General features: G+C 32.0%; 8 protein-coding genes and 1 non-coding gene across 19 annotated transcripts in view; 5 read left to right on the plus strand and 4 right to left on the minus strand.

Moving 5' to 3' along the window:
• Positions 1-6,274: 6,274 nt before the first annotated feature.
• Positions 6,275-9,172, plus strand: LOC123204153 (probable disease resistance protein At4g27220). The gene has a single exon (XM_044620738.1). It carries the CDS (start codon positions 6,275-6,277, stop codon positions 9,170-9,172), a length of 2,898 nt encoding a protein of 965 aa, XP_044476673.1.
• A 1,571-nt stretch (positions 9,173-10,743) lies between these two features.
• Positions 10,744-12,369, minus strand: LOC123209741 (uncharacterized protein At4g13230-like). Its single transcript, XM_044627877.1, has 3 exons — positions 12,203-12,369; positions 11,775-11,900; positions 10,744-11,072 (listed from the first exon to the last, which is right to left on the minus strand). Exons 1-3 carry the CDS (start codon positions 12,311-12,313, stop codon positions 10,857-10,859), a joined length of 453 nt encoding a protein of 150 aa, XP_044483812.1. The 5' UTR covers positions 12,314-12,369; the 3' UTR covers positions 10,744-10,856.
• A 7,178-nt stretch (positions 12,370-19,547) lies between these two features.
• On the minus strand, positions 19,548-29,393 carry LOC123209530 (vesicle-fusing ATPase-like). Its single transcript, XM_044627608.1, has 21 exons — positions 29,062-29,393; positions 27,427-27,522; positions 27,243-27,324; positions 27,106-27,156; positions 26,611-26,781; positions 26,340-26,494; positions 26,149-26,257; positions 25,677-25,776; positions 25,548-25,603; positions 24,491-24,556; positions 24,263-24,345; positions 23,777-23,910; positions 23,455-23,665; positions 22,875-23,006; positions 22,739-22,799; positions 22,573-22,632; positions 22,294-22,352; positions 22,113-22,200; positions 21,905-22,027; positions 20,888-20,953; positions 19,548-20,014 (listed from the first exon to the last, which is right to left on the minus strand). The coding sequence occupies exons 1-21, from the start codon at positions 29,244-29,246 to the stop codon at positions 19,871-19,873; spliced, it is 2,232 nt and encodes a 743-aa protein (XP_044483543.1). The 5' UTR covers positions 29,247-29,393; the 3' UTR covers positions 19,548-19,870.
• Positions 29,394-30,248: 855 nt separating this feature from the next.
• LOC123209636 (ALBINO3-like protein 2, chloroplastic) lies at positions 30,249-37,292 on the plus strand. 2 transcript variants are annotated; one of them, XM_044627762.1, is made up of 14 exons: positions 30,250-30,644; positions 30,937-31,043; positions 31,989-32,116; positions 32,324-32,395; positions 33,345-33,446; positions 33,710-33,769; positions 33,947-34,012; positions 34,894-34,941; positions 35,037-35,210; positions 35,302-35,357; positions 35,467-35,584; positions 35,854-35,943; positions 36,175-36,284; positions 36,719-37,292. In XM_044627762.1, exons 1-14 carry the CDS (start codon positions 30,301-30,303, stop codon positions 36,897-36,899), a joined length of 1,656 nt encoding a protein of 551 aa, XP_044483697.1. In that variant the 5' UTR covers positions 30,250-30,300; the 3' UTR covers positions 36,900-37,292. The 2 variants fall into 2 exon arrangements, with proteins under 2 accessions (XP_044483698.1, XP_044483697.1); XM_044627763.1 differs by lacking the exon at positions 35,854-35,943 and having other exon boundaries at positions 30,249-30,644.
• Positions 37,293-38,067: 775 nt separating this feature from the next.
• Positions 38,068-45,304, plus strand: LOC123197256 (flavin mononucleotide hydrolase 1, chloroplatic-like). Of its 4 annotated transcripts, none has more exons than XR_006497856.1 (7): positions 38,069-38,388; positions 40,362-40,437; positions 41,100-41,151; positions 41,769-41,883; positions 43,057-43,127; positions 43,963-44,153; positions 44,902-45,037. XR_006497856.1 is itself a non-coding variant. In XM_044611465.1 (7 exons), exons 1-7 carry the CDS (start codon positions 38,138-38,140, stop codon positions 45,065-45,067), a joined length of 819 nt encoding a protein of 272 aa, XP_044467400.1. In that variant the 5' UTR covers positions 38,082-38,137; the 3' UTR covers positions 45,068-45,304. The 4 variants fall into 4 exon arrangements, 3 of the variants coding, with proteins under 3 accessions (XP_044467413.1, XP_044467400.1, XP_044467422.1); XM_044611465.1 differs by having other exon boundaries at positions 38,082-38,388; positions 44,066-44,153; positions 44,902-45,304; XM_044611487.1 differs by having other exon boundaries at positions 38,254-38,388; positions 40,311-40,437; positions 44,066-44,153; positions 44,902-45,304.
• A 2,775-nt stretch (positions 45,305-48,079) lies between these two features.
• Positions 48,080-54,052, plus strand: LOC123209649. Of its 2 annotated transcripts, none has more exons than XM_044627775.1 (6): positions 48,080-48,234; positions 49,778-49,878; positions 49,960-50,037; positions 50,370-50,441; positions 51,806-51,903; positions 52,935-54,052. In XM_044627775.1, exons 1-6 carry the CDS (start codon positions 48,211-48,213, stop codon positions 53,525-53,527), a joined length of 966 nt encoding a protein of 321 aa, XP_044483710.1. In that variant the 5' UTR covers positions 48,080-48,210; the 3' UTR covers positions 53,528-54,052. The 2 variants fall into 2 exon arrangements, with proteins under 2 accessions (XP_044483710.1, XP_044483711.1); XM_044627776.1 differs by having other exon boundaries at positions 49,965-50,037.
• Positions 54,053-56,438: 2,386 nt separating this feature from the next.
• On the minus strand, positions 56,439-64,415 carry LOC123209252. Of its 5 annotated transcripts, XR_006501006.1 has the most exons (10): positions 63,679-64,398; positions 62,802-62,893; positions 61,743-62,443; positions 60,751-60,821; positions 59,807-59,896; positions 59,485-59,694; positions 59,260-59,397; positions 58,400-58,484; positions 57,081-57,402; positions 56,439-56,933 (listed from the first exon to the last, which is right to left on the minus strand). XR_006501006.1 is itself a non-coding variant. In XM_044627150.1 (9 exons), the coding sequence occupies exons 1-8, from the start codon at positions 64,039-64,041 to the stop codon at positions 58,389-58,391; spliced, it is 1,761 nt and encodes a 586-aa protein (XP_044483085.1). In that variant the 5' UTR covers positions 64,042-64,408; the 3' UTR covers positions 56,439-57,402; positions 58,374-58,388. The 5 variants fall into 5 exon arrangements, 4 of the variants coding, with proteins under 4 accessions (XP_044483085.1, XP_044483082.1, XP_044483083.1 ...); XM_044627150.1 differs by having other exon boundaries at positions 56,439-57,402; positions 58,374-58,484; positions 63,679-64,408; XM_044627147.1 differs by having other exon boundaries at positions 56,439-57,402.
• A 3,187-nt stretch (positions 64,416-67,602) lies between these two features.
• TRNAE-UUC lies at positions 67,603-67,674 on the minus strand. The gene has a single exon. It is a non-coding gene; the product is annotated as a tRNA-Glu (tRNA).
• Positions 67,675-69,231: 1,557 nt separating this feature from the next.
• The window catches only part of LOC123199715 (protein TRIGALACTOSYLDIACYLGLYCEROL 3, chloroplastic-like), a 4,788-nt gene continuing 4,118 nt past the window's right edge, over positions 69,232-69,901 (plus strand). Inside the window, exon 1 of one of the 2 annotated variants that reach the window (XM_044614776.1) lies at positions 69,232-69,816. In XM_044614776.1, the coding sequence (XP_044470711.1) occupies positions 69,601-69,816 (216 nt within the window). In that variant the 5' untranslated portion in view covers positions 69,232-69,600. The remainder of the gene's footprint in view (positions 69,817-69,901) is intronic. The other variant, XM_044614768.1, reaches the window with a different exon arrangement.

Raw genomic sequence — 69,901 nt, forward strand, 5'->3', positions numbered from 1 at the left:
TTAAACTATTCAAATAGAGTTGATTACGTTAGAACTAATGTTTACATCTCTTGCAGGAAAAAAGTAAACAAAAAGAAGGAGACACTTGGCAGCGAAAGAGGTGATCAAGTGGCAATTACTTTACTAATAAGTCAACAACAGGAGAAAAGAGTACGTGGCACAGCATTAGGGGAAAAGAAGAAGGAATTAGCTGAAGAAAGAGGAGAAAAAGGGGAGCAGGTGCTGCAGCAGGGGGCAGGAAGGAAAAACTGAAGGAAAAGAAGTGGGGAATCTGGCTTCTAAGAAGCTAAGCGGGGACTGGTGTTTCCATTGTACGTTTGTGATTTTTTGAGTGGGAAAAGGACTATTTCCCACTCATTTTTTAGGTCATTCTCAAACCTATACTTATGGGAGATGAAAAATCATTTTTCCCACCCATAAACAAACTTCTGTTAATTTTTTTTTATTAAAAAGAGAAATAAAATAATTATTTTACTGTTTATATTAAAAAGTTATAAAGTTTTTACTTTTCACCCTCTTTAGATTTTAGAAACTTACATTTTACCTTTACTTGAAAATTTTAAACTTTGAAAAATAACATTTTCACCCCCAAACTTGGGGTTTCCGTATTTTTCAAAACGCAGCCGCCCCCATAACTTTCAAAAATAGTAGTTTCACCCCCATTCTTCAACTTCTTCTTTCGATGTCGTCACCGGCCTCCTCCTTCTCCTGGTGCAACGGCGGTGGTGTGATGAAGAGATCTTCATCTCCTTGTCGCACTGTGTGACGAAGAGACGAAAATCTCTTCATCGCACCACCGAGTTGCGAAGAGGTCTCTCTTCGTTTCTCTCGTCACGTCATCCTTCGTCTATTTTTCCAAATTTGGACAAAGCTTCGTCATCCAGATTTGGCGACGAAGGGTCGTCCTTCATCGTCCTTTGTAGTTAGAGATGGGAGATCGGTGGAATGTGTCGGCCGTCGGTGGTGGCTACAGAAGGAAGAAAACCCTAGGGGTAAAATCTAAACTTTTCACACTTTGAGGATGGGTTGAGGTGTTAGTTTTTAAAACCTGGAGGGGGGAAATGGTGAAATTTTAAAGTTTTAAGGTTTATAATTAAAATGATGTTTTTATCCCTGTCCCTAATTGAAAAATTGGATGGCAGTTTGGTCATGGATGGGAAAAGAGGTTTTTCATCTCTCGTCGGTATAGATTTGAGAATGGCTTAAAAAATGGGTGGGAAATAGTCCTTTTTTACTTTTTGAGTAGATTATTCAAGTTCTGGAATCAGTATTGTGTAATTGAGATTGCTGGGAAATAGTCATTGTATTGAGAAATGATTATGTATCCTTTATTCGGAAATCAATCAATATAATACATATTTTCCGTTCTCTCTACTGTTACAATGTTTCTGTTTTGACTTTGGTAAACTGTTGCTGTTGTGTTGCTTGTTGGGAAATCGTGGAGTGCTGGCGAGATACTGTCCAAAAGGGACTCGAAGAAGTGAGGTTCTGCCCAGGTATCTATCAGATTATTAGTATTTAGGATTGGCTTTCATGAAACATTAAAGCTCACACTAAGAGAAGCCATCGCATAAAAATAAGAATTTTATGAAATGCCCTTACAACCTCTCATGGCATCTTTGCTTGTCAACAATTTAAAACAAATGAACATAATTATTTATAAATTTTAAAAGTTTTTATTTTAAAACAGAGACATTACAAAGAAGGTTAATTATGGTAAAGTTATAAGGATTGTCTTTATTTCCAAAAACAATGATTGAGTATGAGTTGTCTTTATTGCCAAAAGTTATAAAATATTTGCTATGATATGGTAAATGTCTTTACCTAGAAAGTTCTTTATTCAATGTTGTAAATTTTCAAATATGAAAACATCAAGCAGGCCAACTGTTTAGAAAAACAATTTTTTGTTGCTTTGAAATCCACAGTTTTTAAATTGCACAAATGGGTCTAGAAACAAATACTCGATTTATTGTCTTAAGAAACAGCAACCTTCGGAGTGAATTCAAAAGATGGAATCATTTTATTTTGATCATTTTATTGGACTTTTCAAAATTATAATATTTGATAAAAAAATGTTGTTGGAAAGATTAAATATAGAATACGAATACTCGAAAATCTCTTTGTAATTGTAACACTTTTATGGCATTTTTTGAAAACTATCACCCTTGAAGTGATTTCTAATACAATAAAACTATGTATACCTATTTTTAGTACACAATTTGTGTACACATATGAGATATTATTATGTGATTAGATGTTTCTTTATCATATGATGACACATGTTTTAAAATCACCTAATTATATGATGACACATCACTGTGTACATGAATTATGTACCAAAAATGGGTACACATAGCATTGCTCATAAACGTCTGTATCATGAAGTTTCATTAAGTGAATGAAATCCAGATATTTTTCTGCTCAGATATAGTTGCTTGGGGGATTTATAGAAATCTTTGTTAATAGAGAGCAATTCCTGTTTTAGCTTTGCAAGCTGTCCAACTGTGCCACAGGCCCTTTAAAAAATTAAAAAATAAAAATTTTTTTAAAAAGCCAGAAGCCTCTGCGGGTAAACCCAATGTTGTGATCACATCAAATTTATGTGAAGAGAATCGGGTTAAACTGTAATTTTGAATAAAAATAAATTCATACTTTTCTTTTTCTAGGCATCTCTAAGTGATTTATATTCAATTGATTTTGTGTTCTTCATGTTATATAGGCTGAAAACATAACACATATTGATTGACAACATTGAATGAACTTCAAACAAAATACATATTGCTTTAAACACAGATGATTGCATATTGATTGATTCTCCTTTTCAAGACATTTCTTATACATCATTATATCTGCATTCCCAAATCTGAAAACATCACCCCACCAATAGTTTAGAAAAAGATTTTTTTTTTTTCCTTATAAAGGCATGTATCAAAATATGGTAAATCCATTGCTTTTAAATTGGATGACTAGGTCTAGACCAAAAGACACTTTCAAGTTAATATTCATATTGGTTTGATCCATTTTGTCTACCAAATTGTTAAAGTATCCCTACATAATGCTTCTTAAACTATCAATAAACCATACAGTATTTAAGAGTATTGTTACATGTGTTGCCCTTCATTGTGACTGACCTGAATTTGATTCAGGATTGTTAATTAAATGTAGCACAAAGTCATGAAATTTCATATTCCAATCCAAAAGGATTTTAAAGGATATTCCTATCCTAAATTTTAGTTCCTTACTTGAATTGTAGTACGAAATTCGAGACAAAATTGCTTACATATTAGGTTTAACATCTCTTTTGACTCATTTTGAATTAACCAAAACAAGTTTTTGGGGGAGAAAATAAAAAATGTGAGAAGTGGGTCTTTAAAATTTTAGAGGATATTTAAGATGTTACAAATAATATCAAAACAACTTTATCCAAAGAAACCTCATCAAGGACATTGAGTCCGATGATGGGGTCAAATTAAACACTTTAGACAAATCTCACATTGATACAGTATAAGATGTTAAGTATGTAATTAAACAACTCATGAGCTCCTAAGATGTCAAGATGCTTTGTGAATGTTGTGATAGATTATGTGTTCAAAGTGAACAATATATTGACAATTGATTGAATTGTTAGACTAAATGTTATTTCAATCCATTGGAATTTTGGTACATGATATTAATTATAAGAAGTTCAGCCTCTTACTTGAGAGCATAGACAAAGAATAGAATCATTTCTTAATTACATACCTTGCTCTATCATATCATTCATCTTTATCTCTTTATTTTATAATGCATTATTTGCTTTTCCTAATTCTTGCGTTTGTGCACTTTTTTTTTTTAAAAGAAAGGATTGATCTTATAACAAAGCAATTTTAAGTGCAAAGGCAAAGATGGAATCATCATTGTTTAAAGAACCTTCTTTCATTAATTTGTTCTTAACTTTTCTTTTTTCTTACTTCATTTATATATTCTTTTTTTTCCCCATTTGTCATTTCATAACAAATAATTATTAAGTATGTGAATAAAATTAAGTGATTTTGAATTAGAGAAAGAATAATACTTAATCATATGATGATGTATTAACACTTGTGTCCATGTGTATATCAATTGTTAGTGCATGTACAACAGTTTAACAAAAAAAAAAATTTCAAATATATATATATATATATCCTATACTTGTATTCATTTGTTATAGTTAAAGTTTCCCTTAATATAAAATTAATTCTTTCAGCATTTAGTAGAGTAGTATAATTATACACATTAATAATGATGTGGTAATCCTGGACAGTCAATGGCAAAACCCTTTTAAGTGTTTAATCATTAAATCAGCAAAAAATTAATTAGTTAAGTACTTTCTACTTAATTTAGGAATAATGCAAAGTTTAAATCCCTTCTTGAATATTTGGTTGATACTACATCAAATCTCTTTTCAAAGTTCTCTATTAATGTACTTAATTTCTCTTATTGGCTATCAATGCCCTCAAATTTTTAATTTTTTTACCTGTTTTATGTGTCTTGTACATCTAACCGTTCTTACCTCTTACTTGTTATTGAGTTGAACCATTTGAAGAAGAATGAGTACCTCTTACCTGATTTTAACATTATTTGATTATATGATAATACATCATCTAATTATATGATAACACATTATCTGAGTACTAAAAAATATGTGCGCATATCTTTATTGGTATATAAAAACATACAACTTTAGTCAACTAACTAATCTCAAGTTGTTAGATTTGATTTTTGTTAGACCACTCAAAGTATACATTAGGAAAAGGAAGAGAGCACAATAGAAGAGAAAGCAACCAAAAGGCAAAATGGTTACAACAAGAGACCACGTGGTAGGAGAAGAGGAAATCAACAAAGAAGTGATGATCGAGAATGCCTTTTAAGAGGAAATGAGAGGAGTGTGGTTTTTTAGGGAATTGAGAAGTACATTTTGTATTGAGGAGCTAACAACGCCTCGAATAACCAACAAAACTGAGTGATTGTGTTCAACACTTAATCATACAAGGATATTGAGTTATGTCCATTATGTCATGTCATAATGTTTGCATCCATTAGTACATATAATATCACTCAAACTTGAATGTGATACCATACATTTAGAGATTATTAGTCATTATTATTCTTATTTTATTTTATTTTATTTTATTTTACAATTCATGTCTTAAACCTATTGCAGCAGTCTCCATATTCTAGTAAATTGGACCTTATAGATTTTGCAATTGTGTAATGGATTTTGACACTTGTTTGCTAGGAATTCTGTCAAACACAATTTTCAAGTTTAATCTTGTCAATATTTGTGTTTTATATTAAATTTCAAGAGAAATAAAGTTCGTATTTACTTAAAATCCGGAATTAGTGAAATGCAATTACAATATCTATAGAAAAAACCTAGGCCAACAAAACTTAAAAACAAAGTGTATCAGATGTTACGTCAATCTATTAGAATTTTGGCGTATGATATTAATTATAAGAAGTTGAGCCTCAAATTTGAGAGCATAGGTAGAGAATGGAATCTTTTCTTAATTATATACTTTGCTTTATCATATTATTCATTTTGATCTCTTTCTTTTATCATGCATTCTTTGCTTTTCATGTTTCTTGTGTTTGTGCCTTTGCAAGATATGTAAAAGAAAAGCTTGATCTTGTAACCAAGCAAGATATCCATTTGTTATAATTAAAGTTTCCTTTAATATAAAATTAATTTTTTCAACATTTAGTAGAATTATATCTATTAACAAGGAGTACAAACACAGTTACAAATGTTTGTAACTGTATTTGTTCCCATTGTTGGTGCATAAAATATTATTGATTTTCCTTTAAATTGTTTAAATTGTAAATTTATACTTTAATTTTTCCTTGGCATCTCTAACTGAATGGGTGAAAACAGAGTACATATTGATTTTCTTTGTATGAAAATCCAGACATTAACAGCATGCATCAATAAACTTCTAACATTGTTGATCAATTTTTATGTAAATTTGTTTTCTCTGATACATTCTTCATTTTCAGTATAGATTTTGATTTCCTCTTCCTGAAGACAAGAATATTTCTGCATATTTTTTTACATCGAAAATATTTTTGCATTGATTTAAAGATGGAACCAGGCAGCCTTGAGATCAGAGGCAAAGGATAGAATCATTGATATTATATTCAACGTCACTTCTCTTTGGTTTATATATTACTTCTTTTTCTGTTCTTTTTTTTTTTTAATTTTCCACATATCATTTGAAACACAACTCTGTCCTTATACACCCAAGAAAAAAAAGCCATGGAAATTGTCACTTCTGTTTGTGGGAAAGTAGCTGAGAAGGTAGCTGACGGTGTGTTCGCAGCTGCTGGTGATCAACTTGGTTATTTGTTTCACTACAATGACAACATTCAAAAATTGAAAAAGCAAGTTGAGAAGCTGAGGGATAGCAGAGACATGGTGCAAAAGAAAATCGAGTCTGCTAAAAGAAATGGAGAGATCATCTTTGATATTGTTCAAAAGTGGTTACCTGAAGTAGATGATGTTTCTGCAAAAGCTGAAAAGTTTTTGGAAGATGAAGGAAAAGCCAACAAATGGTGCCTCAATGGGTGGTGCATTAATCTCGGACAACGTTTTCGATTTAGTAAGGAGGCAAAAAAGCATACTCTAACGATTTTTGATCAACTTCAAGAATTAGGAAAGTTTGAGAGTGTGTCTTATCCTGCTCCTCCATCTGGAATTATATTGTCATCTCAGATAATTAATTCTGGCATATTCAAATCTAGAAATTCGCTTAAGAAGGACATTATGAAGGCCTTAATTGATGCTAACAATATCAGCATAATTGGAATATGTGGGATGGGGGGCATCGGTAAAACCACACTAGTTAAAGAAATTGGCCACCATGTAAAAGGAGCCAAGGAGTATGATGTTGTAGCGATGGCTGTTGTCTCTCAAAACCCCAGTATTATGAAGATTCAAGGTGAAATTGCTGACATGTTGGGTTTAAAATCTCTTCCGATTCATTCTGAATTGGCAAGAGCAGGTTCGTTGTGGGAGAGAATCAAGCAAGGGAAGCGGGTCCTTATAATATTAGACGATGTTTGGGAGATAATTAAATTGAGTGAGATCGGCATTCCTTTTGGGAATGACCATAGAGGCTGTAAAATTTTAATCACCTCTCGAAACAAAGATGTATGTATTGGAATGGACTGCCAACAGATATATAATGTTGAAACTTTATCTAAACAAGAATCTTGGGAACTTTTTAGCAAGATTGCAGGCTCAATTGTTGAAAATTCTGATATAAATCAAATTGCAAGAGAGGTAACTATTAGTTGTGGGGGACTGCCACTTGCAATTGTGACAACAGCAGGTGCTTTAAAAGGGAAGAGCATCCATGGGTGGAAACGCGCAGCACGGCGACTTGAATCGTCTACCCCAGAAATGGAGAAAAAAGTTTTTTCATCTTTGAAACTAAGCCTCGATTACTTAGAAGAAGAGACAAAATCACTTTTTTTGTCTTGTGGCTTATTTCCAGAGGATTACGAAATTCCTATTGAAGATTTGGTAAGATATTGGATAGGTTTGAAGTGGTTTGGAGATATTGATGAGACAATTGAGGATGTCAGAAACAAAGTTTATGATATTGTAAGTACCCTAACCTCTTCTTTTCTCTTGATTGAAGGATATGAAGGGCATGTACAAATGCATGATATTGTCCGTGATTTTGCAATAACTATAGCTCCTGAATACAACCATAAATTCATGGTAAATGCTGGAATTGGTCTAAAGGAGTGGCCACGTAGGGATACATTTAAAGATTTTACATGTATCTCATTGATGGCAAATTATATTGAGGAGCTACCTAATGGGTTGGAATGCCCAAATTTGCAAGCTTTGTTGCTGCAAAAAAATCAAATTTCAGTTGTCCCTAGTAGCTTCTTTGAGAAAATGACAAATCTCAAAGTTTTAAACTTGGGACAAATATACATCGAGGCATTGCCTGATTCACTTTTATTTCTCACAAATCTTAGAACATTAGAAGTTAGTGCTTCCAAAGTGGTTGATCTATCAATAATTGGAAGGCTAAGTAAACTTGAGATTCTTTCCATTTCTGATTCTATACTTGTTAAGGAGATCCCTTCATCCTTTAGTCAATTAACTAATCTCATGTTGTTAGATTTGACTAATACTAATTTAGAACTAATACCTTATGGCATTATATCTTCCCTTCAAAAGTTAGAGGAATTGCATATCAATGGAAATTGGAACCTTGTTGAATTATGTAATGGAGAAACTCCTACTCAATGTTTTTGTAAATTGAGAGTTTTGAAAGTTTCTTGGTGCAGAGACTTGTTAAATATTGCTCCAAGTCATTTGTTACAGGGGCTCCAAAATCTTCAAACTCTTGAAGTCAATTGGTGTAAATCATTGGTGTATATATTTGATTGTGAAAAGATTAAGATTACAAAAGGAGAAACCAAGTTACTCTCGTCATTAGAGTATTTGAATTTGAGTGACTTATTTGAGATGTCACATATGTGGAAGGGAGACCATCAATCTATAAGCCTTCATAACTTGAAGAGCATAAAACTGTTTCATTGCTCAAAGTTAATAAAACTATTTTCACCAACTCTACTCCAAAGCCTTATTTGTTTGGAAGAACTAGATATAGAGAACTGCTATTATTTAAGGGAGATCTTTGAGAAGAAAGAAGCGGAAGATGTAGAGTTAGATCACACCATAACCTCCCCATGCTTGGGAAACCTGACTTCTATAAATATATATACTTGTGATAGTTTAGAAATCCTCTTCACTCCCTCAATTGCCAAACTCTTGGTGAAGTTGAAAAGCCTAAAGCTATCGTTCTGCTCAAGAATACAAGAAATAATCACAAATGAGAAAGGAGAAAAAGAAAAGTCATCAGAGAGCATTGTGTTTCCTCGTTTGGAGGAATTGAATCTGTTTTATCTACATAGCCTCACTTGTTTTAGCTCTGGGTCATATACTATTGAATTCCCAAAATTGGAAAGATTAAAGATATCTGGCTGTGGAAAAATGAAGACCTTCAGTTTTGGAGAGCAAGTGACACCCAACCTTAAAGAAGTGCGTCTTGATGGTACTAGACGTTGGAATGGCAACGTGAATACCACATTTGAAGAGTACTTCAATGAACAGGTATATACTACTTTATGATGAAACAACTATTTTTTCTAATTCATTTTCTCAAATGTCTCCATTTTCATTCATTCATTTTCAATTAATTGTACATAAACATTATTAATTTGGACAGTTTGATTTGCATTAGATTTTTCTTCATTAGAATAATTATTCATTCTCATTTGTACATAATCATATTCTTTATTCAGTATTATTGTTAGCAGTTATTCATATTATTGTGTATATAGATATACTTGATAATCAAAAACCTACATCTTTTAATTAATCATCCATTCATGCATATTATTTTCAATTATACACAAATATAAATATAAGCCTTTTATACTTCCACATTACTTGTACAATTTCATTTGCATTTCTTTTTTCTTCTTACATTAATTAATTATTCTTTCCCCTTTTTTCCAACACTAATTTATTAAGAAACAGGGGTGGCTCCTCTGCCTTCAGCGCAGGTGAAAATCCCGGGAAATTTATTAATTTATAATTATAATTAAATTCTTAATTATACCCTATTTAGGTTTTCTCTTTCCAGTTTTCAAATCTGTTAACCCTAACAAATTGTTTTGTTTCATTTTCTTAATAATATTATATTATAAATAATCTATCTCATTATATTGAGACAAAAATTAATTCCCATAAACAATGTTATGTAATATTTCACTATGAATCGTAAAATTTTGAGATTTTAGTCTAAAATTGAAAGATGTTCAGGTGCAACCTTTGATGTATGAGCATATGATTGGTATTTTTAAAAAAGAAAATCTCTAATTCAAAATCAATCAATCACATACCGTGATACATCTACATTTGTAACCTTGTTCATACTTGAAGTATTTCCGTTATTAATAAGTTCATTGCTTTTGTAGGAAATGGAACTGGAAGAGCACTTGTTGCCAACTCGTGAATGTGGTATAAATCATGCTTTATTATATTAGTTATTCGATATTATTGACAATTATATATACATATTATTGTTATATATTCATCTTTTATATATTTATTGTTAATTCAATTATGTTAAATTTATTCAGACGACAAAGAAGAAGAAGAAGAAGAAGAAGAAGAAGAATAGGCTACTTGTTAGGATGTCAATACATATTTTACATCTGTACAATGGTGTGTTCACATGTTTTATGTTTATTCTTTCTAATTCATGCATCATCATCATCTTCCTTTTTTTATTGTATTTAGTTTTATTTAATTGAGAGGTAAGGCTCATTATGTCCCCCTCTGTTTAGGTGTAATTTTTTTTTCAATTAATAAAGTTTCCCTCGTACTGTCGAGGTTTGCCAAAAAAATTTCCATTATAAGTTTTTATTTGTGATGTAATTTAAATTTATATATTGGATGCACAAATAAGAATAATTTGATTCAGATCTAGCTCAACAAGACCCAATTTGAGATCGACGAGTTGAAATTCAAAATCGATTTAAAAATAATTTAACTTTAAATTTGATCTCAATTATCTCGAATTTGACTTATTCAATTTGAACTCAAACAATGCAAATCATATGTAGTCATATACATGAGACTCTAACCTAACCATTAGAAAGATAACTACAGTATTCATTTGAGACATCCACCCTACAAAATAACTCTAGTATGAATAAGTTCTTAAGAAATATTCATACACGTAATTTTATTCATAGATGCATATAAGAGTGAATCTTATAATGAGATAGAATAGAAACAATAAAAATTAGTTCTTGGTGTTCATTTTTTTCTTCAAATCCTCAGCATTTTGATTGAAGGCTTCCTTGGAAGCTTCAGCATTGCCCATCACTGATTCTTGAGCTTTCTGAGCAGTATCCTTAGCTGATCTCCATGCTCCTTGCATTGTTTGTTTTGCCTTCTCAGAGATTTCTTGTGCTGTCTCAGCCACCTTTCCAGCCATATCCTTTGCATTTTGATTCATCTACACACAATTTTCACAAAATACATGCTCACGAATATTGGGAAAATTCAATTCAAGGTTCATTGAGTTCGATGCATTTAGTCTTTTGTTCATCACCGATAGGCTTTTGTGCATTTTCAGAATACATCAATGTTGGCAAGTGCCGAAAATTGAATGCCTCTACATATTGTTGATGTCAAAAATCTCACATCAAAGAGGAGTCTAAAGGCAAAACAACCTTGCCACTTTAAGTGGTATGCTATGTATAGATCAAAGCAACATCTACTATAGTACCATATGTGGGGACAATGTCAGGTGCTCTCACCAAACCACTCGATTAGGAGGCTGTGACATTAGTAGTGGCATTGCCTATAGGGAGTAACATTGTCTATAAGGAGCCAAGTGATCTCCCCAGTTTGTGAAATCAAAAGTGGCATTGCTTATGGGGAGTGGCACTGTCTATGCAGACAATGCCAAGTGATCTCCTTAAGCCTCTTGACTAAGAGGTTATGTTGATGTCGAAGACTAAGGGACTTAGATCAATATAAACTTATTGTCTCTCCCTTGCGATGTCTTTTAAGGACAAAATTGTGAGACCAATGGTTTTCATCATTTTTTATAATACCGTAAGTATTGATCTTAAGAGCCTCTCTACCCTTAGATGTATATACCAACAAAAAGAATTAATAATAATCAAAGAATGAAACTAACAAAATATTATACTTGTTCGGCAGTAGAGGCAGCCTTGTGCTTCATATTTCCACCAGTCTTCATTGCATCATCAGCCCCCTGTTTAACAGCCTGTGCTGTCTTATTCATTGTAGCTTGAGCATCTTGATGTGAACTTGCCTATAACCAAAACATATCATTAACCTTTTTACTTGTTAATTAATACACAAGGTATGGTTGGACTTGAAGCAAACCAAGCCCAAATAAGGGTCAGCTCAAGCACGCATCGAATCTAGAAGTAAAAAAGGAAGAATCGCTAACGAAGTGCGTTTTGGTGCAGTGACACCAGCAAGGCAAGACGGTTCAAGTTAAAATCTCTTTAACTCAAACTCATCTCGTTCAAGTCAAACAACGATCTAAACTTAAGCAGCTCAGATTGAATTCACCCGTAACACTACCATTACTATAAAGTAACTAAATACCTTAATACATCTTGGTACTCCAGCCACAACCAACCTGGGATTCCAAGTGCTCCTTAAAATTGCAACTCTAACATGACCAATCTTTGTGGCAGCTGTGATTGAACTTGCCATTTCTTCTTGTTTGCTTAATTATTTTTTGAACGGATTTTTTTTATTTTTTATTTTTTTGTGATGAAGAGAATAAGAACACCTTTGAACATGATTTAGGTGAATAAATGCAGTTTATAAAGAGGAAAATTTGCACATTACAGTCAATAAGATCCATAATTTCTGAGAATAAATGGTTGTGAACATGGCTTTTTACAGTAAATTAGATCCATTATTCCAGGGTCATTCATTACTAGTTTGAGGATTTTTATTTTTTGATCAGGAGCAAGGCTCGTCGGATCATGTCCTCTTGACCAAAACACAAATTTGTGATCGATAGTTAATAGAGAAGAATGAAAGGAAATACTAGCTATGCAATATTAAATTATATGATACCAATAAAAGATGAGACAAAATAGACCAAGCGAAGAGTTGTGCCGGCCAAGGGGGACTATGACCCACAAAATTGTGGATGATCACGTAAAGACTCGTTTTCAAAATAGGTCATGCTAAGGCTTTAGGTCATGCTAAGGCTTGTGGGCCTTCCCAACACAGCGCGCAATTAGGCACAACACAACTTAGAGGGCTATGAGTTGTGCCTTGGGCTTTAGTGTTAAGGCTAACCCTAGCATGACATGGCTGGCAGCATATCGGACCATGCCAAATTAGGCACAACACGACCGGTTTGTCCCTCCACATCTAAGTAAGGTAAAAGGGTAGACAAATTCTAAGCTATTTATTAATGAAGTTATTATTAACAAGTAATATTATAAGTATAAACAACAAATACTAACAGATACAAGTTAATTAACGTATCATTATGTGATTAGATAATTTAATTGTTGAAGAATAACTAGTTATTATGAAACCCAAAATAAAGTAAATAGCAAAGAAATGCAGAGTACTCAAAATAACAATGCAAGACTTAGGTAGGAAACTCAATAGAAGAAAAACCCCAGATAGACTGTGGAGGAAATTTTGCTTTGAAGAAAGAAGATTATAAGGTAAAGGAGAGAGTATACATCTCTTGATTTGTGGCACCTTTCTTCACAACTTACGAGTTCACTTGCTATTTAAACGTTATTATTTTCAAACAATGTGAAATGCCTATGCATACACATTATCTTTCCTTTACTATGTCAATGTAGAATGTAATACCCTAGGCAATCTCACATCAATAGAATAGAAGAGAGATATTGGGTTTATATAGCATCTTATATTATTAAGACAAAATTAGCTAAATAGTATTTAAACTCTTAAAATGTTAAGAGGTATTTTAAATTATAAAGCTCAAATGCAAAACTATAATAAATTTTGTATCTAAAGTGAACAATATCTAATTTTCAAAGTTACTTTGAAAACATTTTGAGTCTTAAGACCCAAGAGGCGGCAATGGCACAAGACTTGGAGCCTCAAGTTTCAAAATTGGATAAAAGGGTCTTTAACTGCTATAGTACATAAGAGATATATCCTTACCCTATAATAGGGTTGGATTCGAGCCGAACCGAGCCTGGCTCGGAGCCAGCTCGAGCTTGACTCGATTCAAATATAAACGGCTTGAGTTTGGCTCGAGCTCGACTAAGGCAAGCTCGTTTCGGGTTCGCGTTCTACTCGGCTCGGTTCATTTTTCATTATCAAAACGATATCGTTTTTAATATATATTAATCAAAACGACATCGTTTTGTATAAAAAAATTTAATAAAAAAATCTACCGAGTCAATCCGAACTCGATCGAACTGAGCCAAGCCCAGCTCGTTTCAGGCTCGAGCTCGAGCCGAGCCCTACCCTATAATCCGGATCATGACAATTGAATAAGTATTATCACTTATCCAAAATGATATATCAATTCATATCATTAACATATATTTTATTATATAATACATCTATTATAGTATATTAATTTTTAATATACTTTAAAATAAATATTTTAAATATACCTTAAAAAATTAGTCACAACCTGAAATCCCCAATATTCCCCCAAAACCTCGGGACATAAAACCAATAACACAAGAGTAAAAGCGCAAAAAATTGGTTTACAAAGAAGAGGCATACCAGAAAGAGATCAAGAAGAATGTGATGAGGGAGAGGGGAAAGATCAGAGAAAAGGGATAGATGAGCAGGGCTTTATCTATAGTTAAAGAAAGCAAAGATGGCGGGGTTCTCATTCATTTAATTAAAAAAAATTAAACTTAATTAATAATTTATGAAAATGGAAACCAAAGGGGAATGGCGAGAGAGAGTTGGAATGGATCAACGATAAGTCCCGAAAGAAGAGCAGACTGCAACGTTCACTGAGTCTCCCAAACTCAGTGTATTCTTCCTCCGTCTCTCTCAATTCGAAGACCGCCATTTTCATTGCACGTATAATTTTGGAATTTGCCCTTCGACCTCTCAGTCTCGATTATCTTTTTAAGGTGGGTTTATTTCAGATATTAGCAATCTATTTAGAAAAAATCGAAAAATATGAGAAAAATATTATGTTAAATTAAAAATAATAAAAAATATTAAAATATTATTTTTTTAAATATACACACGTATAATTATTTTAAAATAGGTTTATAATATTTATTATATTAATTAAAATTTAAAATATTTAATTTTAAAAATTAATAAATAAGTATAAAATTATAATAAATTTAATATTACTAAAATAATCTTTGCTCATTGAAAATCAAACAACCTCTTATTCTTTCTAGGTAAATTACTCTTTCCCACCAAAGATTTCACAAAAGAAATTGTTACCAACTAAGTTTGAAAAAAAAAAAGTTGTTTTTTTATTTGTCTGTTAAATATGTTAAAACATCTATTAAATTTTAAATTAAATAATATATCATCTCTAAATTTTTTTTAAAATAATATAAAATTAATTATCATTAGTGACATTCATCATTGACAATATTGAGATGCAAGTGATATTAACTCTATTATAATATTTTGTCGTAATATAAATACATTTTAAGGGGGCGTTTGGTTTGAGTTTTTTAAGATTATTTAGTAATCTATCTTTTATTCTCTTATTTGGTTTGTCAATAATAAAATATTACAGTAATCTTCTATTACCAATATTGGCGTGACAGATAATATAAGTGATAATCTGATTACTACCTTCACCTCAAGTATTTAAAGATTACCGAGATAATATTGATTTTATTATAATTATATTATTATTTATTAATTTTTTGAGACAAAAATAAATTTATTTTTAATTAATATGATAAATAATATAAAACAATTTAAAAATAATTATATTCAAGGGCATTTAAGTAAAATAATTTACTAGTTATCTTTTATTACCTTTAACCAAACACAATAATTATTTATACCTATCAAATTTTATCAAACATAGTAATCATTTATATCCAGTAATCTTCTAAATAATTTATCTTCAAAGTAATTTTTCTATTTTGGTAATAAATCATTACCCAAATCAAACGCCCCCTAATAGTTAAAATTAATGATTAATTTTGAAAAATAATAAAAAAATTAAGTTTTCTTAAATTTAAAATGTTAAAATTATCGTTTCATCAAACCTTTTATTTTCTTTTATTTTGGCCAAATGTAGTTCCTACTCAAAGTTTAGTTAATGATCGATCTCCACTTTTAAATTTAAATAGTTCAATTTCGCCACCATCTATTTTTTTTTTTTTTAAAGTAAATTTTGATATGTAAAACAAGTAAAAATGGTATTTTAACAGAATTAAAAAAAATTAAAATGTATATTTTTTTTTCTTATACACAATATTTACACATTTATCCTTTTTTTTTTTTTGTTTTCTCATTCTCCTCTCCTGCCACTATCAACTCCTCATTTTCTCTCATTTATTTATTTTATAAATTTGAGCTTTCACTTTTTATTTTTTTCTCATGTTCATTTTTCATTACTGTCTATTCCTTCTACTTCTACCACTCATTATTCTTTTGGGAAAAATAGCAAGAAACAATAGTAAGAAAATGAGAAATTAGAAAATGATAATAAAAAATTATACATATTAAATATCTTGAATTTTTTCTTAGTTTTTGTGTTAGAGATAGATAATGGGTGAAAATTAATAAATTTTAAATTTAAAGGGTTAAATATCATTTTACTAAAATTGTGTGGGAAATCTTATTTAACCTTTTATGTTCAACACAATTTGGTGCAAAATTTTTGTGGTGTTTTAATCAAATTAGCTGATTTTCACTCCACATTTGTCACTCAGTGGGACTTGATTTGAGCAAAGTGATGTTTGAACATATATTAGTTCAGGTTCGATTAAAATCTATTTTACTAAGTTCAAATCGAATTTAAATTAATTAAAAATATTATTGAAAGGTCATTGGTATGATGTATTATTTGTAGGATGAATAATGATGTCAACAAAATGAATAATATCACAAATAAAATAAATAATATTATCGTAAGAGAATTTAAATCAAATTTAAATTAAACTTCAAAATTAAAACTTTAGTTTGAATCGAACTCACAACTAGATTTAAATCGAACTGAGCTCGAGCTCAGCTCAGTTTGTATAAAGTAGAGCTCGAATTCGAGTTCGAGCTCATCAAGCTCGTGAAAGGTAGGCTCAAACTCGATTCGATTTGTTTTGAGTTTGAGTTTTTATCTATTTCTTTATTAAAACGATGTCATTTTAATGTATATTAGGCAAAACGATATCGCTTTATATCAAAATTTTTAATTGACAAATTTGGGGAGTAGCTTGAACTCGAACTTGAACGAGTTTGTATAAGATTGACTCATTTTAAGCTCGTTTGAATCAAACTCAAACTCAAGCTTAAATAGATTCAGTTTGAATTTAGCCCTAATCGAACTAAACACCACTTCAAAATAAGCTACCATGGTCCAGGACATAAATGTCTCTAAATAAAATTTATGTTGATTTGACTATATACTCCCTCCCATTGTACGTGAATCCCAGAAGTAAAAAGAACTACATTGTTCCTCTATTCCCTCACGATTGACTTGATTGGTGAAACATGTGTAGAGTTTTATATAATAAATTAGAAAAAAGCAAAACACATCAAATATGATACACAAATTCTTACATAAATGTATTGAATGTGCTCTGGGAAATTTATTGTCCTTCTTTGTAAGCTCTCAAGGGCTTCTTAAACATGCTTTCAAATGTCAGCTTCTTTCTTTCAGATCTTGCTATTTTATGTTGATTTCTTCCAATGCTTTGTTTTCGTTTTTTCCATTTGTTAAAGAAATGCCATTTCTTGGAAACTTGTAGGATCCAAACTGAGCATGCTATGGACCAAAGCAAGTGGAGGTTGCCCATGAATGAATGGCAATCCAAACGCTTCTCATCGCTGATGATCTTTTCAGGTTAGTGTATTGTGAAACTACTGGGACTGTAATTCAAAGTGCTATAGTTTATAATCAGTGCTGATGATATCTTGCATCGTAGTTAACAAATAATCTCAAGGGTTTAAAAATTGATGAAACATTAGAATTTTCAAAAAAAAAGTTAGAGTTTGAGTCTCTTAAAAACTTGAATTCGAACCTTCATCATAATTGTAAAAGTGAAACCTTAACTTACCGTGGTTGTGGGTTCATCTAATACCTTCAAAATAATAAAATTTTTTACCATGTTATCACTGTGGTTGTGTCTGTACTCATTGTTAGTGCATATTCCTTTACAATGCCTCGTAATCCCTAACAATTTTCGGTTCGGAACTAAAGTAAACATGAAAGAAAGGTCAAGGTTTCTTGGGTTAAACATGTAATACACTTTTTTTTTAGTAGAATTTTTTTTCTTGTGAAAGTCATTCCTAATACGTTTTTTTTCCTTCGAGTACAGAGCTGTGACAATTGACTGGCATTGCAGCAATTCTCAGGTTCCCTCTACCAGATTTGGAAGACATTGAGATGTAATGAACATGGCTTCGGTATAGGTTTCTCATTATTATTATTATTATTTTGCTATATTAGCTTGTGCGCTGTATTTGATTTATTCATGTACTTTTAGTATTGAATTTAATTCAATTTAAGACAGGATTCTGTATATATTTTACATTTGTAACATTAGGATTAGTGGAATAAAATATTATTTACAATAGGCCCAAAGACATATTCTCACCCAATGTTTGATGTAAGCCCAACCTCCTCATTTGCTAACTATTCAAAATTCAAATTTCTATTAATGATTGTTAAAAATAATATAAATAATTAACTCTAAAAGTAAAATCATCATTTAATTAGTAATATATTAAAAATAATAAAACATTATCTATTTCTCCTCCAGATTTAGAAAACTAATAATTTCTTTTAAAATTAAACTTTAAAATCTTACATTTTCCCTTATAAGACGTTTCCCTCCCCTTTCCCAGCACCGAAATTGGTGGCTTTGCTCTTTATTCCCTTTTTTGACGCATCTTTGACATATTCCCTCCTCAATGAATTGTCTTCGTCCTTAGGCGAAGATCAATCGTATTTGTCCTCAGACAAAGATGAATCGTTTTCCTCCAATGACGAAGACAAGTCACTAAGGGGAGGAACATGCCAAAGATGCACTAAAAAAGAGGGATGGAAAACGAAGCCGCCAATTCCAACGTCAAGAAAGGGGAAAAAGAAACCTTAAAAATGAAAATGTAATATTTTAAGTATTAGTTTTCTAAATTTATAGTAAAAATGAATAATATTTTATTATTTTTAATATATAACCAGTTAAATAACTATTTAACCCATATAATTAACTATTTTTGTTAATTTTAATAATCTATGATAAAAATTTGAATTTTTGATAGTTAATGAGTAAAAGATTAAGCTTGCATCAATCCTTAAATGGGAAATAGTCATTTGGCCTTTACAATAATAAGATAGAAAATAATACAAATAAATTGAAGAAATTTATATAATCTCATATAATAATATCTTATTAAGTAATTAAGAAATCAGGAAAAAAAAAATTCACAATTTTTATTATTATTTAAACACAATTGCTCTTATCAATTGATAAAGCGTGCGTTCACTATAAATTATTTCATTCATATTTTATATGTAAGATTATATTTAATGATTAATTATATAAAATTATTTTAAATATTATTTTTAATACTTATTTAAATAATTCACTGATTTGACTGTCATTCAATTAGGTGACTGTCCATTGAACCAGATCAATCCCTTCAACAAGTTAACATCTGACTCAAATTAGACAACATTGATTCAAATAACTCTTATCCTAATTTTTGTTCTCATTTGGGATGTATAGCATCACTCTACATCCGTCAAGAATGACCATATAATTTTCCAAGATAACGACACAAAAAAGGTTTCTTCTATTCTCTATTAAATAACTTTCTAAAAAATATGTTCATAATTTGTAAAAATTACGAGTCTGAAATCTAAAATTTAATGCCTCAAAGCCAGAGGAAATCAAACGTAACCCCCAGAAATAAAAAGAAATGAAAATGAATATAAGAAGATAGATCAAAACGAGCAACAAGGAATTGAAGAACACCCAGTAACCATTTTGAAAACCATGACACCAAAACTAGTTGCTAACTATACATAGTGGAACACCCGTTTCAGAATTTGAGTGATTTGGAAAATTAAGATTGAAAGTTTAAGCATCGAAACTAGTATCGTACCATATCCTGATGGCAATCGTAGAAGTGTGAGATGTTAATTTTTTCTTTGCCGGAGTAGATTGCCTCTGCTGATCCACCTTGCTCTCCTTGAGCCGCCATCTCAATCAACATATACAGTTTCTTGATAGGTATCTAAGAAGAAAAACCCAAAAAAACAAAAATTAGTTCTTGTATCTCTAGTTACCAGCAAGAATAATATAATGCCAAGAAGTAACTAAGTTTATACAAAAAAAAAAAAAAGGTTTGGAATTGTTGATGCAGTTTCTACAGTATCTTGGGACCAATGATTTAATTGGACCGATCCAATTAGGAAACGAAGGCAAGCCATTTGGATTAGGGTGAATTGTGATTGAACTGTTGGAACCATTCAGTTTATGATTTGACTGACGACTTAGCCCCAGTGGTCAAACCCAAATGCTGCCGTCAGAGATGAACCACCAGACCAAAATATGTTTGGTTTTTTTATTTATTAAAGCTATTTTTTGTATTTTATAAAGAAAATCTAAAATTTTGCTATTATTGAGACTTAAATCCTGCATATGACATAAGGCCTAGTTTATTTTTATGTAAATGTAATTCCGACTTTATATTTAACAATTAATCATGCAAAATTATTTTGAATATTTATTTAAACATGTCACTAGTCTGATCACCGAACAAACTGAACCAGCCTCTTCACCGGGTCAATGTCTACTCAGACTATGAAAACATCGCTTGATATACCAAGCTAACTTTAGAAACCAAGGTACAATTCCAGGAAAAAATTGATTAATTCCCGGGCAAAGTCAATGAGGCCACATATTGAAAGACCAAGAACTATACATCCCCTTCCCCACCATTTTCTTTACCAAAAACAAGAATGGTATGCATAGACTCAGAGTTCACTGATTTAGGAAGTCGTTGGTTAATTGCAAGCTCAGTTAGTGAAAAAACTGTTTTAAGACCTCAATGACACAGAAAATAGCTGTAAAAGGCAAGCCAGGAGATAAATATATAAAAACTCACATCATTCAGGGCTTCTGCAGCTGCATCAATATCTTCTTCAGCAAAAACGTTGAGTTGTTTTAACACCTGGAGAGAACGAGAGCAGATTAATTGCAAATTCAATGACAGACTCAAAATAATTTTCTTTCTAAGATCATAATGGCTGCTCTATGAATCAAGATATCCTCTCAGAATTCATACAAACTTGTTGACAACAAAAAGCACTTGGAAAAGAAAATCTCTTTCGCTAGCCAAATGGGTATCATTGCCCTTACTGATAAACAAATTAAACAGACTTATAATCGATAAAAGATGAAATGACTAAAAGAATACTATCCATGCAAGGCCTTCTCTGATAAAAGATGCACAAAAAATACAAGATTTCCATATGTTCTTTTTCTAAGAAAAAAAATACCAGATCTCCTAAATCTAGGCAGGCCATCAGTGACTGTGAATACTCACAGTAAAAAATGTGCCAAAACTCAGACTTGTGTCAACGGTTCCTTTTATAAATTTTCAACTATGCATGACTTTTCAGCTAGTATAAATTTCACCATGTCAGAAACGACTGCACTAAGTTTGAATTTCACAGCTTGCATACGTAGTCATTACAAACATGCAGTGGTTGACAAAACATAGAAGTTCCTTTCGAGGAACACATTCCAAATTTTAGAGTTTACCATAGCAAAAGCACATAACAAACCCAGTTTGCTAGTGAAAGAATAAGATTCATAATATATATCATAGCATTCATAAGCCAGGCCTCAACCGTATCGACAACAGTATGAAAAGTGACAGCTGGATGGGCCTAAATTAAGGCCAGAGGCTGACTCTTAGTGAAAGGATTACACATTAAGCAACTTAAATAAGTTACAGAAACCAATATACCAAATACTAAGAAAGTGCTTTGTGATTTTCCATGTTAAAAAATTACTAGCATCAATGGAGTAAGGGATTCAGACTGGCAAAGGAAACGAACTAAGAGACCATGATAAAAAGATTACCCAAAAGAAGATAAGTAACAACAGCAATTATTACCTTCTTTGCATCAGCTGTTCGCAAAGTAGGAACATTGTAAGTGACAGAGAAGGCATCACAAAGGCCAACTGAATCTAAGAAGCTGAATTCACTTGTTGTCCCTATCACCAATAGTTTTTTACCCTGAAAACAAAGTTCATACATAATTTAGCTTGGCTTAAATGATAATACAACATGTATGCAAAAAAGACGAAGACTGAATAGAAACCTTTGGGGGAAGCCGTTTGAGGAGGACCAACATCGTTTGAGAAATTATATTTGAAAAACGAGGTCCGATTGCAACATACTCTAGTAACCTGCAAATAATAAAACACAGGGTATATTTATATGTAAGTATAAAATAAGGGAAAATGCCCAAAGATGACATAACTCAAGATAGCAGGTCATACCTTTCAATGTCATCAAGGATAATTATACTCAAGGGTGACTTGTATGCATCCTCAAAAACCTTTCAGAAAATAAAAAATTTTATGAAACTTTTCCTTTTCTCTAATATAGCAATATGCCAGCAAAAAATGAAAATCAATCTAGCACAGTAATCACCATCTCTTTGAGTGTAGCACAAAATTAACCAAGATAAAAGTAGAAATTATAAAACAAACAAGGAACTTTTCCCTGTTTAAAAAATTGTAATAAAGACAGGCCAAAAAATATTGGCATTCACAAACCTTGACAATTTGTGCACATTTGGTGCTTTCATGAAGACCAATCATTGATTCAGCTGAGATCTACCCAGTTTGAGGGACAAAAACAAAAAAAAAAAAGAAACTAGAATTAGACTGGAAATTCCAGAAGGAAAAGGATCTCATATACGCATATAGAAAGGGAGCTTACTATCTTCACATATGGAAAATCGCTATCAATGCCAACAGTAGCCGCCAGAGCAGTTTTACCACTGTCCATGTAAATTATCATTCAGTATAAGTCGGCTGCAATAAACAAAAGCAACTTAAAATTTGGCCATGCATACCTGCCACTAGGGCCTTCTAAAAGACAAGTGACAAGAGGACTTCCCTTGCTCACTTTAACTTGTTCCACTAGTAGCATAGCCCTCTGATAGATGTGCTTATTGCGATCACCACAGTCCACCATGCCATTAAGTCTAGTATCATGTTACATAGAACAACAATTAACAAGATAGATAGTTAACAGGCCAGTTATTCTGCTGAAATCTCAAACAGAAGAAACTAGATTTAATTTAAAGAGCTATCAAAAAAAATTTGGAAATTCTGCAAGCCAACTTATATTAATCAATCTAATCATTGCAGACAACTCAACAATTAAGCTGGTTGAAGTGGAATTAGAACTTAATAAATTATTAAAGGTAGCTAAGGTAGTCATGAGAGCTAACTTTTATAACATTTAAAACAATATATAGTTGATTTTGTAAAGCAGTTATAAAGAACAGTTAACAATGCATTCATAAAATTTCACATTGAAATTTAACAATTATAGACATCCTTCATTTCAACTCTTGAAAAAATTTTGTTGATTGATCTTTAGAAAGAAAAGGAGAATATTTTCTCTCTGCTTGTAGCTAAAAGCATTACCTACACCGCTCAAGGTCATCAGTGGAGGCCCCAAATGCAGGGACAATTTCGTGAAGTGCATTAAGAAAGTCATCCATGGTAACTTTGATACTCTCTTCGTCCACTGGCTTGGTAAGGTCATCCATACTAATTTGTCTATTCAAAGCATAAGATACAGCGCTTTTCACAACACCCTCAAGCTCTGCACCACTGTAGTTTTTTGTACGAGCAGCTGTACACACAAAAATGATCACAAACATGAATATGTAAAACCATACACAGCCTTCTTTTTTTTTAATCTTTTGCTTTTTAAATGGGAAAAGAATACGACTAATTCACATACCAAGTTCTTGAAGGTTCACATCAGGAGAAAGAAATGAATTCTCTTTCATCTTGTTAGTATGAATCTGAAGAATCTGCAGGCGGCCATTTTCATCTGGAAGGCTAATCTCAATTTGAACCTCCAACCGACCAGGCCTGTAAATTTCAGGAAAAAGAAAAGGGGATTTCAAAGATGTATACTTAAGGAATTTTTAGTGGATAACTGTTACAAACACAAATGCATTTTTTTCCAATTTCTTCAACTAAATCAAACATTGCATACTTGAATCCTATTTATTTCATGCGTTTCCAAAGAGAAATTACAAATCTTTCTCAAAATCACTACCATTGTCACTGTGGCTCTTAAGTTAAAACTATAGCAATTATGGTCAACAGACATTAACTTTTACTTCTAATTGCTAGCTGTCACACATGATTACCATAATATGAGGTAATCTAAAGAGGTAAGAGCCAGTAAAATGCCACAAGAGGCAGAGGAGAGAGCAACCTCAAAAGTGCTTCATCCAGCATATCCTTTCTATTGGTCATTCCAATAAGCAAAACATTATTAAGAGACTCCACACCATCAATCTGAAAAGCAAGTACTCTGTTAGTCATAAAAAACTTAGCCTTTGCAATGAGAGGGAAACACCACAAATGCAAAAGGTGAGCAGCCAACAAAGATTTTTAAATGAATTTTGGAAGATTCAGAAATTATTTAAGCATAGGCAATTACCTTGGTAAGTAGCTGATTGACGATGCTATCATGAACTCCTGTACCATCTCTAGTAGATCCTCTTGACTGAAAAAGAAAAAATAAAAGCATGCATTATGTTAATTCTATATTTAAAAAGCTTCTCATATATATACAAATAATATAAAAGCCAACATTAATGTATAAGCTAAAGGTTTTATACCAGCAATAAGTAGAAATGTAGCTAAAACCATATAGTTAACTCTTCAAAGGTCATCACGAAGAAAGATTAAACTAGAGAATATGTTTCTCAAGAAAAAAAAAAAATACATGCCAATTCATGAAAAAAAACCAGGAACACAATATTCCAGTGGTGATAGAAAAAAAAATTAAGTTGGTCTGTGATAAATATTGGTAAATTAAAAAGGATCCCATTTTTAGCCGAGACTGCAATTATATTTTTATTGAAAAGTGATATTAAAAATTAGTAACAAGTAGATAAAATAATAATTACAATCCATACAAACAAATTTAGCTTCATAAAAATCACCAAATTACATTTTTATGTACAGATAAAATTCCTAACAAAGTTAAATATTGCAAATAACAACAAAGTAAGAAAAGAAAAGATAAATTTGGTCAGGTTAGAAGGATTCCACTGTTACACGCACTAGTAACACAATCCAAGTGACATAAGCACCCTAATTAATTCTTGAACTATATATTAGGGAACAAAGAATTGCAATGTGCAAGAATAGTAAAAACAAAACAATTGCAGCCAAAATAACAATAATAATAATTATGGTAGATCCTAAGTTTAACAGATCTGTGATTGCTTTTATTATCAACAATAATTACTTCTTGAGTATAAAAAACATCCAACAACAAATACTAAATTCAATTGATACCCAGAACAAGTACAAAGATAAGAAAAGATGGTTTGTTAAATCCCAAAGAAAGCAAAACTTAAATGCAATTAATCATCAACTAAAAGAAAAAACCTTTAAGCAGCATCTTTGCTAGAGCTTATAGGAAGACACAGATACTAACTTCCAATCTAATGGACAAGAAAGATAGGTAAAAGTTGCAAATCTCTTACCTTACAAATAGCATCAATTTCATCAAATATTATGACATGCAAATCACTTTGGTCCCCTGAAAAATAAAATGGGAACAATATTAATATCATTTAGAAAGACAAGTCTAGAAGCATGTAAAATTCCCTTACCGCGAGACCTTTGATCATTCTCAGCATCAGCAAAAAGATCCCTAATATTCTTTTCAGTTTCACCAACAAATTTGCTTAGGACTTCAGGACCATTGACAATCTAGTGCATCCGCCGAAAACATGGGAAAGAAAAACAGTCCATCAATAGCAAGAAAAGAATAATCGATACCTAGCCATAACATGAGTAAATAGAATTTTATTTCGGATGTCATACAATCAGTCAACTCCATAAAATCACATATCTTTCATTACAAATGTGCACTTAGGATCTATAGAGAAAGTTTCTCATTAACCTGCTAGTAATCCTAACAAAATAACAATGATAGAACTCAAAGCTTTCACTTATCAGCTAGAATGCAGACAAGAATGAAAACTATTGCCATCAATAACACCAGCTAAGGTGTATAAATCATATAATCAATCACTATCTATTACTTTAATAAATAAAAAAAGAGTCTGTCTGTGTCCAAACCTTTGGCTCCCTTCCATTCAACATTTTTCCAATTTGACGAGCCATAAGAGTTTTCCCAGTACCAGGAGGTCCATAAAGCAGCATACCCTTTACATGCTTAATACCCAATCTGGGACATTGAAAGCTTTTAAATTAGGAACACAAATACATTGATGAACCATGTTCAATAGTTGAAGAATTAAATCTATTACTTGCTAGTCACATGAGGAGGAAAAACACGAGAGGCAAATGCTCTTCGAAAGATATCAGCAAATTCTGCACTTAGGCCACCTATACCCAGTGACTGTAGATTAAACTCCTTCTGCCTGAAAATGTTGCTACTGGCAGCTTCTCGCTGGTTGACAATCTGCATGGTACAACACAAGTAACGAACAAATCAAGCTACACCAAATTGATCAAATCATAACTTAAATGATCAAACATTTACATCAACTAAAATTATGAAAAATACTAACAGACTACCTTTATTCCACTTGCATTAGATGCTTCAAAGACAATGTAAGTGTCATTGGAAATCATCCCTCTTTCAACAGCATTAGATTTTTCTTGACCCTCTACAACTGCTTGATTAACTGTAAATATGTAATTATTTCCATGATATTCGAATATAACTTTCTGCCCCGCCGTCATAACCTGCAAAGAATTCCTTAAAATTATCTAAAAGACTATATCATACAATAGTGTGTCTAGGAGTGCTTTTACCATAGCTGAAAGTGCTTTCAAGAAATCAAATGCAGTGGCTTTATCCAGCAACATCCCAAAAAATGCTGGAAGTAATTTTTTGGGAAAGCACTTAAACAGGTGTCTTTCCAAAAGACAGTATTTGAAAGAAAAGCACTTTGATATTCAGAAATGAAACACTGGTAAATGTCGCATATAAAATTTCACTGCTCAAAATTACTTTCAACAAAAACACTCACAACAGCAACCTAAATGACTATAGAATAAAAATTTTACCTGGTTACCAAATCTCTTTCTGAGTTGATTAGCCAAAAGAACAGCATCAACCTAATAATAAAAAAAATATATTTCAATTGAAAAAAAAAAAGCAAAGAAATGGCAAATAAAATAAAAGAGAGGATTGGTGTGCATACGTTTTCACTTTTAGTACCCTTTTTAACAAATTCCAACTCAAGTGATAGCAAAGCAAGAGTAAAATCATCCGGTGGGATAAATCTATAACCAAAATGCCCAAGAAAGAAAACTCCTATAAAGTTAGAAACTGATAAATATAATAAAATAAAATAAATAATTAAAATAAATAAATAAATAAATAACCTGTTTAGAGATACAGAGTCACCACTGGAAACTCTAGCTTGTCGACGTTGGATTGAGTTCAAGCCAATTTGGCCATTGTTTATGGCCAGATGAGAAGTTATCCCCAGTTAAGATAACAAAGAGAAATATAAACACCCATATGAAATATTAAAATATTGGTGTCATGCTAGTAGCATGCAACCTTAATCATCCATTTAAAAACACTTGAATGATAACACCCCCGGGCATATGCAATATATTTTGTGTTACTAACATGAATAATGTTGGTGCTATTACTATTCATATAATAATTCTGTTATTAATATGAAATCAACCATAATTCGTAACTGCCATTTTTGACACAATGTCATGTAAGTAATATCTTCTGAGAAAGCAGTAATATAATACTAGTCATACAAAATTTTTTAACATACAAAACACTTGATTAGTATATATCACCATTATTGTGTTGTTATCAGCCCGCTAATCTGATCATGTCAATGTCATAACCCTCCCCAAGCGTATGATATTCATTTCGTAACAAAAAAAACCATTCTCACACAATCTAACAACATTAAAGGGTTGCAATATCCTTCTTATAAGAAACATTGGCATATCAAATCAGCAACATTCGACATCAACTGGCAACAAATTCACATGTCATGAGGCTGTTCTTACTCCCAGCAACCTCAATGAAATTTTAACCAACCCAACATATCAACGGCATTATGGTAACATAGTGTAACATCCTAGGTCCAATAACCCGACCCACTGTCAAGATATTGTCCACTTTGGACACACAGTCCATCATGGGTTTGCTAATGGACTTTGCAGCCCAAAACGCGTCTTGACAGTTAAGGAGCTCACAAGCTATTTAACCACTCAAATTCTCCTACCACTAACCAGTGTGAGATACATAGACAGACCTAGCATCTCTCCCGTGCTTTGTCGATGTGGGATTCGCCTAAGGGTATTACATACACCCCCCCTTACGGGACTCAGCGTCCTCGCTGAGGTTTGTCCCACCATCGTTCAAGAGAACATGCGGAGCTGCTCTGATATAATTTGTAACATCCCAGATCCAATAACCCGGCCCACTGTCAAGATATTGTCTACTTTAGACACACAGTTCATCATGGGTTTAACAACCCAAAATATGTCTTAACAGTTAAGGAGCTCACAGGGTATTTAACCACTCAAATTCTCTCACCACTAACCAATGTGGGATACATAGACAGGCCCAGCATCTCTCCCGTGCTTTGTCGATATGGGATTCGCGTAAGGGTATCACACACAGCAATTTCCATGGCAAAAGAACAAACATTTTGTTACAATTCAATTAAACTACAACTATGCACAACAGTAAGACAACACTGCCAGTCTGGTAACATTACAATGCTAGCAATTTCCTACCGAAAAAACATAAACAAAAAGCTCAAGCGATGTTACTGGGGGCATCAAATTACCGGGGCGGGCTGATCCATTACTGCTAGGCACACAAATTGAAATTTCCAGAGAAAGAAAAAGCATAACAAAACAAAGCAACATAATGTACCAACAAAAGCCCTCCAGATTCTAGTAACGTTAACGTATAGACTACGCAGGTTTAACAAAGCAAAGCAAACAGAAAGAATTAGAGAATTTCAAAAAGGATATGCAAGAGAGACAACGAAGCTGTCACCGGCGACGGAGGCAAGGAAGAGATTTGAATTAGGGACACGGAAGCTCTGGAGATCGGAGGCGGAGCAGTAGGCGAAGTTGGTGAGGACGAGATCTGAGGCCGGCGTGTTGACCGCGACCATGGTCATGGTCACAGAGTTTTGCCCATAGCGGCTCGACATTGTTTCCGATTCTGAATCTCCAATCAAGAATTCGAGATGATTTGCAGAGACGATTTGATGGCTGAAAGAAGGGAAAATTTAGTGCCAAAATGATGAGTTTTGAAGTCTTTTACTTCTGCGTTAAGGCTCTGGGTTTTAAGTGAATATTTTAAAATGTTGTGGGCAGGGTTGTTTTAAATCAAACAAACACTAAACAAGACCTAATCGAGTTTGGGTCAAATCAACCTAATCCAGATTGAGCTGGCCATAAAATCACCAGTGAAGGCAGCAGAAAGTAGAGTTAGATTCGAATCGAGTTTTGAGTTCAAGTTATTTGTTAGATTTTTTATTTAAAATTTTTAATACAAAACGACATCATTTTGATCAATATATATTAAAACAATATCGTTTTGATAACGAAAAATGAACAGAGTCAAATTCGAACCGAATTTGAACTGGTTTTAGCCGAGTTAGGTTAAGCTCGAGCTCGAATCGAATCAACTATTTATGAACCAAATTGAACTCAAATTTGACTCAATTCGAATCTAATCCTACTAAAAGACATCAAATAAGGAAAAAAGAGTCTTAGAGGCCAATAAAGAATAAGAAACATCAAATAAGTTTTAAAGTTTTTGAAAATTCAGTATAAAGTTAAGTTTAATTCAAATTTATTATGAGGAAGAAAAAAAAAATTAATAAGTTAGAGTTTTATCTATAAATAAATAAATAAAATTTTAAAAATAAAAAAGTGGAAGGTGGAGAGATACTTTTGGGTTAGACATGGTCCTTTGGCCTTTCTTTTAATGGCAAACAAATCAAAATCGCCTTAATCTTTCACGATATTTTAGTAAACTAAAAGATTTAAAAATATACAAGAACGCCCCTGTTAATTGGTCAACGGTTAAGTAACGGTTCGTCAAACTCAAACAAATAACGGTTCCTTCGTGAGAGCTTGAAGTAATCTTTATTTCTAAAAAGACCCTGAAATTTTATTTAATTACGAAATCCCTTTCATTCCATAAAGTAGTAGTAGTTAGTTAAAACCAAAACGCAAAGCTTAAACCCTATTCCGCTAATGGCAACCCCCAGACTCTTGCTGTCGCATCTCCGTCGCTTCACTCGCTCGCCGTCTCACGCGCCGCCGCTCTATCACTTCCTCCACGCGTCACCTCCTCCACCACTTCCAGAACCGTCACAGTCGTCCTGCTTCCGGCACTCGTCGGCGAGTTCTCGATTCTTTCACTCAGGTTCGGTAGACGACGACTCGCTTGCTGACTCCTTCGCTAATTCGGTGCCGATCCCAACGGACATTGTTAACTTCGGTGATGGAGTGATTGGCGGCGGTGAAGAGTTGATTCTTCCTGTTCGAACTCTGATTTCGGTGCTTGATGCTTATCATAATCTCTCTGGCTTCCCTTGGTAAAGCTGGCTAGCGTAATTTATGTAAATGTATTTCATGTAGTAGAAAATTACAATTTGGTGCCTTAGGTTTAATGTTACAAAACAAGCTATATCCGAAATTTGTCATAAAGCGCTACAAAATTGTAAAATTTTATCATAAACAGGAACTTCTTTGAAAAATTTTTCTATTATTTGTTTATGTATTTATTTATTTAGTTTGAATTCTTTTGTATCTTCCTTCCTTGGCATTTTGAATGAGATTCACTCTTGAGATTTTTGTTTATTTTGTTGGTGTGTAATGAGTTTTCAGGTGGGTAATTATAGCTACTTCAACGTTGGCATTCAGACTTGCAACGATTCCTGTACTTGTTCTGCAACTTAAGAAGATGCAAAAGGTAGGAGAGCTATTTCCTAAATGTGAGTCCTCTTTTCTTTTTCTTCCTTTTAACTTGCAATTTTTTGTAGCTCTAGTTACTTCCGCTTTTTGGGGTTTTTGTTAATACCCATTTGCTAGAGAATAAAAAAATTCGCACATATAATAGTGTAAATTCTGCTTTTCTAGTTCTTTGTTAAAGTTGTGATACCATATACTGATGAGGTGAACCAAAAAGGGCATTTGGATTATGATATGTAATCACTAATTGGTTTGTGGAATTTATAAATTTTGCTGGGATTAGTGGCTTGTTGATAATTAATGAGAGGATTTCAAGTTACACAAACTATAACAAATTAAGTTTGGTTGACACTTATTACCAACTTGAGTGTAGATTGTGGCAGAATATTGTTGTTTTTTTTTTTTTTCGTGTTTGCTTCACCTTGACAGGCATGTTGTATTGTCTGTAAAGCCTGCATCTGATGTGTAGAATATCAACCATGATATGTTTGTTAAAGGATCGGGAATGGGTTTGGGGTCAACAAGTAAAGAGAGAAGGGAGGGATTATTTCTTCCTTGAATTGATGATTTCTTTCAAATATTCATGTACCTTGTGTTCAATGTTGTTTCATTGTCTTTTGTACCATCAATATTGGTAATGGCATTGGTATGCACAATGGCCCATGTACCAGTACAAGATTTCGTTTATATTTCAAAGGCATTCCAATTTTGAGGCTGTGGTACTTATTATTGAATGTGTGATATGTGGAAATATTTATTTTTGTTTTCTAATAAGAATTTGAATTTCAAACTTGCTTTAGAGGTTAAGAGTCATATGTAAAATTAGATATATTAATTTTCTTCATTTATGGTTACAACCAGATCATTCTAATGTATTTTTTCTGGGTAATTTCCCCCTCTTCTCATTGTCATTCATATATTAAATTTGCACTGAATTCCTTTTTGACTCTCACATGCATTTCTCATAGTGCCTCCTCCATTCCCACCATCTTGGTCAGGAAGGAATTTCATTAATCAAATTTCAATTTTTCGGAGGAAAAGAAAAGAAATTGGGTGCCCTTCATTTCTGTGGTTCCTTGCCACCTTCTCAGTTCAGGTGAGACAGCTATATATATCGTGCAAGTAACTTTACGTTTCTTCGCCTTTATCACCATAATTGTTTTCTTTGCCTTTCTTTTCTTCTTAATTATTTTTGTATTTTGATCTGTCTTCTGTAACTTAAAACAATAGTAGCCTAGTATATAGTTTGGTTGAATAAATTTTTGTTCTTATTTATTTTGTTGTGTTTTGTTCAATTCTTTAGGTCCCATGTTTTATCTTAGGTGTGACCACCATTCGGAGAATGTCATTGGATGGTCATCCAGGGTTTGATTCGGTAAGACACTAACATGCATAAATATTTGAACAGATACAAAAATATCTCTGTTGATGGCAACTATAGTAAATATCGTCTTCATCTTTTTATAGATAAAAATAATTGACAGTTGCCTACCCTGTCATTTCCTTTCTTTTGGATAACATATGACTTGATATGTTTCTGAATGATACAATTTGGTCTTGCTTCTTCCAACATGTAGCGTAAATTTGCATAATGATGACCTATGGCAATTACTTGTCTTACTTTTACAGCTATTGTTGTATCTCATCTTATTAGTTTATACCGAACAGAAACATTTTATGATACAAACCCAGAAAACCATTGAATGTTGCTTGGAAACAAATCCAGAAATAAGAGAACTGGCTGGAAATTGCACTCAAAAGGTACTCTTCATTGATCATCAAGAAAGTACAAAAGAAGATGGATTTACATTAGCTTACAAAACCTGGAAATGAAATAAAAATTTGACAGGAGAAAATGGTTAGAAGCTCCTGGCAATTCGAGAGGCATGTACTCTCCTTCAACAGTAGCCAATATCCAAATTCTGCTTATCCTCCATTTTTTTTTCCAGCAGTCCCCTTTATTATCTTCTTTTCTTTAGCCTAACAGTTTTTCCAAACTCACCAACCATATATGGCCATGTGGCCTTACTCGAGTGCTATTAGAATCTCCTTGGATCACCTCTTTTCTTACTTCACTCACTGGTTGCTTCTCTTTGCCCACCATTTTGTGCTTGCATGTGTAGACTTTAGTGATTAGAGCTCTAGCAGTTTACAATTCTTAATTTGGTTGCCAAGTTCTCTGTTGATCATTAATATTCTCACCAATGGAAGAACTCATTTTGCTTTTCATTTCCCCTGCACATGCCTCATATTTTTGTTGAGTATGATGTTATTCTGCTAGAGGAGCATAGAATTTATGATGCTGTCCATGCAATTTATTGCAGGGTGGGACTTTGTGGTTCCAGAATCTGACTGAATTCCCCCATGGTCTTTTAGGCTCCATCTTTCCAATACTGATAGCTGGTCTCCACTACACAAATGTTCAGGTATTTGACTTGGTATCTATCAATGATTAAAGTTTTCAAGTCTGGTTGTCAGTTATTATGTTCCCTCATCTTTCTGAGTATAGTTGTGATGTGGAACATCCCTCACTCCCTATCAAGTTGACTCCTTAATTTTTTTTTTTTTTCAGGAGAGTAAGATTTCTTGGGAAATTGTGAATTACTGTTAACATATTGTGAGAATATATTGCTGGTCATATATTAGTTTGTAACAGTATTTGCTGACATCTTTTAAATATATTTTCCAGCTCTCTTTTAGGAAATCTTCACTTCGGAAAGAAACAGGCCTGCTTGGGTTATTGTCAAAAGTGAGTTGAGAACAGCTTTGTATAGATTTCCAGACTACTATATTACTAGATTTCAAATCTTCTCTGTCCAGATTTTAGTTCGCATTAATTGTGAGAATAATAGTGGTAGATAATTTACACCTGTAATTTTTATACTATACTTAATAGAAATAATTGGAATTATCTTCCTTATTGCAGTATTACAAGATGTATTTGGATGTCTTGACGGTTCCTTTAGTTTTTATTGGCTATTGTATTCCTCAGGTAAATAATCTTCCTTCATTTCTACCTTGAAATTATGCTTCATGACTCAAAATCAGTCTCTCTTTTAGCTTAGCTTGTTTGAAACATTTTATAGTTTATTGAGATCAACAGTGAAATTTATTATTGTTCTTGTATTTGTACACTGATTGTTGAGTTGCATAATAATCAATCATCAAATTTAAATTAATCCTAGATCAGGGATTAGGAAAAGAGTTTTTGTTAGGCTCCCGAGAAATTTAGGGTGTTAGGGTAATTTAGTCCAATTAAGGTGATTTAGGATATTAGGATTTTAATTAAGAATATTATTAGGAATATATTATCAATTAGGAATATCAATATAAGAGGAATTAGTATATTAAGAGTCCAATTTGGAATTAAATTGAGTAATTATAGTTGCCAAGTAGGGTTATGTCTTAATTATATAAATATAGTGTTTTGGGAGGATTGAGGAAGCAATTTTGGGAATCTAATTTCAAGGTAAGGTTGTATTCTTATCTTGGTAGAGCACCAGAGATTTTATCCTTTTATTGAAACCCTTATCTTCTCCTTCAAAAAAAAATTCATTACATTTAGTACCAAAATTCGGGATTCCAATTGTGTAATCCAGGGTTTGCAGCAGTTTTCAACATTTTATAATTGATTTAGAGACCATTCAACCTAAGTGGTTCCTATACGTTACCTCATCCCCTGGCTGTATGGGCGAAAGTCAATACATGAATGCCAGTAATGTCCATAGCCTGTTGAATTTTGAGAACACTGCTATCTAGTTCATTTTGTTTCCTTTTTCTAGTTGCTTGTCTCAGAAAGGCTTCTATTTGACAGGAAATTCCCCTGACCCTGCAAGGAGGTAGAATCACTAATTTGTTTGCTTTGATTTGCAGGGTAGTCTGGTTTATTGGGTTACTAATGGTACATTTAGTGTTATTCAGGTAGTTATTGCCATTCTCTTTCTTTGAAAAAATTTGTTCATCTGTGTAAAATGCTTTAGTTGGTTTAATGTGTGAAATCATAATTAACTTTGCAGCAATTATCCCTCAAACATCCTGCTGTTCTTGCAAAGTTGGGGTTACCAGACAAGGATGCTCCATCAGCATTGGAAGCATCTGAAAAAATTGGCAGTCCTGAAACACATTTGGATTCCTCAGCAAAACAACGCAAAATATCTGTCAAGGACCTTACCCCTAAAGAACTGCTAGCTGTAAGTGGCTAAACTTGGAACCCCGCCAACATTTTTAATGTAAGGGCTGTATTACATGTCTTACATCTTTTGTTGTTTGGATTCTGGACAGCTTTCAGTCAAGTACTTGTCAAAAGGACAAAAAGAAAAAGCAATCCCCTGTTTGCAGTACTTTCTCTTCTTATTTCTCTTTCCTTCTCTCCCCTTTCTGTAAATTTTTTTTAATTAAAACATTGAATAATAACTGTTGCACTAACCGGTTAATTTCTTATGACAGACAGGCGCTTGTTAAGGATCCTGATTACATAGATGCTTTGATACTTATGGGGCAGACTCAACTGCAGAATGGACTGCTAGCGGAGGCTATTGAATATTTGGAGCATGCTATCTCCAAGGTCTGTCAAGTTTAATATAACTATTTCATGTTTTTTCACAATCAGAAGTTTAGTATTGCACATGATATATGGTCATCAGAGAATTTTTGATAAAAGGGTTATGTTATGTTGGAAGGAGCGTATAAAACCCTCATACATTGTGCTTTAGTCGCACCTGCATATTTTTTATCCCAGCTTTTGGTTCTTTCTAATTTGAAAGTATTTTTCTCTGCTCATCAACTTTCCTGGTGTGTCATTTATTAAAAACTGTTTCTTTGACATCCCATCAGCTCTTCAACTCCGGCCCTCCCACAGAAGTTGAAAATATTGATCTTTTAATTGTTGCTTCACAGTGGGCTGGTGTTGCCTATATAAGACAGGTAAAACTCTGTGATGCTTTTGGGATTCTACTCAATACTCTGAACTAATAGCCATGAGCATGACATCTTATTCTCAAAATTATGCTACAATTTAAGTTCAATTTTAGGACCTGGCCATGGGCCGCTGTGAACTTTTTGAGCTGGGTAGGCAGGATTAAAAGTATAGTTACTTGACAAAAGGGCATTCATTCTTTTTCTTCAGTAGTTTCCACTTTTGTCTCTATGTTGCAGGGGAAAATGGCTGAAGGAATTGTACACTTGGAAAGAATTGCTAATTTGAAAGAACCAGAGGAAAAAAAGTCCAAAGCCCATTATTATGATGGATTGGTATTACTTTCAAGGTATGAATACAGAATCATTTCTTAAGCATGGTAGTCTAATCACACATTAAAAACTTAATTTTTTGTATCGTATATCACAGTAATAATAATTTCTGTAATCATTTTGGTAAATATCATAAACACTATAGAAAATTTGAAATTTTTCATATGCATTTCTTCCATGTCATCACTTCTCCAAAAGAATGTATCAGTCCATATAAGTAAAATCATCGATACAGACCAATATGTATTGTTTCATACGAAATGTTCATTGTATCATCCAAATTTTCAATACACTTTAAGATGTTTATTATTTTTCACTTGTATTATATCATATGATATGCGTATTGTATGATACTAATAATTATATTTTAAGTGTTTTTACTTTCCAATTTATCAATATGGTCATTACAATTTATGTCTATTGTTTGGGCACTAACTTCTGGTTATTTCAGTGCTTTATCCAATGTAGGTCGCTTGGCTGAAGCTGCTAAGCATCTGCGTTTAGCTGCCGCTTATAATCCCGAGTATAATGAACTACTGCAACAATGCGAAAATGAACTACAACAACAATGCGAAAATGACAACGGCGATTTTACAAGTGATCTTAGCAGCAGCAGGAGAGGAGATTACTAATTTATTTGTAAAGTGGATAAACCGGTGTTGTAAACTCATCTGCTTGAGGCCACCTACGCAACATATTCATATCCCATAAGTTTCTCAACCATCAAGATTGTAGAGTCTTGCAATAATTCCCAGTCTCATTCCGACAACTCGTGATGAACATTCCAAAGAAGGTTTTGTATAAAAGGAGAATGTTAATTTAATCGCTTCATTTCATATCTTGGTTTGTTTTGCCATTGAATTTCTATTATAGATTGAAATAATAAGCTGTGAATGGTAGAATAGTGCCACTGGGACACTCCAAATTTTGCTGGGATTGAAATTATGAGAATTGTTTCAGACTTGGACCTCAAAGAAGGGGTGGATTCTTTTAATAAGAATAATTTTATTGGGATGTTAATGTCATGAATATTTTGCCAAAAGCATCCTTCAATAATGTTGATTTCCCTAAGCTTCTGCTTAATTCTGATGATCTTCCCAGTATTTTGATGTGTGCATTAATAGTGAGCATTAATTTTTATACTAACAATAATGAAGAATATATTATTATGGATTAAGTATTATTTTATCATATTAATATCAATTTTTAGATCATATGGGTTTATCATTTGTATTACAAATGTAGATTTTTGTTGGGCCAAGATAAAAGTTTAGGTTGGAGATAGAGTCATATTAAATTGAACTTTGATAAGGGATGGTTAGAGCTCAATTAAAATCTAGAATTTTCGATTTATCTGATTACTAAAGAGTTCATTAGTAAAAGAGAAAAATTATCTTAAAAAAGATAAAAAAATTATCAAATAAAATAAATTTATTGGTAAATTCATCGCTAATTAGATGGAAAATTGTTGAATAAGACAAATTTAGTAATGAATTTTTGATTATTTAATCTCAAGTTAGGATGATCTTTATTTGAACTCAAATTCTTCAATCTGAGTCATGATTCAAGTTTAAACATATTCAAATCGAATTCAACCCTCCTTAATATGGCCTTGAAGGTCTTGAAATCAAGAAGGGGTGCAACAGTAAAAAAAAATGCTATTGTCATTCATGATATTATACAATGAAACTAGGGGACGTTTTATAATTTTCTAAAAGTGAGTAAAATAATTAAACAAAATAACAAAAACGACAGGGACTACAATGATAATGCAACATTTTCCCGGGAGTCAAAAATGACAAAGCCAAAACAACGACAGCTTCAGAAATATTACAAATGGCCCCTCATGCCCGCCTTGAGTGCAATCTGAATGGCCGCAGCAGCAGTGTTAGTGCGAGTACCGGCAACACTGATTTCAACAACAGCAATCCCACTAAAACCTCCCTATACAAAACCCATAAGAATTTCTTTAAATCCCAGTTTTAGAAACATTACAAAAAGGCCCCTCATGGCCTCCTTGAGAGGACAAACGCAACAGAGAAAGCTCCCCATATTGCTCTTTGACATCATGGACACAATCGTTCGAGACCCTTTCTATCAGGACGTCCCTGCCTTCTTTGGGTACTCGCTCTTTTGCTTTATTTGTTTATGTTTTTTGTTAGATATTTGAACGCCAAAGTGAACGCGTTTAAGGAGAAAAAAATTGAACTTTCATGATGTAAGCAATGAAAATGAATTAGTGTGAGCAGAGTTGGATTGTTTTTGAAGAATTCTGATCAAATAAAAGGTAAAAGGGAGATTTTTGTCGGTGGGTTATTTCAATAATTCTGATACAATTTCATGTTGAAGAAGTTAATACTTTAGACCATTGAATGAGGATGAAACAGCTTCAGTTTTCATGCTCATTATAGAATTTTGGATTTTTGAATGTTGATGTGAGTTTTGAACGCCAAAGTCAAAGTTTTTATTTGTTTATGTTTTGTTAGAAATTTGAACGCCAAAGTCAAAACCTTTGTGAAGGTAAAAAAGAATTAAACTTTTATGTAAGCAATGAAAATGAATTAGTGTGAGTAGAAATTTGATTGTTTTTGAAGAATTCTGATCAAATAAAGGGTAGAAGAGAGATTTTTTGTTGGTGGGTTATTTCAATAATTCTGATACAGTATCATGTTGAAGAAGTTAATACTTAAGACCATTGCATGAGGATGAAATATTTTCAGTTTTTATGCTCACTATAGAATTTTGGAATTTTCAATGTTGTGAAATTTGAACTCCAAAGTCAAAGCTTTATTTGTTTATGTTTTTGTTAGAAATTTGAACATCAAAGTCAAAGCCTTTCTGAAAGGGAAAAAAATTGCACTTTCATGTAAGCAATGAAAAGGAATTACTATGAGTAGAAATTTGATTGTTTTTGAAGAATTCTGATCAAATTAAGGGCAGAAGAGAGATTATTGTTGGTGGGTTATTTCAATAATTCTGATATAGTGTCATGTTGAAGAAGTTAATACTTAAGACCATTGAATAAGGATGAAATATTTTCAGTTTTCATGGTCATTATAGAATTTTGGATTTTTCAATGTTGATGTGATTATAATCTAAGAAAAGGAAAGCTTCTTGAAGAGTAGATTGTTTGGTTTACAGAATAGGTGCAGACCTTATTTTTAATGTTTACCTTAGCTTTAATGGTAGTTTCTGATAATTTTTTACAACATAGAGGAATAAATGTTTCTTGGGATATTATGGTTGTTTCTATAATGTTGGTATTGTATTGTATAGGAGAAGTTAACATATTGGATGAGGATGACTATTATTTTGGTTAACAGTTGATTTTGATGCAGTTTTTTAAAATTGATTGGTTTCCCTACCATTCCTAATCTTATAATTGAGAATCATGTAATTTAATTGTTTCTGATATTATAACATAAAAAGGCGAGATTCTTGAGTTGTAGATTGTTTGTTTTTGCGATTTCAGTTATGATAGATTTTATAGAACTCAGAAACTAAATGTTTTTAGGAATTTTAGGGGTGTTTTGTGATGATTTTCGCAACTTCTGAAAGGTTCTTGATGAAATGGTGGCTTCTTTCTGCACATCTCTTTGTTAAGATGATCAAAATAACTATTGAGCATAGTTAATGCCCAGAAGTAAATGCTTCCAATCCATAGAAACTCATAAAAATACTATTAATTGTCTTATATGAGGTAGGCTCTTTAGTTAGGGTCTATAAGGTAATCTGATGCATTGATGCGTCTTGGTTTGTGTGAGTTGCTGTGCTTATTCACCAAGAGTCTTGTTAAGGACACATGCTAACATAGCGAAGAAGATAACTGCATTGTTGATGTCTTGTTGGTCATTTTTTTGCCTATTTGTGTTATGATTAGTGAGCTTGCATAAATATTAGATTTTTTTAAATTTATTTTTAAGGTACAGTGTTTTTCCTCTTTGAAAATAAATGATACATCAATCTTAGGAAAATACATTTGGTTGGGAGTTTCCAGAAACAATATTTTTATACTCAGTATGCTTTTCTCTTTATCTTTCCAGTTATTTCCTTATATTATGGTTGCAATAATCAAACTGAGAATTTATGCTCAGAATGCCTATGAAGGAACTAATAGAACAGAAACACCCAACTGCTTGGATTGAATTCGAAAAGGGGCTGATTGATGAGGTATGTTCTACAGTAATGTCCTAGTACTATCTTTCATTCAATTGTAAGAACGCATTTTTCAGTTACGTTTATTTGAGGCATCATCTGTAATGTGTAGAATGTTGATTGATCAATTTTATTAAGTAATTAGGTCAACATGTGCTTGAAATTCAAAAAGTAATAAAAGCATTTTATCTTTCATTCAATTGTAAGAACTCATTTTTCAGTTACATTTATTTGAGGCATCATCTGTAATGTGTAGAATGTTGATTGATCAATTTTATTAAGTAATTAGGTCAACATGTGCTTGAAATTCAAAAAGTAATAAAAGCAATTTATATCCTTTTTATAATTTGAAGTCTAGGATTGCATTGAAACACAAGCTGGATTTGGCATTTAAAATTTGATATGTGGAGTGATCTATTAACTTGTTTGATATGTGGAGTGATCCATCCTCCCAAAAGTTGAGGATCTTGCAACATTATTCCCCTGTATTTTTTTTTTTTTTTTGGGGCTATTTCCCTCTTACTCTTCATCATGTAACTAAATATCTCCCATCTGTTATAAAATCTTCTATTGCTTTCTTAAATTTACATGAATTGATCATCTAAATGAGCTGTTTTTTTTAAGGCTTTTGGTTCCTATCATATGTCCTTATGCTAATGTGTCTTGTCTTATTTCAGATAGAGTTAGCTAGAAATTTCTTTAAAGACGGAAGGTCTTTCGATTTGGAAGGTCGGTGAAATTCTCTTTATGAGCTTTGACAATTTAGTGCCTGCCATGTTAGAGTAGAGAGCATGTTCTAGGTTTTGCCTGAAAATTGTTTTGTTATTCTGAACAAGAAATCATATGCAATTTTTTTTTTAACCTAGTTTTGGTTAAGTAACATTGCAACTTATTTTTGTTATCTTCTTTTGTTGCATGTTATTAATTGCATTGTTTATTAAGATTCTCTTTCAAAACAACTGTTGGTTACATACATGAGCTAAGAAAATATGAATATTTAATAGTAAATTGTTATTTAACTTTTTATCCCACTAAAATTGAACTCTTGTACAATAGCAATTTGTACTGGTTAGTGGTCTATATTCTTATCATTTTGTCTGTATTTTTCTTATGTCATGGAATCATATGGCCTGTCTTCCTTGTTTTTTCCACAAATTAATCAAACTACAAAGTGAAATGCAGTATTTTATTGTGATATTTTGAGAATCAATTGCAGACATTCTGGTTTATCCGTGTTTCTGAATGACTATTCCCAGTATATGCTTATATGCTCTATATTCTCTTTCTTCTGTGGATCTATCCTTCTTTATTTGTAAAATACTAATTTTAACTAAAAATCTCTGCAGGACTTAAAAATTGTATGAAAAGAGGATATTGTTACATAGAAGGTGTTGAAGAATTGCTTTCCGATTTAAAACAAAACAACTATGAGATGCATGCTTTCACTAATTATCCTATCTGGTAAGGTGAACTGGGTTTTAACTTAATGATTTTGGGGTCTTTTGGCCAACCTAAGCACGAAAAAAGAAATTTATGCACCAACTTCTTTCTTTTAACATATATGGTAATACACGTCGTTGCTTAAAATTTTTCTTCATATTGAAGTTACTGGGACGGGTGAGTATCTCACACGTGTATATTTTCTACAACAATAAAACTAGTGCACTTATAATAAGTACCAATTCGAATACCAATGATAATATGTTATTATAGGTGACTTTGAATTAAAAATTAAAAAACACCAATAGGAACCTAGCTCTTATTAAACAAAAATAGATAATAAAAACAGAAAATAAACAATAAAATAAAACTATTTCATTAATCAAAAGATTACAAGGATGAACGAACAATTCAAGGAGTTCAGGGTCTCTCATTCTAGACAATTCAAGGAGTCTAGAGTCTCCCATTTTCTGGTCATTTAGGCATTGGAGACTTCCTTAAATCAACTAAGGTTAGCTGCCCAAATTACAAAATCCTGATATATTTTTTTCCTCCCTTTATTTGAAACCTAAGTATTATTTTTATAATAAAACCTATCCCACAGATTGAGAACAAGTGTGTCAATCCTTACAAACACTCGATCACACAATGACATATCATTATTGGTACCAAAATTTATAGTCATTATAAGTGCACATAGCATTGCTCATACCTTTCGTGTCCATTATTATATCCTCATTCCATACAAAGGATAAGGAATTTCTTTTTTGTCTTCTAAATCAGCTCTGCATCCAGCAAGATGTATCAATTGTATTTTATTATATGCGTTTATAAGGTGCATGAGAACTAAAACTTCCCAAATTGGAAGTGATGAAAACATTCTATAAAAATGGTGGCTAGTGAGATGGAGGAAGCCCTAGCTCTGTAGTGCACATAACCTACTTCTCTAAACCAATTCATTGCCTTCTAATATATAGAGTACATGCATGATACACTTATAGTTGAAACTATATCTAGTATTGTTGAGTTTTAATTTCCCTCAATGGTAGTCTAAAAGCAAATTCAAATCCAAAACATCAGTTTCATCAATACAATTATCAGTACTAACATTTCAATGTTGCATCTCCAGATTTTTCAAGAGCAGATCCCTTGATGGTTCATGGCTCATCATTTTCTTGTAAATTTGTTTTGTAGGTACAGAATAATTGAGGACAAATTAAAAATCTCAACTTACTTATCATGGACATTTTGTTCATGTGCCATAGGTATGTTCACTAGTTTGAAGTTGCTAAATACTATGATCTTGCTTTCTTACCCCACATATTAAATTGGATGTATATGCATGTTTTTCAGTATGTGCTTATTACATGAAAATTTAATCTACCTAGTATCGTGTAATATTTATTGGAAATAAGTTCACAACATCAAGATATGAATCAGCTGCCATTGTCTTCTTTTTTTTTTTTCTCCTTCATTTAATTGTAAGGAGGTTTGAGCAGAATCTGTGAAGTTAATACATGTGTAGTATACTTATCTTTTTTCGAGTACTGATTTTGTCAGATTTTAGCTTTTCTGAATAAATATTTTTGTGCTCATAAAAGCAAATACCACCGTGCCACAGCTTGTGAGGATGAATTTAGGCTTGAGATTTATTTTGACCAATAATTTGCAGGGCAGTTAAGCCATGTAAGTTGAATAACAGCCATAAAATGTGCACTTATAATGAGTAACATATGATTAAGTATTGTTTTATCATTAATTTAAAATTATCCAATCACATAATAACACATCATCATTAGTTCTCAAATTGGTACTCATTACAAGTGCACATAGTTTTATTATTTGGTGAAATGGAGCTTGTTCTGAGCTGTCAAACCCCCTGACTGAAGATGTAAGAGGTTTCTGTTTCAAATTATGCTACAATAATTTAGCAGTGAGCCATCAGTTGTTTCCAAACTAGAGGGTAGCCAGTTATTTTTGGTTGATCTCTTACTTCAAGATTGGATCAGTGGTGCAAAATATCCTGTATTATCATCATGATTTTCTCCTATTTTAGTTAACTAGTTAATTAACCTTTTGAGTGCCATGTGACTGATTTAGAGTCTTCTTCTGCAAACATTGTTCACTGGAGGAGGATATATGTTGTGGACATCAGCACAGCCTGGTCCATGTGGGCAGTGATATATTTTTCGCCTTCTTTCAGGAAAGAGAAAGCCTGATCCTGATTTTTATTTGGAAGTCGTGAGGCATTTGAAGGTTGATCCACGAGATTGTGTTTTCATTGATGACAGGTATCCTTTTATTGTATGCACAATGAATTATTGCTTTGATTGAATTTCGGGATGAGAACAACTCGCAGTATCAAACTGTCACATTTTTTCTATTAAAGGGATCATTTTTTTTTTCTATTAAAGAGATTGAACTCTTAAATTTTCCTATTAAAAGAACTTAATTTTCAAAATTTCTTATAAGAAGAACCAAACTTTCAAGAGTTTTTATTAAAGGTATCGAACAAACACTATTAAAATTGTTTATTTTGCTTTGTTTTGAAAGCAATGTTATTAATTTAATACCTTCAATAGGATAATATAAAAGTTTGACCTTTCAATAGAAAATTTTCAAAATTCAGTTTGTTCAATAGAAAAACCAAAGTTTGATCCCTTCAATAGAAAAAATGTAATAGTCCGATACCTCCAAATGTTGTTATCTGATATAATTGCTTTACAGGTCTTCTATTCTAGTTGCTGCTAGATTTTTCCTGCCAAAACGTGGGCCAAGATCACTAGTTCTTGACTTGTTAATTGGATTATTTCAAAACCCTAGATTTTGTAAAATCTGTCAAATGATCTGCACAATATATTGATATTGCTTGATCTGACTTTTAGAAGACATGAATGTTACTATATTTGGTATCAAACAGGGATCACGTAATCAGCTTAACTTGCATGTTTTCATAGAAAGAGATTCAGTGTTTGTGTTAATTTCCTACATTTTGAGCCCCACTTCACTTTCTAATTTATTGCCTTGGACCAACACCAGGTTAAAAAATGTGGAGGCTGCAATCAAAGTTGGAATAGTCGGTCTGCAATTCAAGGGTGCTGATTTTCTGCGTCATGATCTCTCCCAAATGGGAATCAACTTTTCAACAAACGAATTTCATACAAGTCAGAACCAATCTCAGATCACCAAAGAACAGGGAGCGTAATTTCTAAATTCTTATTCTCCATTCTATCTAATTCTTGTGGATGGTTTTATCCTACTTTAGACCTGTCTCCTGTTCATAATTGTTTTGTTTCGTCTATGTTTCTCAATTTGGAGTAAAAAGGTCTACATTTATCAGTATTACAGACATTTTCGTTTCTTTTCACTGAACCTTCGAAAGATAAATGGCTTTGATTTATCCAAATTGTAAATCAAATACCAATCCTTGCCTTTTGCATCAGCTTCTCCAGCTTCAGTGAATTTGTTTTCATGCCATTTTAGCTGGTAAAGATTCTTGTGATTTTGCATGAGTTCTATTCAACTTCAAACTGTATAGTTCAGGCTGTGTCTTGAAGCATCTGAAAAGAAACAGAACAACATTATCCATAGGAAGAAATCCAGGAAACAGTTTCTGAAACTTGAAGAACTCTCTAGTGTTTCCTTGTTTGTGATTTGCGAATTTTGCGGAATTTAGAAGGCTGAACAGAACTGTTTAATCGGCGATGTCACTGTTACAGGATAGGTAACAATACTAGAACATGAAACTTATAATCATTAGAGGTGGATCTGAACCAAACCAGTTTGGGTTTGATCCATGTTTGACTCAAATAAACCGAATTCGAGTTAAAACTTTAGTTTGATAACTCAACTCAAATTAGAGAGTTTATAGGCATTTGTTCATTGAGACTTTTTTTTTTTTGCCGATTCCTCTTCACCATCTTCTCAGGGGATTCTTTTTCCTTTTTTGTTATGATTCTTTTTCTTTTCCTTCCAAGGCTCTTATTCTTCTTCTTTTCCTTGGCGACAATGTATACCTTTATCATTCAAGCCAATTTGAGTCAATGTTTTGTATTTGAATTAAGTTCAAGTTGACGTTTATTCAAGCTTGACTCAACTTAGAGATATCCCCAATAATCATATAATTTCTATATTAAAAGAGTGTTACAACCCATTTCATTGTAAATTATTATTTAATATTACAAGTATGATGATCTAGGTTTAAGTGTTAAAAAAAATAAAAACCCTTATACATCACACTATTGATAATTTTTTTAATAATTTTTATTACCTATTAAACTAAAGAAAGTAATATTAATAATTAAAAAATTATCAAATAACCATTTAATCTTCTGAATCAAATATACCTTAAGTGTGAGAGAAAATAAAGGTATTAAAAAGGGTTGGCATGATGTATTTTAAACATGAAAGTCAAATCGTATATATTATTTGTATAGAATATCATATCATATGACATATCTTTTTAAGAATAATAATAATAATAAATGTTAAAATATTTTTATTCACGTTATTATTTTGAAAAATATTATAAATATTTTGGAAGTTGTAAAATTATTTAGATACAATTTTATCACATCATTACCTTTAAAAAAGAGTTTTATATTAGTAAAATTATTGATACATATTGTATCATAAGAGACGTTTATTGTATTATATTAATTTTTTATAAGATATATATTATATTATATAATATATGATACTGATAACCATGCTTTCAAATAACATTGCCCTCTGGACATACTTGGCGAGAAAACTTATTAGGAGTTACTATTTTCATTAAACCTAAACAAACTCAAACTAAATATTTTCATTAAAAAACGTGTACAATATGTTTTTATTAGAAAGCCAAAGGACTATTTTTGTTCTCAAAATCACATCTCCAAAATTTGAAAACTTAAAATCTCATTGATAGACCAACTGTTATTAGAATTTTTTATTAGATGTTTTGATAAAATCGTTATTTTATTATTAAAAAATATAAAATTTATTATTTTTCCCTCTAAGTTTTAAGAACTAACAACTTTATCTTTTTTTAAAGTTTTTTAATTTTTAAAATTAACATTCTCTCCCCCCAAAACTTAGCGTTTATTTTTCAAATAATTTCCGACCACCAACAATAATGCTTTAATCCACCATCTTTGACCACAAAATCTTCACTTTTCAACACAAGAAGACATGACAAAGATGCTTTTCAATGAAGACTTGTCTTTGTTAATTCTTTTGGAATGATGAAGAAGAGTCTTTTGGAAGCTCCGGAGAGATAAAGGGTGACTAGAGATTCATCAGTTGAAGTATCATCTCCGATGGTTGGAAAACCTTTGAAAAATAAATTCTAGGTTTTAGAAAGAAAAATATTATCTTTGAAATTTAAAAAACTTTAAGTATAGATAAAATTATTAGTTTTTAAAGTTATGGAAGAAAAATATAATAAATTTTATATTTTTAATATTATTAATAAAATGATAATTGTATCTTTATTTTTTAATAAAAATTAACACATAGATGAAACTTCGAGTTTTTAAAGGGTGATAGTCCTTTGGCCTTATTAGAAATTCAAACTAATTGAATCAATTTAATCTTGTTCATCGTAGTTACCATTCTTTAATAAGAATATACCAAATATCACATGTTAAAATTTTCATAGCTGTCCCTATAACATTTCTGATGCGCGGTCTTGAAGATTGCAACTACAAATTTTAATAGCATATTGCTTGTTATATATATATATATATATATATATATATATATATATATATATCAATAAAATTATATATACTAATTTTTGATATACAATTTATATACACAGATGAGATATTATCATGTGATTTGATGTTTCTTTATTATATGATGACATATGTTTTAAAATCACCTAATTACATGATGGCATATCATTGTATATATGAATTATGTATAAAAAATGGGTACACATAACATTACTCTATATATATATATATAGACAAATCAAACCAACTCGAAATTTTCACATATTTTTTACAAATTAATAAGGGAGAACAATGATTTTTCACCCCTTTTTGGTTTTAATGATATATTTTCACTATTGAATTTTGTATAAACGTTAAAAAATCTTTTTTAAAATTTGAGGGTGAAAAGGTTTGTAAACAAAAAAGTGGGAGTTAGAAAGATTGTTAATATAAATGTTTGAAAATATAATGAAAAAAAATTACCCTGGTAATAAAAGAAACAAAAATAATACTAATAATAATAAAAAAATTACAGGAAGAAATACATATCAGATTCTTGCAGTTGTTGATCTCCATCTCTTTTTATCTCTCGTCTTCAACGATTCATGATCTTTGCTTTCACTGTTCTTTCTACTTCTCCCTTAAAATGAGCATGACCCAGTTCGCCATGGTAACTTTTCATCTTCTTTTTCTCAATTTTGGTTACTGTTTTAACGTTCTCTGCCTTCAATTTATGCCTCTTTCAATTCGTATACAAGCCTAATTGGTTATTAATCAACTGGGTATTTTTGTTTCTGCGTTTGATTTTAAATGATTGGGTTGTTGAAGGTTGAATTAAAAAAAAAAAATTGGGCTTTTAATTTTTAACATAAAGTTGTTCCTTGTGAACTCAGTTAAAAACATATTTTGGTTACCGTATTCTCATTCTTTGCCGTCAATTATTTCTCTTTCAATGCTTTACAAACTTAATGGATGATTATGCGATTTTGTTTTTAGTTTATAATTTTGATTTTGAATGATGGGGTTGTTGAAAGTAAAATTTTTTTTATTGAATTTTTTTTTTTTTTTTAAATTCTGAATACAAAGTTGTTCCTTGTGAATTTAGTTAGAAGCATAATTGATCATTTTCTAAGATGGGGTTTGATGAAGTTGACTTTTTCATTATAAATATCAGTTTCTTAATTCTTAACATAAACTGGTTCTTAGTTACAGTTTAGAATAGCTGTTGTTATCAGGAGAATATCATGTCTATCAATTCAAATACAAACATAATTGATGGTATGTCAAGTGGGTGTGTTTAGTTTCTGTTGTTTATGTTGTATGACTGGGTTGTTGGCGTTGAATTTATCATTAAAAAGTTCAATTTTTTAATTCTTAGCCATTGTTTAAGGAAAATATTATGATTATATCAATTCAGATGAATATATAATGGACGATCAACAAGGTGCTTTAGTTTTTTTAGTTTCTGTTGGTGGATTTGCATGGTGAATTATTGAATTTGAATTAATAATGATCAAGTTTAAATTTTTTTTAAAAATAATTTACTTAAATTTCTTACTGTTTAGTGCAGCTTTTTTTTTTAATGACAACTGGGTATTTTAAGTTTCTACTGTCGAATTTTAATGGTGGACTGTTGAAGTTGAATTTATCATTTTAAAGTTCAGTATTTCAATTCTTAGCATAAAGTAGTTTTTAGTTTAGTTATTGTTTTAGGGAAAACTTTAATGGATTAGGTGTTGGTTAGGAAAACCCACTGGGATTGTTTCATCAATGATGTTAATTCTAATGAATAAGAAGAATTTGATGGAGCATTTATGATTGATTAAATCTTCTCTTCTTTCTTTAATATTGGTGTCTTGCATTAGTACTTCAGCTTTAAGGAATGGCTAGAAATTTTATGAAATTCCAAACAAATCAGTGTTTTATTATCTTCAATTTTTAGTGTGTTAGGCCAAACATAAACGGAGTTAGTGATGTTTTCAGGTGCTTTTGATTGGCCAAACTTTTGCTACTGGTTCTAGGACTAGGGTTTTGTGTGTTTTCTCCATACCTATCTTATGAGAAACTACAGATGGGTTTGATCAAATGTCGAATTAAGTGGGTTTATTTGTTTTGTTTTCTTTTGTTTGAGTTTTATTTAAGTAAAGTGTGAGTGGTGCACATGATCTTTTCCCAATTTTATTACTCCATACATATTGATGATGAACTTGCAGGTGGAGGAGTTAGCTTTCCTTGTGAAGGACAATCTTCCATGTAAGCATCTTGTACTTTCAATGGAAGAAGCCTTGGTTAACTTCCTTCAGGATGATAATAGGTAAAAAATGTTTTATGTTAAGATATCTTGAAGGTTGTTAGCTTATGTAAATACTTTCCTAATAATACGATTTAATTGCAGCACAGATGGGGTCCTTGAGTTGGAACCAATGAACTCCTACAGTCGTCTGCTCTTGCATAGATTGGCAGATATATTTGGGTAGTTCTCTTATTCCTTTTTCTGCCCCTCCCCTTCTTCATACCCTTATTTACCCTAACCTTATGAGTTTCCCGAGTTCAAATCTAAAGACTGTTATCAGATTTTGCACCCTTTGGAGTTAAAAAACTTGAGAGAAATTACATCCCAAGTGACTATCCTAATGGGAATAGAACCCTTAGAGGACTACTGCAGGGCATTTCTTTAATTCCTATTTGTTGCTAAATTCTTTCATATAGGCATTATGTTCTAAATTGAAAATTTATTTGATTACAGAATTACTTATTAATTTTAAGCCTTTCATTGACATAATGAGCTCTTTCCTGATAATGCAGATTTGCCCATGAATCTGTTGGTGAAGGAGATGATCGACACTTGATTTTAGAGCGATCTCATGAGACTTCAATGTATGTGAAGAAACATGATGCCATACCTAAGATTTGTTACATTATATATTCACTTTTGCATCTGTCCTTATATCTTGTGTTGTATTTTGTTGCTGCATAAATAATCCTGAAAGCACATATAAAATATGTACTGAGGTGATGCTGTGGATCATGTTGTTGGCATTCATCCTCATATATGAAGCTTAAATAGCTGGACTTCACCAATAATAATACTAAGATGCAGCAACATGGCTCTTAGTTATTGTAGATTGTTGTGGCATATTGAAACATGGTGCTAAACTGTGTGAGCATAAACTTGATGACTTGAGAGAACCATTCAAATATGCTTTCTGATTCCAAATACTGTAGTTTTAGTGTTCAAATCTAATAGACAACAGTACTTCAATGATGAGTGTGAGACTTAAAAAACAAAAGTGAATCTGTTAATATGTTGAAATTAATTCCTAGTGAATCCACTTAATTAGAGCAGGTACCACAGGAAGATTTATAGGTTTTTAATTTCTGTTACAAATTTTCTATTTTGAGAAAATCTGTGTATTGCTCTACTCTCATTTAATTTAATTTGGCGTTTTGTGATGTTTAGAGTATATATTTGATGATTTCACTATAGTAAACAGATTATCTATCCTCTTTATAGTTTCAGCTGGAGTCGATTTTTTGTCACATTTCCAAATCTTATCGTGATGAACCTGCACGGATGATTTTTCCTTTTTGATTTCTATGCCTTTTAGGAGTTTTACTTGATCTTATCTTTCTATGGAATACTGAGTTTGACATCAGTTGCTACTTGTTCTGAATGCAAACATCTTTTGTGTCCCTCTTATGATCACTCGACTTAACAAATTTGATTTAGAATGTTGGGATTTTGTTATAACAACAACATTGCCCTAGTACCAGTTAATGTTGCACGTATATTTTCGATATATCAATGAAAAAAGAGATAGCAACATTTGGAGGTATCGAACTATCACATTTTTTCTATCAAAGGGATTAAACTTTGTTTTTTTCTATTGAAGAGATTGAATTTTGAAAATTTCCTATTAAAATGACTGAATTTTTAGATTTTCTTACTAATTACCTTGCTTCCAAAATAAACAATCATAATTGTGCTTATTCGATACCTTTAATAAAAAATACTAAAAGTTTAGTCTTTCTATAGAAAAGTTTGAAAGTTTGATTCTTTCAATAGGAAAATCAAAAAGTTTGGTCGATTCAATAGAATAAAACAAAGTTTAACTGCTTTAATAGAAAACTGTAATAGTTCAATTTCTCCAAGTGTTGTTATCCCTTCAAAAAATTGTTGGAATTTAGATATTTGGAATTTTCTTCATATGTGCATCGATGTCTTTGTTCTTGGATTGCAGACCTTCCATTCTTGTTAGTGATATCTTGTGGCAGTATGGAGAGCCTCAGCCTGTTACAACATCACACCAATTGTTGAGGAGGAAAGAGGCTCCACCAGGTATAGTTTTTTGCGTCCTTTTAATTATAAAATTTGCTTATGCTAATGGCATTCCATCATAAAAATGGAATTGGGCATTAGGGTACTTTTGACACTTTTAATTATAGTAAATGATATTAGCAATTTCTTTTTCGTTGTATTTTTGGTCTCCTATTACGACATATAATATCTCTGTTATCTATAAAATATTATGTACGAAAAAAATATTTGAATTGCTATGTATGTTTGAGATGGATGGTTGGAAATCAACAAAACTATATGCACTTATAATGAATACCAATTTGGATACTAATATTAATTTGTCACCACATGATTGGGCGATTTTAAATTAAGAATAAAATAACATCCAATTATATAGTAATATATCATCATTGTTTCCTAAATTAGTACTAATTATAAATTGTATATTAGCATTGCTTGTAGGAAATATGCCTTGTTGAGGTCATGTAGGAAGCAAAGGCATTATAGCTGATTGCTAAAGTCTTCGAAAGAGTATTGTTAAACTTGAGCTATATCTGTCAAAGCATCATCAAGAAGTTTTCTATTTGTTGATAAAAAACATGGATGGTTAAACTTGTCATGGACTTTTTAACCTTTGAACACATAGGAATGTTTGGATCATGTCAGAAAATTTCCGTTTCAGTTGTCTTACACTAAAACATTAGGATACTAGAATCATTTCTGAAACCCAACCATCCGAACAATCTTGGAGACACTTGCTATAAAGTGGGAATGTTTTATTCATCTATAACCCAAATGATATTTTTCTCTGAAATTGATTAAAAAGGAACTTTATAGTAGGAGATAGAGAGAGATCCGATTGTTGGACTACTTAGATGCAGCCATTTTGAGGATTAGAATTTTTATTCTCACTAGAAAATATCTTTTATTATATTGAAATATTTTAAATTACCTTTTCCTTATTTATTGCCATGATTAAGTTTGTTGAATATTGTTTTCCTTTCTTTCTTAACTAAATGCAAAATAGATGCTGATTACTCTTGAGAATAAAGAAGTTGTGTTTGTCTCAGTGTTGAGCTCTCAATCTCCCTCTGTTGAACATACCTTCGAGGAGAGAGAAGCTGCATATTTGGCTGCCCGGGAACGAATTTTTTCAACGGATGTGGGAGCAGTAAGAGAACCTGTTAGGCAGAAGCCACGAAATGTTCCTGACGCTGCTCGGCGAATGATTGCACATGCATTGGGCCAAAAAGTGAAAACACGTACTCAACCCGATGTCACTAAAGACGATAAAGAATCTGCACAATTAGCCAATGAAGTTAACACCCAGAACAATGATAAAGCCAGACCCAATTCAAGTTCAGAAACTTATCAAGAAACCACTTCCTCACCAGGACGAAATACCAACTTTCGTGGTAAACCAAAGGGCAATCTCCAAAAATGTAGAACACCATCACAAAGTGATAGAACTACAACTCAGGAACCAGCTGAAATGCGTTGCACCAATGGCAGAGAGTCTCAACATGGAAGAAGTAAAACCAGTGTCAGCAAAGAGTACTCCAAGGCAGAACATTTGGGAGCTGCAAAGAGAATGTTTGCTCAAGCCCTGGGTTTACACTCAGCCAAAGATGGTTTCCATTTGAAATGCAATGAGACCAAGTAACTTGAAATCAATCATTGTGCACACCAATGAAAATTTCAAAAGACTTTCACTGATATTTACTGGCTGAGGGGAATGAAAAGGAAAGAATTAAAGCTCCAAGTGTACTCTTTTGGTTGCTTGCATCTTCCGTGATAAGCTTGTGGGCATTTTTGTAGCCAAAGCTTGTTAAAGCCAACCCCAAAATGAGCCAGCTTCTCCCAGTGTCATCATAGTACTGGCGCAATAACATTATCCAAATAGCTATAGATGTTAGAGAATGGTAACATGTACCAATCATCCTTTATGTATCATTGAAGTGTATACAGTTCATTGTTTTTCAGAACTAATTTTAGATTGAATGTTAAAGTTAACATGCATCGTAGATCATGGAAATGCTGTTAGCGTCTGTAATGTTATCTTTCATTTTGTTCTTGGTGAGAGTATGATTCCCCTTGTTTATTGTATGTGTGAAAGAACTGTAATGTACTTATAATTATGTTTGTACTTCAAATGTTATATTATGTGGTCACATGATCTTAGGCAGAATGACGTTTTTTCACCTTTTGAGTTTGCCCATTTGTCAACTTATTTGTTAAATCTGTCAATAAAATCTGTTATAGACCTGGAAGATTTTTTGAGAGATTTTAAAGCAGTCCGGGACACGCACTTCTGTTACTGTCAACAAGGCTTGTATCTGGAACGTAAACTGGATTTGTTGCTGTGTTTGTAAAATTAAGAAAATATTGTACTCAACTATTTATATATATAAAAGAGATATTCGAACTAATTAAGATTCAGGGATTCCAATTTTTACTTCATTTCCATTTAGCAGGACATTCTCACATAACAAATAACTGAAATACGACAGTGACTAATTTCCAGTTTTCGAGAGGCTGGAGCTGTCCCCTTGACTTCTTTTCTTGATTTTTCTTACTGTCTATCCTTCAAAGCCAGGACCTTTTCTTCCATTTCCTTCCCATAACCTTTCTCCATTCTTGCTTTGCCCCATCAGCGGAGGTTGCCTTTGTTGGTTGGTTGCTCAGAACGTGGGATTGTTTGCCTGCTACCTGCTCTTTTCTTGAATGCAAGGCATTTGTAATTCCCATATGCATGACATCTGTAGCTCCCAAAGCCCTACCACCTGTACTTATTTTTCCCATCTCTTTGCTTCTCTTCACATGTACATCTGTGCTAACAAAATCTTAAATTTTTTATAATGTTGGTGGAAAGACAAAATTATGGTTTATCTTTATTGAAGTTAAATAAAAGTTTTCTTCCCAAAATTTTAAATTTCTTTTCAGCTGGGTTAAAAGTTTAATATGATATAGGTTTTCATCTTCATAGTAGTTATGTCATCTCCCTTTGTTAAGTCGCTTTTACACCTCTATTAGAACGATTAGGATTTTTTTTGAGAATTTTATCAATTTTGTTCAATTCGAATGGCCTTGATCTTGCCACATTAGACTCATATCATACTTCCATTGTCGTTGTTGTGTTTGCTCCATCTTTAGAGTTGTGAGCAACCATAACTCAAAATCAAACTCATTTGAGCATCTCAGTTGTTGATGATTATGAGACTTTATTCTATTATTGTACCATTTCAGATTGAGATTGAGAGAAGTTGTAGTAATATTTGTCGCCCCTATAGTCTGATGGCATCTGACACTGCTGCTTATAGAAACATCTTATCAACAAATTTTTTTTCAACGGTCGAAAAATGGAAAAGGAGAAGAAAAGGAAAAAAAAGACAGAAGAAAAAAAGTAGTGTTCCAATGAAAATTTAATTTATTTATATTATTCAAAGTGTAAATGATATTAATATTATTATATATTAAAATAAGTGACAATTAAAATAATGTTTGACTTGGATAGTTAAATGAGAAAATAGAATTTTCTCAATGTAAAGGGTGAGATAGTCATTTCATCATAGTTTTGGGGGTGGGGTTGGGGAGTGATGTGGTGACATATGATTCCGCCAATAATCTTATCAAATCTTTGAATTATACTGAACAAAGTCCTCTGTTTCTTCTGATTCTCTCTCAATGTCTCTGTTTCGTAGAAGAGAATAACTTCGCTTTCATGCTTACAGAGATTTATAGAAGGATGAAACTTTGATAGGAATAGAATCATGAAGCGTTGAGATTGGGGCTGGACCTGAACCTCGTTTAGGGTTAATCTCGAAAATTAACGTAATTTACCTTAATTTAAATTCGTTTAGATCAAATTCAAATTGAAAAAATTAGCTCATTTTTACAACCGAATTAAACTCGAATTAGAAGCAATGGTTTTTTACACCAGATCAATAGTTGAATCAATTGCCTTATTGATTCAAGATTTCTATACCACTATAATTGAATGAATCATCATGGGAGATTGAATTATCATTTTATAATATTATACAATTATGTCATTAATTAATAGGAGTATTATATATCATATATTCACAAATTTACCATTATAAAGAATCAGTGTGACTTGTTTATTTATACTGATAATATAATACACAAATTTGAGTATAAATAATTCACATAAATTGCAATTAATTTCACCTTGAATTAAAAAAATTCATATTTGTTCTATGCCATTTGCGTTCACTTTTGGAGAAATGCTTAGTTCTAGTAATAATTTTAAGTTATAAGTTTTATTTTTAAATTAGTTTGTAAACTGTCAAATGAGATAAATCTCCGTTTAAACAGTTTTTTCCAGTTAAACAGCCTTCATTAGATTTTACTGACTTTTTAATTAGTCAACAATTAAATAAAAACTATACCGAATTAAGGACCAATTCCTAGGTAAACTAAATGAACCAATCAATACAATCTAATTGTAAAAACATTAGTTAAATGTTCAACTCAATCTGAATCTCAAACCAAGCATTTACTTGATTCAATTTAAGTTTGATTTGTGATTCAATTCAAATCATATTAAACAATTATCAAAACGATATAGTTTTATTCATTATTGGATACAACACATTTTATCAGTAAGTTGCAAACTTGAATCATGACTTGATCCATTTCCAACCCTACTTGAGATGAATGGTAAACTATGGAAGTAATCAAGAGATGAATTACATTCCATTCAAACCTCTTTCTTACTTCATTGCTTTTATGCTCCAACTTTTCCCTTTCGCTACACAATACAATGTTATGAAATTCCCACCCTTTATCCATCACATTATTCACCCTACATTGTCATACACACTTCAAGGTAAAACCAAGTAGAATAGAAGCATTGGATGTGAAGAAAATCCCCTCATAACCAGAATTTGGTAGGTAATTGAATCAATTCAATCATGAAGTGCATGATTTCAAGTTTCTCTCTTCTTCCCCTAATTTCTTTTCTTAATCATAAAGAACAAAAACATATACTCGAAGAAATCAGGGTACTTCCAACTGACTTACGTGTTCGCTTTGGCAAACATCATCTGCAAGATCAACAAAACGCATAAAGAACCTCAAATATACTGCAGCCTGCCCAGAAGCCATCTTCTACTTGGAAAGATACAGCAAAGCTGCAACCACACAAATAATATCAACGAAATTGTCATTGTTTATCATCAATTAATAGTGACCTTGAATGCGGCAAGACGTGAGCCTGTAAGTTACAACCCTGGAAGATCAACAAGGGGTCACGGCCAGGCTGCATACTTAACAGGTCAAACCCCGAGGACGAACAGCTGTGTAAGATCAAGGGTAGATCAAGGGTAACAACTCTTTAGTGTTTTCAAAATTACGTTCAGCTTTCTGCCACCGGAGACGAAGATTTAGCTGCTAGTTCATGAAGCAAAGATTGTGTAGCGACTAACTTATTTGTCAGCGTCACATTGTACTCGTATAATTGCTGGAAACTTTTCTGGATGTCAGACATCTCCACTTCTGAGCCAGCCTTCAGTACTGCATGGGATAAGCAACAAAGTTACAAAACAAAGCAACTAGAAGTTTTTATGTAGACAATATCTAATGCAGCTCTAAGATGGAAGCACCCCCTCCAATGTTTTAAGACCAGGACTGGACCTTATCCCAGTCAAGGGTATGGTCCATTCAGTGAATTGTTTAAATAAACTTTAAAATTATATTCAAAACAATTTTGCTGATTTAATCATTAAATATAAAATATGAATTATAATTAACTACGACTGAATTTAGCCTAATGATCACCCATGTCAACCTTTATTTGCAAACTGCCGGGTTCAAGTCTCAACAATAATAAAATTTTACAAAAATAAAAAATAAAAAATCCTTCAGTTAAAAATGTGGCCTAGTGGTGCATGGTATGGTTTCCCATGGCTGGGAATACTCTCAACAATTCTCACAATTTTTTACATTGTTGAACCGCAACTGACCGATCAACCACAGCTCATCTCAGTTCAAAGACAGAAACTAAATTTGCAAAGGCTCGGACTGGACTGGTCATCCGGTCCAAGTTGAACCGGCTAGATCAGTCTTGGTTTCAGAACATTTATCCCCGATGATAGTTTGTTTAAACATTGAGAAATGAAGGTGAATAGTAAAAATCTGACTCAAAGTCAACCATTCTGTTTTTCAGACTTACACTATCTTTTAATTTAGGTCAACAAAAAAAAATAGTATAAAGATTCTCTTATAGATAATTACATCAAATTTTTCTCCATTTAATTTGTATTAAATACACATACTCTGGATAACAAGAATTGAATAAAAATATCCCCTTAACCAGAGATGAACATATTAAGGGAAAGGCAAATATATATTATATATAATTATATATCAATTTACTGAACGTTTAACAATGGTAATGCATATGAAGATACTAAAAGTAAAGACCTCAATCCACAAAATTAAACAGAAAAGAAAAGCAGTAGTAGCTGAGAAATAAGAGCAAGTACATTAAGTCTAAAAGATCAGTTGTTACCAAGTGGAGGTGGAGCGGGAATGATAAAATCATCATCAAGGGCTACAGCATGCAGTTCAGAGTTATGCAATTCCTGGTTCAGAGACTGGATAAGAAGCATAGAAGACAGGCAACTTAAATTCTCACCATTAATATAAATATAACTAAAAAATATGAAACCAACAAAACAGAATGTAATTGATAATATGAAAACATCAGAATTTGAGAAGTTCTGAGGGGAAAAATCCACTTGCCATCATTTACAATACTTCTCTAGAACTTTTAATAAATTTTGTAATTGACAAATTTTAGATATAGAACATTAGCCATTTGGTAAAAAAATATAATTAAATAAATAATAAAAAGAAAGTATTGCTTTTCATTTCTTGACAACAAATTCTCACATATATGACCAAATTTTAAGGTCATAGAACTAGGACACAGGCCAGATTTAACCATGAAGTCTTCAAAACTTTATTTGCATAAATTCCAGGAAGCTTAGCATCACAATATCAAGCTAGTAAATAGAACTTAACAACACTCTCCTCAGAGAGGATGCAAGATGGGGAATACTGTAAAAGGTTCTCCCACTCTCTTTCCCTATTTTTTTAAACTCCCGTAAATTTGAAGGCCTTCAAATATATTACTCAGTTTAAAAACAGAGGGCTACTTTCACACCCTATAAACTTGGTATTCAGCAAACTTTTAGAATATAATATCCCAAGGACAGCAGCTCAAAAGGATTTAAATCTCCTACCTCTTGACATGAACTAAAGGTCTTAAACAATCAAAATAACCCTTGGGGTTCTCTAAAAGGTTCTACCAGAAATGCACATTAAATAAAATCAAGGCTAAACAAGGATACAAGCAAAGAATCATACAGGTTCACCCTTTGGAAGTGACAGAGTCCCCTCAGGATTTGATGCAGTTCCTTTTACACTAAACTCCACCTTTTGTGATTTGGTGCACTCTGGAACAGTACTCTGCACAATTACATACTCAGCAGTGTGGTGGAAATACTAGCAAAATGGATAAAGAAAACAACAATAACATTAAAAAAAAGCTCTGTAAATCAATGATACCGTAGAGTGATCAGTAAGCCTAACCTTCTCAGAGGGTAAGTTGCTTTTCTTAAAACTGATAGAATCCATGCCCCTTTTTTGACTTCGTTTCAGGAAAGACCTAGATTTGTGAAATGCTCCATTACTAGTAAGTGATGGAACCCTAGGATTGCAGCAAGTTGATCCATTTTTATTTTCTTCAGAGTCATTTTGCAAACTCTTGCAACCCCAAGTGTACATCACATATTTTCTCAACTAAATATAAGATGTAATTAGTCAGATCCATTGAAAGAGGACTAATATGGAAATGAATATTCACAACAGAATGCATAAACGCAGATACTTAACCACATAAGAAATAAATTACTTTATCCCAGTGATCTTGAGCTTTTCGACGATTTCTAATTCTCCGCAAAATGCTATCTTCATTGCGGAGTTTTTTTATTCTGAACTCACACTACAAACCAAACATTTAGGAGAATCAGGAATGCATGCAATAAAGGAATTTCTGTAAATCAAGCATTTAAATCACAAAAGCAGGAACTGAGACCACATGTGGCACATTGATTTACACCTGACCTTCCTATCAAAGGCACAATCAACAGTATTTCCCCGTTATTTTCAATCTATCTGTTAGGATCTTGTTCAGTGGAAGATTTTGCAGCTGTGTAACACTATCCTTTATCAGCTATTACGTATCATGAAATTGAAGGATCCAAATTTCTGATTTGTTTGCTCACATAGGCCTTTCTCTCGAAAATAAAGGAAATAAACAAAAACAATTTTTTGCATTAATTCTATATTGGGATAATATGTAATGAGTTGCCCTAAAGACATTTCAAATGAGAACCTATATGCATGCTACTGGTATGCAAGCCTGAGAAAAGATCCTACCTCACTACATCAGATTCTATTTCCAATTACTCTGTAAATACAGAAAGTAAGAAAAAAAACTCACAAATTATTGGAAAGTACAAGAAGTTTTACAGAATACACCTCCAATCATTAGACCAGGTCTATTAATATAATATATCAGATTCTATTTTATGCTGGTAAGCACACACAAAAAGGACTTAATAAGGATCTTGATTTCATAGGGATTCAGCATAAATCACTAAGCTGGAGCCATATTATCTAGTTATTAAGAGGTTATCTCAACCTCTTCAGGTTTTATATATCTATCATGCTCATATAAACATTTATCATTTTTAAGAAGTCATAAAGGTTTAAAATTATCATACACCACATAAATTTCAGAAAATAAGAAACAAAAACTGGAGGAAACAGGTTAGAATGAGAAACGAATCATACTTGCACCAATAAGTAGAAAAATATGCCGATACTAAAGCAATATAGGCCACCAAGATCTGCGACAAAGCTCACTGCATGTTGAAGAAGAAGAAGACAACATTTATGTCAGCATTAATTATAATTTCAATAAGAAAAATCAATGGTGGAGTAGAAAGCTCCAAAAGAGAAGATACAGTACCAATTAATCAAAGGCAACAATAGGTTTTGCAGTCAACAAAAAAAACTCAATTACTTATTGTAGTATGATACGTATGTAATAGGACTAAAATAAGAAATAAGCACCAAAACACTTTGCAGTTTACAGATACAAAAAAGATTGTTTCAACATAAAAGAATTGAGTTCATATATTGTACTTATAAATCTACTTAGTTATGATTATGACTTAAAATTGCCAGACCAAAGCAACTGAACTTTACCATTTTCCAGACCAAAGCAACTAAACTTTACCATTCATGCAGTTTTTTCATCAATTATTCATGCATAATTCAGAATGGAAGCTATATTTTCACTAAAGCCTTAAGGGTTCTCAGGACAACTTGTCTATTGTTGTATAATTTTTTTTGTTCTATATCATTTCTTTGTCTCCTGGAATGGCAAAATGACCAGACATATCCTGATGGACCAACTTTAGTAACAGTAGAGATCAACATGGAGGACTATAACTCACCTGTTTATATCTTGGATTACAGACCAGAAAAATAAATTGCTAAGATGTAGAATATGATGTCTGACTACAAAACCCAGAGAAAACCCAACCCTTAAAATTTCACAATGTAATCATTCTTCTAGTTTCTATGTAATCACTCAGTCCTCGGTATTAAGAACAGTCTCTCTCTCACAAACACAGAGACAAGTTCACTAGTATACAAAAGTTATATAGCTTTACAGCATCATCAAGTAAAAATCGGCAACTGATTGCAGAATGTGAACTGGATTGAGTAATCCCATCAATTACTGAACCATCTATATACAGGAAAACCATATTACTTACCAGGACCAATTATACTTTGATTATCAGTCTCAACAATATAGGCTGAGAGAAAGTTTATATACATTGTGGTGTTTATTAGTCCATCGCTAGAACGTTCAAGGGATGCCTGCAGTGCAGCTGTCTCACGAAAGAATGAACCGCGTAGAAACTCATGAAAAAGAGGTTGGAGGAGCCTTAGATCATTCAAATTATGGTACAGTGCGGGAAATATATTAAATTTCAAAACATTTGAATCTGTCCCTCTAAATGTAACTGGTCTATCATCAAAATCACTTCCATTCTTCAGCGTACCACTCACAAAGCTCACATATTTCTTAATACCATGAGCTTTTGCAGTTAGGTTGAAACGAAAACCAACAGCAGTCGCAGGATTGTTGGGAAGATCAACAAACTGCCACGAAATGTAGGTCTGGTCATGAAAAGGATGGCAACTGCTACACTTAAAACTTAGGGTCGGGCCAATACTTGTGTTGTGACAGGAATAGTTAACAAAATTTGACAGAGGAGCCACTCTAAAGTCAATGAAGCCAGGATTTCCAGTAAATAAAGTACCAAGCCCACGTAAGTTTGCACAGGTCATACTAGAAACAGTGGTTATATTAAATTCCATATCATTCATGAACAAAGCTAAGTCAGGTGCATTTGTAGCTCTCACATTATGCACCTCAATTGTTCTCTTTGAAATCATTTGGTAAACCAACCTGAAAATTAATTAAATGTCCAGTCATATGATCAAAAATTCACGTCTGAAACTTAAAAAGGATAATTTTATTCATAACCCTTAAAGTTTGGCCCAAATACAAACAAATGTGAAGTTTGCATTTCTGCTAATGATCATTCCTGAATTTCTAAATTCTAAGGAAAACATCATCAGTCTTATTTTAGAGATCTCTCTTGAGTGTTATCCATCTTTTATAGATACATTGAAGATGAAATCAACAAAAAAAATGCAAACTTCAACATTTACGGCAAAACTCTGGAGGGTAATTAAAGAACTTATCTGTCAAACAAAAAAAAAAAAAGAAAAATAACATAATATCATAAAATTAACATACTCACACAGCAAATAGACCAATGAACAGTATCCAACTTGCTATTGAAAAAGCACCGCCAAGTTCAGTTTTCCTCTTTGTAACCACCTTCTGATCATCCTATACACAAAAAACACTGCTGGCTAATTAAGCTATAATACAAAAGAAACTTCTACCCTACTTAAAAGGTATTAATTTGTACTAAAAAATGTTTTAATTGAAATAAGGCATAGGTGACTGGATAAAAATTAAGGAATGGAAATATAACACCCATACACTATTACAAGCTTAACAATGCCTATCAACTGATTGTACTACGTTACCAGTAATTTTACCATAATATTTTCTGTCAATAAGTAATGAAAAACTTTTAATATCAAGTAAATGTTACTGAAATATACATTTGTTGATAGAAAGATACCATAAGTGATATGGGCATACCACATCATCCAAACGAGTCCAATGATATTAACCATGTGTATATTTATCTTCAGCTAGATCTAATTAACCATAATTATTATTGGTTGATATAAAACATATGAACATGTGGCATTATATCATGAGATATTCACATGGGTGACATAGTAAGACAATCCCACCTAAGAGTTTCTCCCATAATTTGTTACTAATTTGACACTATATGTTTTCAAGGACATTTTGGGTACAAATATCCTCATCAAACTCTATATATATATATATAAAATAACCTCATAATTTTGACATGATTTTGAGTTAAATGAATAAATGCATTTGAATAGAAATTATATAGGCATTAAATACGAATATTGAATCAAATCATAACTCTACCAATCCCAATTAACTCTTTCCGATGACTATAATGGAATCTTCTTGTCCAGCAAAAAATATTTATATAATTTAATTTAATTTATTTTGATCTTAATTACCAGCCAATGTCTCGTAGCATAACAAACATCAAGGCGACTAATCCACCACCGGAGTTGAAACCAAACGTTTCGGCCGTCGCCAACCTTCATAAACCTCAGAAAGAAACACATCAGCAGCCAGCTCAGCACCATTACCAGCGTGGCCTCCAAGAACACCGCCTGCGACTGAGTAAACTTCTTTATCGTATCAAACGAGAACAACGTCTCCGGAAAACTCACGCCGTAGTCTTCTACTCCCGAAACCACTACAAAGGCCGAACTCTCGTTGTACACATGGCAGCTGGTGGCCGGCCCAGCCAGCTGGCCAGGCGGACACGCGCAGAGCGAGGTGTTGTAGGTTATGGAGTTCGTGGGACAGGTCATGGTGGTGGTTAACTGTTTAAACTGGAGATCTTGGTCAAAACGATAGCGTTTTTAGGAATTTTCACCTTGAATTTGAATTAGTGTTTTGCGAAGGAATAAAAGAATCTTGGTTGTGAATTATAATGAGAAATTCGTAAAGGTTTCGTGAAGAGGAGTCGTAGTTTGCGTTTGTTTGTTTGGTTGGTTGGGTTGGGTTGGGTTAACTTTCTCGAGAAAATTTGAGAGAAAATGTTTGAAGATTTCTTGGAAAGGAAGGAAAAAGTGTAGGGGAGGAAGCATTTCTAGATTCTGGGTCTTTGTCCTCGTTGTTGTTTTCGTTTAACCTTTCAAGGACGGATATTTTAAAAAAATGCCGAAACATCCCTAGAGTTTAGGGATGGTTCAAAGGCCGATTCGAATTTGGCTTGATGTTTGGTTTAAAACATACCAAACTTGAGCAGAGTAACCCTATTTCAACACAAACGAGTCTTCCACTATTAAACTTTTACAACTGACTTTTGATCTTCTCAACTAGTTTTTATTAAGGTTGGATTCGAGCTCGAGCTCGTCTTAATTCATATATAGTGGGCTCAAGTTCGGACTCGAGCTCAACTAAATTCGGCTAAGGTCTACTCGTTTCGGGCTTAAATTCGACTCGATTCAATTTTTGTTATCAAAACAATATCGTTTTAATATATATTGATCAAACAACGTTGTTTTGTATCAAAATTTTTAATTTGAAAATCTGACGAGTAGCTCGAACTGGGCTAAGGTCGGCTCGTTTCGGGCTCAAATTCGAGTTGGCTCAGTTCGAATCCAACCCTAGTTTTTACCCTTATTTAGTTTATTTTCAAACAATTTTTCTTTCTTTTTATTTAGAGCTTTTCCTGCAAACTCATTGCTAGCTCTACTTCTAATTCAGGTCATGTCATGTTTAGATTTTGTTGTTTAGTATCAAAATGAGACAAGTTAGGTCAATTCGAATCATGTATAAATGAAAAACATATGAAATGTATTGTTTTCTATCAAATAGCTCATGTTTGATACAGTATAGCTATTTCATGATTGACTAATTCAAGTTATATATCTATTCATAATTCAAATTAGGTGTTTTCAATCTGATTCTAATTCGGATCGAATTCATATTAAAAAACTTCTAGCCCAAAACAATAGTACACAAACACAATTTTAAAGTTTTCCCACAAAACCCATGAAATTATATTCCAATAATATAATGTTACGAGAAAAATTATACATACCTATTTTTGTATATATATATAAATATTATCATATAATTGAGTATTATTTTATTTTTAATTTAAAATTATATAATCAATTAATAATATATCAAATATATATTTATTTATATATTTAAAACAGATATGTACAGTTTTATTCTAATGTGAATTACGCATAGTTCAGTATATTATCAATTCCAAATTTATTTGCTTTATAAATAGAGAAAAACATAAACTTATTCTTGCAATTTTGTCTAGACTTTGGCTTTTTAATTTGGGTAGATGAGATTATATGAGAAAGTCCATTTGGGTTGCCACATGCGTGGTTCATATAAAAACTTAGAAAATAAAATTAAAAAAGAAAAAAATTAATTTCACGAAAAAGTCCATATATGTTGCCATGTGTTGGTCACATAGAAGTATAGAAATAAAATTAAAAAAGAAAATTAATCTATCAACATGACCTACTTTTGGTTTTTATTTTAATTGAATGGTTATGATCAAACATGATGGTAGAATGTATTAGAGCTGATTTGACATCATCTATTGTGCTTATATGGGTCAGTCTTGGTGCCAATGTGAGTCGACCCATCATATTATTTATTTTTATTTTTCATTTTTTAATTTTTAATTTTTTTTTCCCGAGTTAGCCCACAAACCACATCTAAAGCCCTCAATAAGACCTACGAGTTGACCTAACCCTTGTAACATGTCTGCCTATGAAATTTGTGTCCAAAATTTTGACTAAAATCAACTTAACATCATCTAAATCGACCTATCATAACAGGGGTGCAAAGGATTCAAGTCAAATTAAATATTATTTGAATCAAATTCGATTCGATAGAATATATATGGCTCAAACTTGACAAAATCGATATCGTCAATTTGAGCTCAAAAGTGAAAGTAAAGACTACAATTTAACTCAAAAAATTACAAATAAATCTCATAATTGATATATTTATCAATTATCTTCGGATTCAAAATCAAAAAATAAGATTTTAAAATGTAAGTAAAAATTTTAAAATTTCAAGGATTTATTAATATTATATTATAATCAAGTCATGAGTAACTCATAAGTTCACTAAACTGAGCAACAATGAATTAAACTTTGTTCGACTATAATAATCAAATTGCTCAATGTTGACTCGATAATAGTTGAGTCAAGCCAATTGTGAACTACTTACTATTCAATTCACTTGCAACTCTAACCCATATTATAGTTAAAAATTGCATATACTAAAATATTGTTTATGTTTTTTGTATCCCTGTTAATTACCTTAAAATATCGATTGTGCGGGTTTCACTACCATGCCAAATGAATATCCAAGATGTCTTTTTATTGATTTTCTTAGATTTTTAAGGCATTCATGTTAAAATATGATTTGTATTCGAAAAATTATCCACTAAAATTCTAATAGTTGAAGATGTTTAATTGAGTTACAATCGGTTAGGCCATTACTATATAAAAGAAACTCTAGTTTATTGAAATTGATTTTTTTTTTAATTTAATAATATTGCTAATTACTCGATTGATATAAGCACATTGTCGAACTACATCAATTAGGTATACGTTTTTGTGATTGATTTTTGTATCCAATGTACCCATGTCATTAAACAACAATTGTTATAAACAATAAGCACCAAATTCTATTTTTAAGCATGGAAACATATCATCTATTAAGTTTAAAGTACGGTACCTAATGTAGATGACTTGATTTAAGTCATATTAAACAATTATCAAACTACATTATTTTATTTATTAATAGATAAAACGATATTGTTTTGTCAATAAACTATAAATTTGAATTACAAATTTAAATCATAAATTCAAATTGAGGTTCGAATTTCAAACTTAATGATCAAATCTAATTTCGACTATCATTAGCTTTAGCTTAACAAACTCAAATCCAAATCGAGTCATCATATTTTTCATTTAAATCAAACTCAAACTAAAATATTTAAATTTGGCTCGATTTGTATCCAAACCTAATTTGCCACCAAAATTATAATAAATATATTTACAGAATAAATATGTCATATTTATGAAAGCTTTCAAAAAAAATGATTTAATATTTTAATATACATTTATAACTTTGTGAAATCATTGAAAAGCATAAAATTATTTAAGCACATATGGAATGATGATAAAATTTAATTTCCCTCAAATTATTGGCATAGAATTTAAAAAAAAAAAAAAAAAGAGATAGACAAAACCTTTATATACATTGGAAAGCATTTTAATTTCCCTCAAAGTATTGACATAGAATTATAAAAGGAAGAAAAAAAAAAACAGAGAAAGACAAAACCTTTATATAAATTCTAAAGCATTAAAATGAAATAAAAATTCCGTTGCCGGGAATCGAACCCGGGTCTCCTGGGTGAAAGCCAGATATCCTAACCGCTGGACGACAACGGATCTTTGAACATAGGCTTCTTAAATATATTATATATTTAGTTTTAGAAATAGACCCCACAAATTGAGATGTTTTATTGCTTGCACCCTATCCGTTACGGGGATTACAAGGAACCCCATTTCCCACTTGTGGGGAATAAATTTCTCCTCTCTCCCTCTTTGTTTCTTCCACTTAAGTAATATCATATTAATAATGTGGTAAATAATTAAAAGTTTAATAAATATTTTCATAAATTATAATTCAAAAATTCCTATTCATTTTCAATGCTAGTTTTCTTGTAGACTTGCCGAATTTAAGTAAAGACTCCTATTTGTTTCCATGAATTTTATATTTAATATCAACCATCTTCATTTCTCAACACAATTGAGAATTCCCTTGTTCCAAATATTGAGTCTATTAGTAGTATATTAGTTTGTTGAATAATGACTCATAGTTATTATAGTTATTAGTATGTAAAGATCAAGGGTACCCGAATAGAAGCTATTGATTGAATGGGTTTGATTGGCATTTAAGGCCTTTTTGACAATTTTATATTAGTGAAAAAACCATTTTATTGTTTGAACCACTTTAACTTATGGTTGAACTGATCAAATTGTATTAATGATATACGTATAGACTTGACTATTCTATCAGATTTAAATACATTGTGACATATTTTAATTTCTGGATAAAATCCTGACACCAAACAACAACCACTACAATTTCATCTTCCCGAAGTTCACATTACCCAAGGGGTCCCTCCTCCATCATCATCATTGCCACCACTACACAATCACAATGATTCTATCACCATTTGATAACATCCACGAATCTTTATCCCCATTTGGTTGATACAACCTTTACCTTTACCTTTTCTTTTTGCCCAAAAATCAACTTCACATGGTCAAAACTCATTGAAGATGGAAAAGAATAAAACTCAAGATGATAAAGTTAGAGAGGATGCAACAATGACAAGGTTGTATCATTGAGTTTGAGGACTTTGTAAGTGTGATCGGACAAAACTCAATGAAGATGAAACCGTAATCCTAAGTGTTATTATCGAAGGAGTTATGGTTAAGTTTTGTAAAGTATAGGGAAAAAAAATAATAAGGGACTATGAAGACCTAGGTTTTTTTTTTTTCATATGATTTCAATTGTCTTACCATCGATTATATCATTTAGACTGATGTTTAGTTGAATCGAGACTTTGATCGAGTCAAAATTTGATATAATTATTAAAATATTATAAATAATTTGTGATACATACTATAAAATACAAAATATATGAAAAACGATATATATTTTAAGATAAATAAAAAGTTTATATATATAAAAGACGTATTATACTTATTGATATCTTTTTTTTTTGGATGTGATTGCAATATATATATAAATTTAAAATTTTATATATATTTATAATATTTTTCGAGATAATGATATATTAAATAAAAATAATAATAATAATTCTTTAAAAAACCATATTTTAAGTTTTTGATAAATAATACAAAACACTATATGCTAAAAACCTCGAGTCTATATTAAAACATAAAACTGAAAATTCCGAGATAATGATTTGGCCTTTTTTTAACCCCCAATGTCACATCAACCCAGTAACCCAAATTACCACTAGTCCACACGTTCTTCCCATTCAGTAAGCAAAACTGAAAATTTCCGCTATATGATGATTATTTTTTTCACTAAATTTATAAAAGAATCATCCATTTCAATTCCTAGTCGTTTTAATTGAATTATTCCATTGATTTTCATGATGTGTTCGCCTTGTGCTCAAGAGGGTATTTTTCAAAACCAGAAAATTTCGATACGCAGAAGCTGAATTTTTCTCATAGCCAAGCTGAATTTTTCTCATAGCCAGGTTGAATGATAAAATTTCATTGATTTTTGGACTTTGATTGGAAGCATTATCTGGGTCTGGTTAAAAAACGCGCTAAATGGCGGTCTCTTTGCCTCTAACGGGTTCGTTGTTGTTCCCTCTTGCTACAAGCAATGGGAGTTTTAGTAGATCCTCTAGATTCGTTGTTTCTAGTGATAAAAGAATGAGTTTGTTTTACAATAAGGCAAACGAGGAAGGGACACAAATTGTTTGTGCTTATATGGCACCTCCAAGGAACTTGGGAAGTGATGAATTGTCTGCCGCGAAACTCAATGTAAATCATTTGTTGTTTATGTTCTTGTGGTATTTGAATTTTAGTTAGTGTGTTTTTGTAGAATTCAGTTTAATGGGTATTTATC

This window comes from Mangifera indica, chromosome 2 (genome assembly GCF_011075055.1).
Source record: "Mangifera indica cultivar Alphonso chromosome 2, CATAS_Mindica_2.1, whole genome shotgun sequence".
Taxonomy (NCBI): Eukaryota; Viridiplantae; Streptophyta; class Magnoliopsida; order Sapindales; family Anacardiaceae; genus Mangifera; species Mangifera indica.

Bases quoted from the DNA above. Each gene is read 5' to 3' on its own strand.
- LOC123209252 (XM_044627147.1), bottom strand. From the start codon at position 64,041: ATGACCTGTCCCACGAACTCCATAACCTACAACACCTCGCTCTGCGCG. The intron at 62,894-63,678 runs GTAATTAAGATC...TTTTGTGTATAG, and splicing joins ATGCTACGAGACATTGGCTG to GATGATCAGAAGGTGGTTAC. The intron at 62,444-62,801 runs GTGAGTATGTTA...ATTAATTTTCAG, and splicing joins TTCATTGGTCTATTTGCTGT to GTTGGTTTACCAAATGATTT.
- LOC123209649 (XM_044627775.1), top strand. From the start codon at position 48,211: ATGAGCATGACCCAGTTCGCCATG. The intron at 50,038-50,369 runs GTAGTTCTCTTA...CTGATAATGCAG, and splicing joins AGATTGGCAGATATATTTGG to ATTTGCCCATGAATCTGTTG. The intron at 51,904-52,934 runs GTATAGTTTTTT...TGTTTGTCTCAG, and splicing joins GAGGAAAGAGGCTCCACCAG to TGTTGAGCTCTCAATCTCCC.
- LOC123197256 (XM_044611465.1), top strand. From the start codon at position 38,138: ATGGCCGCAGCAGCAGTGTTAGTGCGAGTACCGGCAACACTGATTTCA. The intron at 41,152-41,768 runs GTCGGTGAAATT...AAATCTCTGCAG, and splicing joins AAGGTCTTTCGATTTGGAAG to GACTTAAAAATTGTATGAAA. The intron at 43,128-44,065 runs GTATGTTCACTA...GCCTTCTTTCAG, and splicing joins ATTTTGTTCATGTGCCATAG to GAAAGAGAAAGCCTGATCCT.
- LOC123204153 (XM_044620738.1), top strand. From the start codon at position 6,275: ATGGAAATTGTCACTTCTGTTTGTGGGAAAGTAGCTGAGAAGGTAGCT.
- LOC123209741 (XM_044627877.1), bottom strand. From the start codon at position 12,313: ATGGCAAGTTCAATCACAGCTGCCACAAAGATTGGTCATGTTAGAGTT. The intron at 11,901-12,202 runs GTATTTAGTTAC...TTTTGGTTATAG, and splicing joins GAGTACCAAGATGTATTAAG to GCAAGTTCACATCAAGATGC. The intron at 11,073-11,774 runs GTATAATATTTT...AATTGTGTGTAG, and splicing joins CTGCCTCTACTGCCGAACAA to ATGAATCAAAATGCAAAGGA.
- LOC123209636 (XM_044627762.1), top strand. From the start codon at position 30,301: ATGGCAACCCCCAGACTCTTGCTGTCGCATCTCCGTCGCTTCACTCGC. The intron at 35,211-35,301 runs GTAAGTGGCTAA...GATTCTGGACAG, and splicing joins CCCCTAAAGAACTGCTAGCT to CTTTCAGTCAAGTACTTGTC. The intron at 36,285-36,718 runs GTATGAATACAG...TGGTTATTTCAG, and splicing joins GGATTGGTATTACTTTCAAG to TGCTTTATCCAATGTAGGTC.
- LOC123209530 (XM_044627608.1), bottom strand. From the start codon at position 29,246: ATGTCGAGCCGCTATGGGCAAAACTCTGTGACCATGACCATGGTCGCG. The intron at 26,258-26,339 runs GTAATAGATTTA...TCAATGTCCCAG, and splicing joins CCTCCTCATGTGACTAGCAA to ATTGGGTATTAAGCATGTAA. The intron at 25,604-25,676 runs GTAAGGGAATTT...TTTATTTTTCAG, and splicing joins GAATGATCAAAGGTCTCGCG to GGGACCAAAGTGATTTGCAT.